Consider the following 72,089-nt stretch of genomic DNA (forward strand, 5'->3'; position numbering starts at 1 on the left):
AGAAGCTGTGAACATCGAAACAGAATTTTATAATAAATCTTTAAATGTTGAAATAATAGGCTTGAATAAAGAACAAATGATTCAATATATAAAATTTACAGCAGATAATGTTATAGAGTTACTTGGATATGAAAAATTTTATAATGTTAAATCCCCATTTGATTTTATGGAAAATATCATATTAAATAGAAAAACTAACTTTTTTGAAAGAAAACCCACAGAATATTTAAAGGTTAATAAAAAAGTACTAAACTTCGATAATATATAAAACACCTAAAAATGTACAAATATATATTTTATATCTACAGAATATATATATTTCATAGTTACTATTAGACCAAGAAGACTGTTATCTTTTTCCCTAAATAATTCTATTATACATTTTTTATTAATATCTTCAATAAATTCTCTTGTTTTTTTTATATTATCAGTTATGCATAATATATAATCTGATTTCTGTATAATTTTATATATTATATTAGTATCAATTTCGTGAAAATTGTAGAAATAAGCACACGATTCTTTATAATTCAACGATTCTTCATTATTATAATCATAATAAATTATTTCAGGACTTTTTAAACTTTTAATAACATTTTTTATTTTGTTTTTATATTTCTCATCAATACATATACTATCTACATCAAAATTCAAAAAGTTTGAATATGTTATAGATCTTTCTATAAAATTAATTATATTAATATTATCCATTATAAATAAACGGAAACGTTTTTGGTTTTAACAACTTGGGAAAATGGTTATCCGAAACAGATAGGAAACTTAATATAATATGTGAAAATATTCAAGCATTTAATAGTAGAGATATATTTTTATTTTCTATAAATAAAACTTTTAAATTTAAACACTGTGATAATATAATATTACACAAAATAAAAACAAATATAAAATACAACGGATTTGTAGTGTTATCTATCGTAATAGATGAAACTGAATATGATGTCTTAGAATTTCTCTTTAATAACGAATATATAGACATGGAAATAAATAAACATCTTAATAAAATAAAAAATAAAGAGCTAAAAATTATACTGAAAGACGAGCTAGGAAACGATATGAGAATTCACAAAGGATATGTTTATATAAAATCCTAATTTCTTAATCGTATAATATAGAAACTTTTTAAAAATATTTTTTAACATTTTCTATCAATATACTTTTATTTTTCTTAAGTAATCCTAATAATAAGTTTATATCTAATTCCTTATCCTTGTCTTTTATAAAGTAATTCTCTCCGTCTATCAGTCCATTTGATAAAAATATACATGAACATACTTGAGATAAAGTACTATCACTTATATATATTTTATCGTAGCTTTTTTTAGAATTTCTATGAAATTTCTCTCTAATGTTACTTCCATCATAAATATACAGGGTGTCTGGCAATAATCGCCCCACCGGTCATATACAGGTAGAGGAGGTCAAATCGAGTAGAAAAGTCCTATACCATTTTTTAATTTTCATAATAAGTACTGAGTAATTAACGAAAAAAGATCGGCGAATCCGCGCGAGTAAAGCGCGCGCGGTGAGAAGGACATCCCACTGCTATGCGATCACTAGGCGCGCGATGAAGCGTCGGGAGGAGCGCTCTACAAATGACAATGGCAACATACGAGCGGCGCGTAACGCTAGATCCTTGTGTTCTAGTGATCGCGTAGCAGTGGGACGTCCTTCTCACCGCGCGCGCTTTACTCGCGCGGATTCGCCGATCTTTTTTCGTTAATTACTCAGTACTTATTATGAAAATTAAAAAATGGTATAGGACTTTTCTACTCAATTTGACCTCCTCTACCTGTATATGACCGGTGGGGCGATTATTGCCAGACACCCTGTATAATGTATGATCGAAATTTAAAATACTTTCCTCTATAATATTGAAAATAATATCAATTATTTTTACTATAAAATCAGTATATTGAGATATACTAATGTCAAAATAATGAAAAATATTAAAAGTTATTGTATTTTCACACCCATAAACATAAAATGGTTTTGATTCTGTAGTTTCTCTTCTTAATGATTTATAATTATTATATTCTTTTATAATCTCATTCTCATCTATTTCAAATGTATCTGATAAATTCTTAGCTATAATATTATCAAATGATATATTGCTACTTAATAATATTCCATCAGACTTTATTATAATATTCTCTTCCTCAACTGCCGGTAATTTAATTAAATAATGATACTCGTGTCTATCTTTCAGTTTTACTTGCTTTATCTTATTATCATTAGATACAATAAAAAGTTTTATAACTCTAATATTTTCAAAATAAGCTCTATTTTGTAGTTTTATACTATAATATATACCATATCCTATTTTTCTCTCTAAAATATCAATCATATAATCAGAAAATAAATACAATATCGAAATATTAGAAAGTTCTTTAATTATATCAAAAGGAGATATATGTAAATTATGATCATGAAAGATAAAATTTTGATTTAATGATGGTATAGATATATTATTGTTGTAAGTTGTTACAAACATTCTATTAACAAGTTTATCACATTGGATTTTAAGTACATCAACAAACGACATTAAGCCATTAGATTTTTGTTCTTTAATCTCATTAAATATCGGTAAACACGCGGATTCCATATTTATTAATATTTGAACATATAAATGCTTTCTTTATACTTTACAGTATTTTTTTTCATAATAATTTTTAATTTATTATTGTCACACATATTAAGTAGACAGAAAGTTAATAACCTAATATTTAAAAAAGCTGAAGAGGCTGGATTAACTACAATCAACTGTAAATATGGAGCATGGTTTATCGTTAGTAAAAACTTAAGACATTTAGATATAGAATTTATTAAAAGAGACAATGATATTTTAGATTGTGAAAAACACAATCCATCAAAATCTGATAGGTATATATCATGCGGAAATAATGGTCTTTATAATAATAAAAATCATATATGTTATAGTATGATGTCAGAATTACTATTTAATTTATAAATGAAATTTTATAATTATAAAATTGATACCAAAATGAATTCAAAAATTAATGATTTAAAATTTATTAGAGAAATATTAAATGACGAAAACCGTTTTAAATCAATACTTTTGACAAGAAATTTTGACAAATATACATATTTAAGACAAATGGCATTTAATGATTATAATGCAAATAAAGTAAAAATAAAACATTATATAGAATATGTTTTATCGCAACTTAACGATTTCGAATCCGATACACTTCACGGAAATATCATGTATTATAATAATAATTATATAATTTTAAAAAATATAGTTAAAAAAGAAGACATATTACTAAACAGAAGATATATAACCATACGAGAATTATTCAATAACATTTTTGAAATCAAAAAATTATAATATGGTTATATTATAAAAAAATATAATATGATTTTAATATATTATTTTAATATAATATTGTGATAATGTAAATGTGATAACTGCAAAAAAATGATCTCTTAGAATATAGGTATATTTTATTTTTATTAAATGAAAGAACTGAATGAATTAATAGACTTGTTACTTAAAAATATACCAAATTCAAATAATGTAGATTATATTAGAAACAATTACAATTCATTAAAAAAATTACAAGAATATATTAAAATTGACAAGATAGTTCCAAAGATAAGTGAAATATCAGAAAATAATATACTTAAATAAATATGACATTAAGGATAATTGATAGTCATAAGAATATAGGAGAAATATTAAATGAGAATATTAATAAAAATTATAAACATGTAATTTTTCTAGATTGGGACGATACTGTTATAAGTACAAGTTCACTAAATAATTATAAGTTTGAATTTTGAAATCAAAGAGAAAAATTTGATATAATTGAAACATTTAAAGCTTTTTATATAAATAATTCGTGCCTTGCATTATATATATTGACATACAGACAGAATCCATACGATGTTCAAGGAGAAGCTACAGAATTAAAAATAATGGAATATTTAAAATCAGATTATAAATGTAGAAGAACAGATACATATAATAGAATAGGTCCTATAATTTCTGTAGACTATGGATGTCCTAAAATAAACGTAATTCAAGAAATCAATGAAGATTTTAATAAAATAACTAATAATGTTCTTTTATATTTTGTAGATGATAACTATAAAAATATAGTAGGATGTTTATTATCAAGTAAATACAAAGATAACATGTTTATCTATTTTTTTCCAGACTCAAATGAAGACCTAACAATATCAAGAAATATAAACAAAAAAGCTAAAGAAATATTAAAATATTTAAAATAAAAATATATTAAAATCTATTGAAATTTAGTACATTGTTTTACAATCATTCCTAAGATATTTTCAAATTCTTCTATTGTCATCTTTTCAAATTGATAACTTTCGTCTTTAAACTGTTTTAATTCAAAATTATCATTTTTATATACTATATTATTGATTGATTTTATTTTTAGATTTTCCTTCGGATTTGGTATCAACATGAAATTTCTTCCTATAATATATTCCATTACTGCTGTAGTACTATCAATAGATTCGATCTTATCGTCATCTTTCTCTTTTTTTACAGGCTTAAAAAATTTCAAGTTAGAATTAACTTTAAAGAATATAACAATGGGTCTATTTTTTTCACTGAATACAGTCTTTTTACTTCTCACAATTCTTTTTTTTCCTTTTGTATTGATTTGTTTGAGATATATTATATTTTTATTGTCTGTATTTCCAAAAACCAATGGGATATAATCCCCGTTAAATATATATTCAGAGATATGCTTTTCATTTAACTGTTCCTGAGACAATTTAGCTTTGACTAAATTACTGTCAATAATAGCTGCCATTACAATATCCTTGCCACTAGGTTTAATACTTTCAAACTTATAGTTTTTAAAATTCTTCTTAAACTTAGGATTTTTCTTTATTTTATTAATAAAAGTCTTTACTATATCAAATTTATAACCTCCCTGTAGACATTCCGAATCTGATGTGTCGTCAACAGAATCTACAGAAAAAGAATTGATATAAAATATTCTTTTTTTTCTATCATTTTTTTTCTTTAATATGTTGCTTATCTTAATATCTTCAATTAAAATACTATCGTCTGATTCTGAAGTATATTCCTTCATAATTCTATTTAAATGCGAATATTTTTATAAAATCTTCTAGTAAAATTAGTTTCTATAGATCCGTTACTTGATTTGTATATAACACCAAATATATCATTATATCTCTCTTTAGTATAAAATATTTTAATCTCTTTATCATCGTCAATATCTTTTTTAAATACCGTTTTTACTGATTTTTTTAGTGAATTTACTATTCCTTCCATTTTTTGCTTATCCATTAATATAAACGTATTATTTCCTATATTTGATATGTAATTAAACGAAAGTTCTCTCTCATAAAATATATTTAACTCGTGTGTTTTTGTATCTTTCTTTGACAAATTTGCCTTAGATGTTAATATAATAGGTTCTGGATATACGTTTTTTCCAAATTCTAAATTATTTAAGTTTGTAACTTTATCTATAAATACATAATATATATATTCAAAATCTTTACAACGTGTAATTATTTTATAACACGTGTTCAATTTCTCTTTTTCATAAGTCATATCCGTAATAGTATTTTTATTCGGAGAAATGGAGTACATAACAGTACTCAGTTTATACCTACATAATAGTACTCAGTTTATCATTATATCCCTTTATAATTTTAGTTTTTATTAATAAAATATCAATTAAATTATTTAGCAAATGTTTATTAACTTCCATACTAAAAACAGTTCAATTTAATAATTTATATTTCATATTTTATTTAAACTATAAAAAATCGGGATACAATATTTTCTCTTTCACAATTTTTGGTATTATAATTTTTCCCCTGCAATTTAAAGATTGTAAGAATACTTTACATGCATATGTAAAATTAAACTTATTCAATTCTGGAGAGTAACCCAAATTTTCACATCTGGTACACTTCCATCTAGAATAGTCAGGATTACTCTCATGAGTTGCGAAATCTCCGCATCTAGTACATATAAACGATTCAATTCTGTTTTATGAGAAATGCGTCCGTGCGTATTTCTTTGCGTTTCTCTTTCTGCTTCAAGCTGGTGCCTGAAATTTGCTCACTACGGATTAAACAATACAAATAAAAGAAACCTTCCTTTGAATTAAACTGATTGCTTTATTATACGTCTTGTTAATGCGTATCATTACGACCGACACACACACTCCCACCACCATTCGTGTCGATAGTGCCATCTAGTCGTACGGATCTCAAATAATATTAGACAGGCCGCCCACCTTGAAAGTTCGAAAAACTTGGAGGGCTTTCAAATACTACTTATCCTTATTAACATTTGAAATAGCTTGAAACTAAAATTACATCCTTTAGTCAGTTTACAATCATAATTTGGAGAAATAGTGAGATGAAACAAATAATGAAATAAACGCGCGGATCAGGCGTAATAGAACTTAAATTAAACTAATATTACATTATAATTGCTAGTTTTCTAATACATAGACTCTTTAATACTAAATTGACTGAATATAAATAAAGAAGATGATATTGAATATCAATTAGATGTCGATGGCGCTAGTGTTGGAGCCCTAAACTGGTAGAAGGCAAACCTTTGATAGCGCTCTTTGATAATTTCCAGTAGTGGTTCTTACAGTGACCACCCGAACGATTTGATCCTTGCCAGGATGAACTGCTTCAATTCGTCCAAGTTGCCAATGCATAGGTGCAGTATGATCATCCACTAGGACGACCATCATTCCAGGCTCAATTTTGGTTCGTGGTTGCGTTTTCCATTTATATCGCATCTGTAGTTGATGCAAGTACTCCACGTTCCATCTTTTCCAGAAATGTTGAACGAGTTGTTGGAGTCTTTCATATTTATTTAGCCTGTTGCAGTTGATGTCCTGAAAATTTCTTTGTGGCAATGCAGTTAAAGAGTCCCCAATCAAAAAATGGGCTGGTGTCAAAGGAATGAGATCTTTAGGATCGTCAGATAAAGGAGATAATGGTCGGGAATTGAGGATAGCTTCGATTTGTACCAGTACTGTATATAATTCTTCATAAGTTAACGGTAAATTGGATAAGATACGTTTTAAATGATATTTAGCAGATCTCACGACACTTTCCCACAAACCTCCAAAATTTGGGGCGTGTGGCGGAATATTGTACCATTCGATCTGATCCTGATCTAAAAATTGGCGTATCTTATTATTGTGAACCTTACTCTTTAGTAAGATCCCTAGTTCGTTCAACTCGTTTGCAGCACCGATAAAATTTGTTCCATTATCGCTGTGGAGCTCCACACCTTCCGCGTCGGGCAATAAATCTACGTAAACAATTTAAAAAAGCATTAGTGCTCATATCAGTGGCTAATTCAAAGTGTACAGCCTTTGTAGCAAAACAGACGAATACGCAAAGATAGGATTTGATTATGGTTTTGCTACGAGTTTTTTCTCGAATAAAAAATGGGCCGGCGTAATCTACACCTGTGACATAAAAGGGTCGTGAAGGAGTGATTCGAGATTCTGGGAGATCACCCATCTGATAAGTTTGTGGCTTTGGGTTTGCGCGAAAACATTTCACGCATTTTCGCAATACCCCTTTGATGAAGCTCCTTCCAGAAGTAATCCAATATTTTGTTCGTAAAGATGCTAGCACCAGTTGAGGACCAGCATGTAGCAGTCGAAGATGCTCTTGCTCCACTATTCGCTGAGCAATAAGGTTTTTGTGTGAAATCAGCAGCGGATGCCTTTGTTCGAATGGGATCGGCGCATTGTGGATCCTACCGCCCACCCTGAGGCAATCTTTATCATCTAGAAAGGGATGAAGATTGTTTATCGGAGTTTTCTTGGGTAGATTGTTTGTTTCTCGTAGATAATTGATTTCCAGTGCGAAGTCCTGATGTTGTGCCAGTTTTATCAATCGAAGTTCACTCTCTTGAAGTTCCTTTATGGATAAGAGTCCATATTTGCGTTGAGACTTATCCTTACTTGTATTCTTTATAAACCGCATCGCATAGGCAAGTACTCGGATCATATGAGAAAATGAAGAGAATCGATGACCAAATTCTTCAGCAATATTGGTGAGTGCCAGACTGATGATTAATTTTGATCTTGTACCCGGTATATTGGTAGTGACCAATTTAACTGGATCAGGCCAAGCAGACTCGCTCTTACTCAACCAAGATGGTCCATGCCACCAAAGAGTGGAAGTAGATAAGGCAGAGGTGTCCATGCCTCGGGAAGTCAAATCAGCTGGATTTTGAGTGGTAGGCACGTGACGCCAATTTTTATTAGTTATTTCTTGAATCTCTGCAGTTCTATTCGCTACGAAGGTTGTCCATCTTTTGGGCTCCGCAGTAATGTAGCACAATACAATCGTTGAGTCACACCAGAAGTAATGATGTTTCTTGTCAATGTTAAGTGCAGCGGAGACGCGTTGCATAAGTCTTGCTAGTAGTAAAGCGCCACATAGTTCTAGTCGAGGTAATGTTATGGGTTTAAGAGGAGCAACACGCGATTTTGCACATAGCAATGAAACTTCAAAGCTCCCTTCGGTGTTTGGTGCTCGTACGTAAATGCTGGCACCATAGGCTTTCTCTGATGCATCTGAAAATCCGTGAAGTTGTATCATATCTGTTGCCTTCCGATAGACTCTTCTAGGTACCTTGATCTGATGTAACAATTCCAATTGTCGATGAAAACAATCCCAAGTCGTGTACATATCTTGAGGTAAGGCTTCGTCCCAGTCCAACTGGAGTTGCCACAATTGCTGCAATATCAATTTTGCCGTGACGACAATAGGAACAATTAATCCCAGAGGATCAAAGATGCATGCAATGATTGACAGAATCGTTCGTTTCGTGATACGATCTGGTCTAGAAGTATTTAATGAGAAATTCAATATGTCCTTCTCTGAGTTCCACGATAACCCAAGGGTCTTAGGAATCTTCCCTTCATGAAGAAAAATCGAAAAAGATTCTTCTGGCTTCGATTGCACGATATGTTTATTATTGCTTGCCCATTTTCTCAGCTCGAATCCATAGTCAATCAGTAATTCGGACAAAACTTGTTTAAGTTCTTGTGCTTCTTGTATAGACTCGGCTCCTGACAGCAGATCATCCATGTAGAAATCTCGCGCAATTATTCTACTAGCTATTGGATAATCCTTTGCATGCTCTTGGGCTATTTGTTGTAGGCATCTAGTTGCCAGAAACGGAGCGGATGCCATTCCATATGTGATCGTATTTAGCTGGTATTCTTGGACTTCTGTTGAATCGTCCTTTCTCCAAAGAATTTGCTGATAGTTACGTTGATCTGATCGAACTAGTACCTGTCTGTACATTTGTTTAATATCGGCTGATATTACGAATTTGTGCTTACGAAATCTCAACAAGATTGAGAATAGATCATCTTGCACGACAGGCCCCACATATTGTACATCATTGATGGACAAACCCGAAGTTGTTTTCGCGGAACCATCAAATACGACTCGAACCTTAGTGGTTGTGCTATCTTCTTTCCGCACTGCATGATGGAGAAGATAGTATGCAATCTTCTCATTGAACTGTATCATAGGAACTTGTGACATATGTCCCGATGTTTCATAGTCACTCATAAAGCTTCGATATTCAAATGACAAGGAAATATCTCCCTTTAATTTTCTCTCAATCGCAAGCAATCGTCGAAAAGCTCTTTCCTTTGATTGACCAAGAGCCTGTAGATTCTCTCGGAATGGAATACTGACTACAAATCTTCCTTCCTCATTGCGAGTAGTTGTAGAACAGAAATAATCTTCACAGATAGTATCTTCGACACTTCCTTTAATAGAAGGATTACATTCTTCGAGTTGCCAAAATCTTGCGATTTGATCATGCAGTTGTTGAGTAGTTACGACGTGACAACATTTTCTTGCTCGATCCTTCTTTAGTGAAGAGGCCATAGAACCTCCTATTATCCAGCCAAACTTTGTCTTCTGCATAATAGGTAGGAAAGGTCCCAATGGTATCTGACCAATGCATAAAAGATCCCAGAAATGTTCAGCTCCAATAAGCAAGTCAATTGGACGTGATTGATGGAATAATGGATCTGCTAGAGTTAAGTTCTTCGGAATCTTCAATGTGAGTGCGTCCACAGATACGTTCGGCATGTCTTCTGTAATATTTTGTATAACTAGGCAAGTTATCCTTGCACCGTAAGCATTATATTTTGATTTAAATATAATTTCCGTTTTTTTACTTAAGTTAATTTGCTGGCTGCCAAGCCCGGACACTGGCTGATTAATTGGCACCAAATTCAAGTTTAATCGTTCACAAAATTCTTGTGTTATAAAATGCGATTGAGATCCTCCGTCTAATAGAACTCGGCAGTCCTGGAGATTTCCTTGTGAGTCCTGTACACTGATGATAGCAGTAGCCAACATTACTGGTATATCCCTTCGTTGGGTGTGATGGCATGCAACTCCTTTAACATCTTCCTTACTGTCTGAAGCAGTGTTCTTATTTACTTGGATTTTGGGATCGGTCTCTTGGGACGCTTCATCTCGATGTAATAGCGTGTTATGTTTCCTTGAACATTTGCGACAGTGGCCGGAAGTACAATCCTTGTTTTGATGATCCAATCTCAAACAGTTAAAACATAACTTATGCTTCTGCACTTCACTGATTCTTGATGGAATCGGAAGTTTCACAAATTCTTCGCAATGATATATATTATGAGCGTTTTTACAGATTGGACAGCTAACACGTTGTGTAACATGCGATGATATATTGTTCGTTTTAAACTTTGATGTCTTCATCGCAGAAGGGTTGCCTTTACCTTTAATTGTGGGGTCTTGTTTATTGACCTCCTGACGTTCCAAATACTTGCAATGCGAATTTAAGAATTCAATAATCTCCTTGAATGTCGGTTTCTCGTTCAGCTGTAAAGCCCTCTTGTCCCATTCTTGTTTAGTGTAAGCGTCTAGCTTCGTAGAAAGTAAGTATACAATCATGCTATCCCAACTGTCGACTGCTTCACCCAAATTCTTTAGAGCTAGAAAATGATTGGTTGTTTGGTCGATAAGTTGTCTCAATGAAGTGGGCGAATCCCTTGTCATTGCGGAAAGTTCGAATAAACCTCGCACATGGTAGTGCGATAACGCCTTATGGTCTTCAAATCGCTCCTTCAACGTCTTCCATGCCGTCTGATAATTTGCCGCTGAAATTCCTAGAGCTTCGATCGCGCGCTCTGCGTCGCCTGTAATTGCTGAGTCTAAATAATGGAACTTTTGAATGTCTGTTAATGTTGGATTGTCATCAATCATCGACTGGAATGTGTCTCTAAATTTTATCCAACGATCATGCGAACCGTCGAATACTGGCAGTTTGATAACCGGCAATTTTACGCCTATCTGCGGAACATTATGTACATTTACTTCGTCTTGGATAATCGCCCGATCATTTCTGGCCGGAACCCTTTCCGGTCTCAAGATAGTTTTCGCTCGTGTCACTAGTTCGAAATACGACGTCTCGAATTGATCACGTTCATTTCGCGCTGTCTCTACTTCTTCCTCCGTTTGTGCCGCGGTTTCTATTTGCGACTGTACTTCATCATATCGCTCATAAAATGGCTCGATTTTTTCTAAACGAGTTTCTAATGCGACAATGCTGTGTTCCGGACTAAAACCGTCTAAAAATGTTCTAAATCGCGTGATATGAGCCTTAATTTGCCCGCGTGCTTGTGTCAATTGTTTCATAGATACTGCCATGTTAAACGATGCGAATACTATGTGATTACAGTACTGGTACAAACAACTCACTCTTATGGAATAAATATTAAGATTCCGTGTCTCTTTGTTGCGTCAATAATCCTTGATCATAGAAGTCCTCTGAATGTACATATATGCCTTGAATAATATGCGATTGTTGTTTTCAGAATGTGTCCGTGAGTGTGGTTGTTATTGTCCACTTGAGCTCGTGCCTCCCCGATCTTTGTCTGTCCTGTTTCTCTTTCACTCGTTAGTATAGTCCGCGTAGCTAGCTGTAGCTGTCTCTCTCACCTTACGTGAGATCCTTCTTACTTTATTGCAACTTAACTGATAAAAGTTCTTAAGTCCAGTAATGCGAATAAATATCCTCTTTTCTCGATCCACGTTAAACCTTCGAATTCAGTCACCACAGAAATTCGCGAAAGCCTTGCAACGTGGTACATGCTAACCTCACCTCACGTGAGATCCGGCTCGAAGGACCACTGTTTTATGAGAAATGCGTCCGTGCGTATTTCTTTGCGTTTTTCTCTTTCTGCTTCAAGCTGGTGCCTGAAATTTGCTCACTACGGATTGAACAATACAAATAAAAGAAACCTTCCTTTGAATTAAACTGATTGCTTTATTATACGTCTTGTTAATGCGTATCATTACGACCGACACACACACTCCCACCACCATTCGTGTCGATAGTGCCATCTAGTCGTACGGATCTCAAATAATATTAGACAATTCTGTCTTCTACTGAATCTGATAGTAAAGAGAGTAATACATCTGAAGCTCCATGGCACGCAATTCCGTCTCCCTCCATTTCTCCGAATCTTATTCCTCCTTGTTTTTTTTCCACTAGGTGCTTGAAGTAATTTTGTCTTCTTTCCTCTGTTTCTCACTGTTATTTTCTCAATAGCCATCTGAGTGAGTAATAGGTAATACTCCATACCCATAAAATGTTTATTTCCACCATCACATTTTATCAATTCGTGTGTATAAGGATTGTATAGATCAACCAAACAAGATGCCTTTTCATCATACTCCTCGTCTGTAAGATTATCATTATATCTCTTGTATCTATTTATTATTTGAGAATGATAAGAATCTAATCCTGTATTTGTCAAAGGTTGATAATTTATAAGTTTAATACTTCCCTCGTTGTCTCCGAAAGGATTCAAAGAATAACTACTGGTAAGTTTTATCTGATTGTAGAAATTAAATGTTTTCCTAGATATAATAGAAACGCTGTTTATAATTATATCCGGAGTTACCCCATTAATAGTATGAGGCAACATATCGTTATCAATAATACATCCTATAGTACCTTTTTGGGCTGCCTGGTTTGTCATTTTATCTCCTATCTCTTTATATCTGAAACTACTCAAGAGATATTTTATAACTATATTACTGTTTCCTTTTTTCCTTATTCGTTCTACTCTAACAGGATAATTTGTAGATAATCCATCTGACACATCAAACGATATATTTGACTTGATGTTGAAATTTTCAGCACTTTTAAATCTACAATCTATATGTTTGTGCATAGCATCATCTTTCTCAAGTATAGTTCCAATCCTAGGGAGCCCGGTTGCTTCAAGTTTCTTGTGAGAATGAATCAATCTTGAAGGAAGAGGGGAATTTAAACCTAGAACAGGGACTTCTGATCTATACTTTGTGGTTGAAATCACGCTTAATTTTCCCGATTTGTAACAACTCGAGCTTAATATGATAGAATCTTCCAAATTCATAGCTTTCCATGACATAACAGCTACCATTAGATGAACTCCAAATCCTCTGTGGATTAAATTTGAAAGCTGCAAAGTATCGTTGGTTATACACGGAATTTCAAACGAAAGAGATAAATTCAATGTATTATCAAATTTATTGAAGTTGTCTCTAGACATTCCTGATAACGTATGCTTCTGTTGAGCGTCTCCCAATGTAACTCTTGCTCCTGCCATTCTCCCTATATCGGTTAGATAAGATGTTAAATGACTTACTTTTGATAATGACGATAAATCTATATAATTTATTTTTAATTTATCGTTATTGTTCATAGAATAAAACTTTTCTACGCTTGGACATATATTTGAATACAAACTTTGTTCGACGTCAATAAATTCTACAACATGCGGATATTTCTGCATGAATAAGTAAAAGTCATTAAGCACTTCTTTGTCGTTCATAATATCATTGTAATATTCTTGGCACACTATGGATCCTTTTTCTACTACCATAACAGGTCGTACCAACCTCTCTATTCCTAATGTAATTCTTATCTGTAAATACATATTATCTACAGGATAAAACAACGAGGTAACTTTGTCTCTTTTGTGCATTGGTATAACACTGATTCCAAAATCATAAGACGAGAAACAATTTTCTCTCTTTAATTTTCTTAATTTCTTAACAAACGTCTTAACATATGTCTTACATATAGAATTTATATAAAATTCAGAGTGATCAACAATAGAGACAATAACTCCATTTTCAATATCAGTATGTTTTTTTGTATCGTCTTTAATAAACTTCTCTAATTCGTTAAAAATTTTTTCATGCAAACTTCTTGTATAATGCGTTACACTTACTCCGACATTCAAGGATTTTATGAGACCAACATTTGGACCATGATCTGTTGTATTGCTAGGATCAAGCCATCCGTTTGATGGATGAACATTTCTCATTTCTAAAGACTTACTCATTACGTCTCCAAAAAACAAGTACAATCTATCGAAGTAGATTTCTACCACGTTATAACATTTGTTGTTATAACATATTTTAATTGTTGCTTTATCCGACTCCATTTATTACAAATTATTTTATTCTTTATTATTAATTTCTTCAAATTCTTTTAAATATCTCTTGAAATAATGTCTTAATTTTCTTTTTAAATGAGAATCTGTGTAATAGCAAAATGGTGTATTTATTATTGTTGATAATCCGTTTCTTTCTATATAATATATACTTTTATCATAAGATATGACAGCATATCTCTCTTTAGACAGAATATCACTTACAATTGAGTTTAAATTTTTTGAATCATATTTTCTTTTAAATGATTCAGTTATAACGTTGATATCTGTTAGAAAAACATAATGAACGGATGAACAATCAAATAAGTGATTTGTTTCATGAAGTAAAATTATATTACTTATACCTAAGTGTCTGCAATTTTGCAAGAGTCCTCCGTAATAGTCTTTATTTCTTTTTCCCAAATCATCCGATAATATTAAAATTTTTGATTTATTACATTTGTCTCTAATAAATTCTCCGATTTCATTTGCTTTTTCCTCAATTAAGTTTTTAGATTTTGATTTTTGTTCTAATTGTTGTCTAGTAAATATATGGTTTAAAGGTACATAAGGACTATAATTTTTTGCGTTATTTTCGTTATTTATGAAAAGAAAGACATAGTGAAATACATCTTTAAATTTTTCCAGCATATTGTTGGACAGTACTGTTTTTCCTGAACCAGATCCTCCTATTATAACTGAATTAAAACATCCTATTTCATCTATTTTTTTAATCATTTCGTTGAAATCAAACTCATCTCTTGTAAAGTTAAAATCAGGCATTGTAATTATTTACAGTATAAATATTTAAATAGTTAAATAATTTTTAATATGGATATTAAAAAATATTACGAAAATAAAATTTACAATGTATTATGTAACAAAAATAACTTTAGTGATATAAAAATGAAGATCACTACAATAATTAATAAAATTATTGACGATATATATGTAAATAAGTCTGTATCTAATTTATTCAGTGATAAATTTAGTGATTTTTACTTTGATAAGTACGAAAGAATAAAGCACTATTACAATTTAAATAATTATCTTTATTTAATAAATTCTGGTGGTTATGGAATAGTTTTAAGATGTGATAATAATTATTGTATTAAGTTGATATTTGAATATAACGAGGTTAGTTATACACACGAGTATGATATACCTATAACTATTAAAGAAAGATTAATAAAAAATAATCTTGGTAAGTACAACGAGTTTATATCTATTCCAGAGTTGCTTATAAAAGGTCTAGTTTGTAAAAATTTAAAATTTGTAATATCTATATATTCTTTCTTGATTATAACGTGCAAGAATGTACTCGAGAAAGATTTGGAATTGTCAAAGCTACAATCTGTGTCATTAGAAAAGCAGATATCTGATTTCAACTCTATATCAAATATATATAACAAATATAAGAACAACAGTAAGTTTTATATTGTATTTAGTAATTTATATAAAAAATATGTTAATGATCATATTAATATAGTTTTATTAAATAACTATAATAATTTAATGAAATTTTTGGATAATTATAGAGTTAATTTTAAAAAACCGTTAAAAGACAACATTTTAAAATCCAATGTATTGATAGAAAGATTAGCTTTGGAAACTTCAGATGGGTTGAGACTAGATAATTGTGGAGATATATCATCTTTTGGATCAAAAGCATACGAAAGAGATGTAGATTATTTGAGAATGTTGACGTTACAAGTTTTGTTGTTTGTGTTAAATGTTAATAAATGCTTTAAATTTTTCGTGCATAATGATTTGAAAATGAATAACATATTAGTATTTAATAAGGAATATCCTTTGATTATAGATTATAAGTACAAAAATAAAAGAATGTCTATAGAATTTTTTGAGAGATATATTTTTAAGTTGAATGATTTTGATTTTTCCAATTTTGACTCATATAATAATACTAAGATAGAACATAGTAAATTTGCAAACAATGATCATTGGATTTATGATGTACATTTTTTTGTACATTCTATGATAGTGTTAATAACTGAAGAGAAATTAATGAAGATATACAGAGTGTATTATTTAATAATCTAAAAAAGTATTTTTTATTTGGATGTACAGTAAAAAAAATAAGATGTAATAATAAAAATTTAGAAAAAAAAGATTTATCATATTTGGAGGATTTTATTTTCGGTAGTATGATTTTTAGTAAGTGGATTAAAAATTCTAAATAAATGGAAAATAATAACGAACAACATGTAAATAATAAAGATAGTTACAAAAAAAATGATAATTATAAAAAAGACGACAATTATAAAAATATATATACTGATAAACTTGATATCTTAAGTAAAATAGAAAAAAATATTTCTCCATTTTCGAAATTTGCTAACTACAACGAAGAAAGGATAGCAATAGGTAAATTATGTCAAAAATATCTTGTCAGAGAAGATTTAAATCTCATATATTCATGTTATACCACAGATTTGTTCAACGCAAGAATATTTACAAAAAATTACATGAATAATATAATAGTAAAATATTGGTTAAAATTTTCATCAAATGTTATAACAAATAGGTCTATAGGATTTCCTATTGTTTTTAAATTAATGGATGACGGTAACAAGTGTATCTTACTTTATGAAAATTTAAAAAAATATCTTTATAAAATAACTAGTAATGACTTTATTTTAAATAAAGATATATCAGATCAAATTATGTTTCAGAAACTTTTTATAATATATCACAGCGCTCGGAATTAGTTGCACATTTCGAGCCGATTTCCGAGACGACGCCTCCTGTTCCCCCACTACCGCCCGGCTGCTGGCGGCCGAGCCGCCGATAGCTCTGGCGCAGGAGCGTTTTATATAAGAAATAAGCTGGGTTGTTGAGGTACCTTTCAGAAAATAGTAATATTTTCTTTATTACATAAATAATGTTTATTTTCATTAATAATTAAATATATATATTATGTATTAATAAAAATAAACATTATTTATGTAATGAAGAAAATGTTACGATTTCCTGAAAGATGCCTAAACAATCCAGCCTATTTCTAATATAAAACGCTCCTGAGCCAGAGCTATCGGCGGCTCGGGCTCCAGCGGCCGGGCGGTAGTGGGGGAACAGGAGGCGTCGTCTCGGAAATCGGCCCGAAATGTGCAACTAATTCCGAGCGCTGATATATCAGATGTACTTGAACAACTGTTATTCAGACTGTTATCTTTTCAATATATATAATATTCCGAGAACTAAAATTATTTTTAAGGTAAAGGATATTTTTTTTGAATTTACTGTAACAAGACTTGTAATATTATCTGAAAATACAAATTTTGTAATACAGACGAATGTATCTGAAGATGTTTATATAAGTAAAGTATCAGATAGTGATTATACTCTACATGAAAATAATAGTTTTATTAAAATGTTCCTGTACACATTCAAGAATTATATCTCTTTCTTTTATATTTTATCAAAAATTCCTCCTATAATAGAAGAACAAAGACTAATGTCTTTTATTCCAGGAGAATATGCGTGTTTAAAAGTAAGGGATAATGTTATAAGTGTTATAATATTAAGTCATTTCGATGATCTGTGTGAAGTTATACAGCTGTCTCAGAATGCTCACATAATAATGAATGTTAATAAAGATCAATTAATAAGAAAACCGAAAACCATTTATAACAGAATGTCTAAAAATATATAAAATTATATCATAGGAGACGAAAATTATTAAATTATAGTTTAAAAAAATTTTAGATTAAATGGCTATCAAATCTATAGATAACGAAAAAACAATAAATTTCAATCCTACATTTATCTTTTATGAACTTTATAGTATTATCGGTTCAGATTCTGTATTAATATTATTATTAAATCTAATTCTTTTTGGATTTATAATTTTAATATTATATTTCTTTTTTCATATAGAAGTAATATATATATACAAATTAATATTCAATAAAATAGATGAAACAGATAAGGAAAAAAAATATAAAATAGAATATACAAAAAAAATTGAAGATTTGTTTACTTCTAAAATTGAATGTTTAAATGGAGTTGCAACAATATTCAAAGCAGACGGAACAAGATCTGAAGCAAGAAATTTAAAAGGAGATATAATAAGATATCCTTTTTGTAAAGATTAGTCGAGTTGTATTAATGGTTCATAAATATCATCTATAAGTGTTTTAGTTGAAGTTTCACCTTTAAGTCCCAAATTCCTTTTCAAGTCTTCGAATCTTTTTTTCAATAGTTTATTTTTTTATACAGAGATTTTTGTAAAAATGTTATATCAATATCCTTTATATTTTCTCTAGTAACTTTTTTTCAACTATGGATATACCGTAATTTGGAAGTATTGTTAAAAAATTTCTAATTACGTCTATTAGATTTAAATGCTGGTACAACGACAAAGTATGAAAATATATTTTTTCTATAACATCTGAAATATCGTCGTCAAAACCTTCGACAGTGATGTCTTTTTGTTTTAAAGAATGAATTTTATTTGAAAGACTGGATATATCATACATTAATCTATTAAGTTCTTTTTCATCTCTATCGTTCGTAATGCTATTTAACATTAATAACTTTTTCTTAAGAATATTAATATCGCAAACATTTAACGAGTCGCTAGTTAGGATACTACTAATAATATTTCTTATCATATTTTGTTGATCAATATCTTGTGTTTCCGTCAATTCTGTTAATAGTTCTCCAACATTATCATATACGTCTTTCAACCCTCCTTTTGGATTATCATCAATGTATTTCAGGAAATCAGATAAAGTCTCGTACACTTTTTTTCCTCCGTTGTTTTTTATTTTTTCATTCAGTTTATTTGTAAATTTCTTCTTGTAATATATATTTAGTGGAACTATATCAGATATAGTATCTATATTAATATTATCTGATTCATTGAGGTATTTTAGACCTTTATAAAAATCAATATCTTCAGATGCAAAAAAATTATATTTTCCTAAATCATCATCATTTATAAAATTATTGATATCTTTATGATTCAGATCATTATATAATGATATTGGATCATGACTTTCGTTAAAATGTAATTTTTCGCAAGTTTTATTTCCTCCTTTTTCTTCTTCTATAGTAGAAAAACTATTAATAAAATTTATCAAAGGACCCAATTTTTTTATACTACTGTTAATATCTGGAACATTTTTTTTTGCAGATAAAATGTTTTTAAAGCAAGTTACATTTGGCAGTGGACTGACATCCAATTTGACTACTTCCTTGTTACATCTTATCATTTTAGTAGATTTAACTTTAAATCCAAGTTTTCTAAGTATAAATTCTATAAATCTTTGTTTTTCAACATTATTGCTGAATATTTCGTCGTTATTTACATTTTGATAATCATCGAATAAATATAGATATATATTTAGTATTTGGTAAGGAGATTTTAAAAGTTTTGCATTTTCTATAAATTTTATAGAACCTTTCTTATCAAGACCAAAGTTGTTTTTTGTACCGCACTTTATCTCAACAGGCTTTTCGATCTTGTCATCATATTTGTATTTTAAATTTTTAAAGAAATCAAACATTGTAATTTTATCATCGAATGGAATTGGAATTATAGATATTAGTTTAATATCATTTTCATCGCTTATCCTATCAAGTATATCAGAAAGAGGATATGTGTACGTAGAGCCTTTATGATTAAAAATAGCAAATACATAATTTACATTTTCTAAAAAATATCTAGTAAATATATCTAATTTTTTATAGTCAGAATACTTCATTGTAGTCTGATTTAAAGTTGATGCTTTTCCAATATCGTCTCCTTCTATTTCCATACTGTATAAAAATCTTACCGGATCTATATATTCAAACATTTCACTTATATTCCTATCGTCAATATTTTTATAACTTTCGTATTTAATATTTGATCTATTATTCCTAATTAAATTTATAATATCGTCATTAACATTCAAATTATAATTTTTTTTTGACAACACTTCTCTCAATAAATATTTATCATTGTCTGACGTGGTAATATTAACACAATTATTAACATCATTTTTTTAAAAATTTTCATATTCTGTATTTCCAATTTCGTTTTCGTGTTTGTTAAATATATTTTTTATGAAAAGAGAAAATAAATAAAAATCAGGATTTTCCTTTATATTATTAAATTTTGGATCAGTAATATATGACGTGATATTTTTTAAAACTTCTATGTTTACAGGTGCTAAATAATAGTTATCAGATATCATATCAAGAATAGATGTTTTCTTACTATCAAAAAAATTGAAATTCGGAATGATCTCTGGAAAAAGATCTTTTAAACATTTTCCGTCTGAATTATTTTCTCCCCAAGCAATTCTAGATATAGATTTAGGATATGTTGTTCTTACAAACTTTAAAAAATTATTTGTATTTTCATCCAACAGTGTGTAGTTATCATCATGTTTTTTGTAAGGATTTATTATAGATAAGTCTGGATTTAACTTTATTCCTCCTCCTAATTTAATTTTGTACGAAAATATATTTTTAACATAAAATGATAGTGTGTTAGATACTAAGTTAGCTAATCCTACGTCATCTTTGTTATCCTCCGGATGACAATTGTTTTCATTTAACTTTAATAACTTTTCTATTTCATCAAGTTCGTTCCTTTTATAATTATACGATAATAAATTTATTTTATCACATATAAAATCTAGTTTTATTTTTTCTAGTTTACCCATTTAGTAAAGAAAAAAATACTAAATAAATAATTTATATATCAATATGTTGGACAAAGATAGTTATATCAATTCTGATTCTATAGATAATAAGACTTTATTGAAAGCTCATGATTTCAAAAGGGATGAAAATCCATTCAAATTGAATAAATATGATGTGGTTTACGGATCTCTTGATTATGAATATGTAAAGAATTGTATTGAAAATTCTTCAGACAATAACGAAGATCGATTAATTGGAAGAGATATGATAAGAAATTTATTTTTCAATTTTTATTTTTTATTCGGACTTGAAGAAAAGAATATCTTACGAGTCAAAGACTTATTTGATATATGTGAGATAAATACGGAACATGGTACTGAAAACAATAAGGTTCTTGATAATATAATCGATGATAGTATAACTGATGATAATATAGCCGATGATGATATAATAGATAATATAATTTTAGATTATAAAAATGAAGGAAAGGATTGTACGTTAGATTTTAGTGTATTGGAAGACATAGATGAGATAAGTAGGTTGTACGATGAAGATATAGTTGATAAAGTAATTGAAAAAAATGTTCAAATGATCGAATACAAAAATACTCCAAAGATAGAACGAAATGTCGATCCAGAAGCTTATATTAAGATTCAACGTAAGTATAAAAGCGATAAACTGAATAAATTAACAGAACTTTTAGAAAATCAAAGTATTTCTGAAGTTATAAGAAAGAAAAGAGATATTGTATATTTCTGCAAGAACAATAATCTTAATATGGAAATGTGTGATTTGGATGATCTATCAAATTCTGATATTAATAATATATACAACAAAATCTCAGAAAGCGAATCATCTGATCTTACAACCATATTAATAATAGGATCGATAAACTTGTTAGAGTTTATAGCTGTAAAAGTATTTAAGATAGAAAGTCTTAATGGATTTACAAACGACGAGTTCCTTAAAGAGACAAATAAATTTAGAACAAAATTTAAATCGACAGTTAATTATATAGATGATAAGGTAGGAAATCCTAATAGACCTGGGATGGATATAATTATATATATAGGTTTCAGAATTTTACAGAGACTAACTATAAAGTAATTGTTTACTTTTTTTTTGTATTCCTTCTTCCTCCCCAGCTATCGATGTCTTCAACTCCATCTATTTCGTCTAGTACATCTGATTTTTTTGAAACTTTTAATCCTCCGTTATTTTCTGAATTTGGATGCTGTATTAGATCGCTAGTGATTATATATTTAGTACCGGAATTAGTTTTGTCCTCGTAGTACGAAAAATATTTGTCTGTACCTTTAACATGTCCCCATTTTATTTCTTTTCCAAATCCTTTGTTTCCTCCTTTTGTGAAGTTCATTTTTTCACGAAAAGCAGGCATCTCTGCTATAACGTTCAATCTCTTAATGGCCAATGATTGTTTGTCTATTTTTTCTTCCATTTATATATATTAAATAAGTTAATATTTAACTAGTCTCTCTTAAAATAATTTCTTCTTTCACAATCTTATTTACAGATGATAGAATTTCTTCTTTCATACTATTGATTTTTTCATTAATATCTTTTATCTCTTTTACAATATTTATATTAATCTCTTTCTTTAAACTATCTAGTTTATCATCCATATCTGACTCCTTGCTGCAGTCACTAATGTACTTTTCGTAAAGTTTGGGATTTTCTTTGAAAAAATCTTTTGTATGAACAAAATTATCTTGAACATTTATAATATCCCTTGATGTAATTTTGATATACAAGAATAAAATCACTGTTATTAGCACAACAATAGATACAATTAGTAAAATGCTCATTTATATAAATGAATAATTACAAAAGCTTATTTTTCCTCTAAAATTTTTCTTTTAAGCACATTAATATCGTCATTCTTTTCATTTATTTTAATTTCTATATCATTAACTTTTTTTTCTACATCATTTATTTTATTTGACACTTGTGTTATTTGAGATGTTAAATCTAGAGATAATTCATTTAAATCTTTAACCAAATCTTCCAATTCTTCTATATTTTCAACTTTAAAGTCAAATATTTGTGTCTCTTTTTGTCTTAAATCCTTAAAATATTCGTCGTTAAATTTATCTATTTCCTTTCTAGTTTCTTTTATAATAAGATGTTCATTATAATTAAAAAGAAATATTATAATAATTATGCCTATAATTACTACAGAAGTTATTGGAATAAAAAAATTTTCATTTATATTATTTATATAAATAATAAGCTTCTACATTTTTACAGATCCGTATCCTATGCATAAATTAACGAACAAGAACATACATAATATTACTGACAATATATCAAAGTATGTGGCTCCTAAGAGATAATTATCTCCATTTTCAACATATTTATCGCATATTGCCATTATGAGTGTTATAAATATAGCTAAAATAATAATTCCTAATGTAATCCATCTTGTGTTTTCGCGTAAAAAATTTGATGATTTTTTTACATTATCAGATATAGCACTAGAGTACTTATCCATTTATATGATAACAAATTAGATTGATGTCATTCATTTACTGTATATCATAGGTACAATTTTATCATATTCTTTAACAATATCTAACTCTATTCTAGTCCCGTTTATTGTAAATATAACATTATCACCTACAATATCCATTATACCATCAGAACTATGTATATTATCATTACTACTAAAAACTGTAAATTTTTTGACAATGGGTAGATTATATTTTTGTTTTATCTTATTATCCATATTCATAACAACAGATTTTACTACAAGTTCATAAATACTTAGTGGATATACACTAAGTATAATGAATATTATAGATATACATGTAAAAATAATATTGAAAATATTTAGAAATAGCATTTATATCAAATATTAATATCATTAAATGGGTGAATTGGAAAAGATAGTTGCTCAACACATTAATTATGCAATAGAAAACACAAAAAGTCTAGACATTAATATGAAAGATAAAATACTGACAGAATATCAATCTTTTACGTCTAGAGTTTTCATAGGATTGAAGACACTATCTAGTTTACTTGTATTTTGGGACACTGGATTTGGAAAAACTTTATTAGGATTATATATAATTAAGAATATCACATACATATATCCTTCGTGGAGAATATTTATATTTGTAAAAGCTAATTTACACAAAATTTAAGAGGAAGGGGTATCTGATTATTGTAATAAGAAAGTTGAGATACTACATTATGATGATAATAACGTTTTTTTAAAATTTAAAGAAAAATTAGAAAATTGTAAGAACAAAAGAGACAGAGTATTAATTATAATTGACGAAGCGCACAATTTCATACTACGAAATAAAGAAAAGGATTACGACAACAAAGAGAGAAAAATAAACAGATTATACAGACTTATAAGTAATGTTTGTAATGAAAAATACAATAAACTACTTCTAATGTCTGCAACTCCGGTTGTAAACGATATAAAAGAGTTTAATATTCTTGTAAATTTGCTTAGAAAAAATATTGTGTAAATTTTGACGAAAGATATTTTGATGACGAAAAGTTAGTTAACAGAAATAGGTTGAAGAACGGACTACTTTCAATAGTTTCGTACCAAAAAGTTGAAAACGATTCGTTAACAAATACAATTGAAAATGATAATTTTGCATCTAAACGCATTCACATATACAAAATACTAATGACAGATTATCAAGAATCATTTTACAACGAGGCAGAAAAATATGAGTCCTTGAACAAAGATTTGTATAAATTGAAACCTATAAGGAGAATGGTTTCAACATTTGTATACGACGGTTTGAAGATCAGAGAGAAAATGACAGAAGAGGAATTTAATAACTTTATAAAATCAAAACTTTCTTCTTTTAGACGCAGTATAGAAAATATGAGTTTTGATGATAAAATTATCCAGAAATTTATAAATAATAATGATGACAATATAAACGATGAAAATTTTCATAAACTAAAACAATATTCATATAAATACATAGAAGCATGTAGACTTATATTAAAGTCAAAAGGTAAATGTTTAATATATGAACCATTCGTAAGTTACGAAGGAATATCCACACTTAAGGAATATTTAAAATTATCAAATATTAGGGAAAGAAACTTATCAGAGTTTAATCACATTAATAACGACAGTGGAAAATACGTAAAATGTTGTATTTTTACTAATGCTGGTAGTGAAGGAGTGTCTTTTACAAGTGTTAATGATCTTGTTGTTTTGGATATACCGTGGTCAGAATCTCAATTAAGACAAATTATAGGAAGATCATTGAGATATGGATTTCATTATAATATAGATAGAAAGTATGTAAATGTTCATATAATATTAGCATTTACAAAAAATGGAAAATCTTCTGATAACGAAATGTTTCAACTTATAAAAAGAAAATTAAATAGAATAACTCAATTGTACTCTCTTCTCAAAGAGTCGTCAATTGAATTTATTTATAACAAGTACAATACATTAGAACCTATAAACGAAGAATATATTTTCGATACTATAAAAAATAATAAAATATGTAAATGAATCTAAAACATATAAGATCAAAAAAGTTATCAAAATAAAGTACGTTATTTCAGATATTATTGAAGACGGATATTTTGATTCTGAATCAAAGTATATATATGACAAAGATATGAATTTAGTTTGTAAGGCTAAAGAAACTAATGGTATTTTGGATTTGTTCGTTAGAAATAGAGAATTGATTTATAATGTTGATAACTTATAAATAATGAAAAAATCACATTTTTGGAATAAATATAAGTTCGAAAATGTTGATGGTATTATAGATACAAATGATCCTTTAATTAAAACAGATAATAAAAATTTTATAGTTGAATTAGCATCTATTAATGATTATGTATGTATTTATTTATTTATGAAATACAACTATCCTATATTGTATGACGAGATATATTTTATGAATTTTCTTAAGTCAGAACATAACTTAGCACTAAAATTAAAACATAATAATAATATAATTGGAATTATAACTGGTAAATTGTGTAATCTTAATATCGGTAAATCATATATAATTAATCATTTATGTATTAAGAAAGAATACAGGAACATGGATCTCTGTACTATATTAATAAGCAAAATATAACGAATTATATTTGAAAAAAAATTTATCATTCAATATTTTCGTGTGAAAATCAAATATTTAATTTAAAGTCTTTTTCTATAAAATCGAATTATATATTCGTAATAAACAAGATTAAATTAAATAGTAAAACAATTTGTTTATCACAAAAAGATAAAAAATTTAATTATAAATTATTAAATAAGATAATTTCAAAAAAATATAGTATAAATTTATATGATAGGAATTGTTTAGATGATATTCATAAAGAAAATATTATAAAAAATTATAAAAAAGAATGTAAGAACAAAAATTTATATTTAAAATTTGAAAGTTTTGAAGATCTAGACTTTGAATTTAAAGATTGTATATTATTATTTGATAATCAATATAACTTTATTTATTTATCTTTTAATACTATTAAGGATATCAGGAGGTGTTTTGCATCAATTTTTTACATAGATCATTTCACGTTTATAAATAAAGTAATATATCATTTAAACATTAATAACGTGTGTGATATTCTACAGTTCAATATTAAAGAAGATGAAAAATTAATGAAATATTTCATAAAGTTGGAAAGTGAATTATACTATTACTTCTACAATTATAATATGACATGTGAAGTACACGACAATATATATATAACGTAATTACAGTGGCATCTAATAATCTCAAGGATTGTAAAGTACTTGTTTTTTGAAAGAAGTACAAAGACTTTAATAATATTAATTTCTTATAAATTGTATTTATATATATAATCATTATATGTATAAATGATATTTTTCTTTTTTAATTTTCCGCATTTTTTGCATATCCTACAACAATAAAAATATTGTAATTTACTTTCATCGTTTTGTGATAAATACTTATTATCCTGATACTTTTTCATTAAATTTGAAAGTTTATCTTTATCATTCATTTATAGCCTTGAAATTTTGAAGTACTAATTTATTGAAAAATTACAAAAGTTATTAAACATTAAATTCTCGGCTTTGTAATTAAATAAAAATATTAATTTTGGTAATTACTTGAAAAATTAATATAAATAAGTAAATTATGAATGACAATCAAACTTTAAATCACTATCTTGGAGACAGAAAATTGTCAGATAACGAGTGTACAATACTCCAGGGATATTCAAATAAGATTTCAACCATATGTAAGTTTGATAAGCAAAAATTAAAAAGTCTACTTAATAAATTTTCGGAAACGTTTTTTTCAGAATGAAATGTCTATAGACAAAAATATTATTACTTATAACAGAATCAATGATAGAGTTAATGAATATTTTAATAGACAAAAGAATTGCAAGTATGATTATAGGGGGATTATAAATATTATAAAATATCAATTTATAGTTGTTACAAAATATACAAGACTACTGGGAGTTTTAACTAAAGAAGATAATCAAGATATATCAAGGACTCACGTAGATGTATCAAGTATTTATAAAACCAGTAAATCGAAAGAATACATAAAGAAAATATCTACTAAATACATAAATAATGTAAAAATAAAAGGAAATACTAATGGTAATGTAAAAAATGGTAATACGGACGACGAAGAATTCAAATCGTTGGAATCTATTATCATCAACATTATGAGAAAATTATTATATATACATTCGTATTTAATATGTTATGGATCGTATACAAATCACATAATACATAACGTAAAGTATGAAGATATAGATGTATATTTTCCAGAATCATTCTTCTATATGATTTTACTGATGTTTGCTGTTAAGATGATAACTGGTTACAATCTTCATATTCTTGGTTATCCATTTATTAAAGGACACTTGTCTTTGTTTTATAATAATAGAAAATTGATAGATTGCATATATCTTAGTAATTACACACTCGAGAAAATAAGAACAACAGATATAAACGGAATTAAATTTATAGATCCGTTATTTCAACTGTTAAATCAAATAAGAATGAATAACGAATTATTTAGATGTCATAAAATATATGAAAATAGTGAGAAATATGAATCTGTTTTATACTCTTTTTTACTTTATATCAAAGATAAATATAAGAAGTTTGATCTTAAAAAAGTTAAAGAATATAGAAATTCTATTGACTTAAATAATATTAGTTATAAACTATATGGAAATAATATATGCATGCTTAATATTGACAATTTTATAGATATTGAAGATATAAATGATAGATTCGATAAATTAATTGTAATATTATCTGAACCCGAAGTTATAATAGATGAATTAAATAGCGTCAATGGAGTATATTCAATAAAATATAACGCGTTTCTAAATAAAATCTTTTTCGAAAGTAGGACTGAGAAAGGTGGAAAAAAATCAGAAAATATTAAGAAATCAAAAATCAACAGGAGAAACTTTGGTAAGTATAGTTTCTCGAATATAATAGATAACAACAAACAATATCTGATAATGTCTAACCTAACAAATACATTTTATATAGATATAGACAAGAATAAAATATCAATAAAAAACATACAATCTATGTTGGCTACACTAGCATTATACTCTTTTCTAAAAGATAAAAATGAATACGGATGGAGAATATTCAATTATCTTATATCATTGCTTAAATTTAAAATTGAAGACAACTTCAGCGACTATCAAGAATTATCAAGATACAGAACAGATGGCAATCAAAAGCATATAAAATTGAACATAGAAAACAATACTTTTAACGACTTTACCACAGATAAAAATCAAATAACATCAAATTATTTAGATAAATCAGTCTTTATAGCTACATATGAAAATAATGGAGGATTTTAAATCGCTCTTTTATTATAAATAAATGAATAATGAAAAATATATATTTAGAATTTCTCGAGATGACATTTGTAACTGTAAAGATGAAAATACATTGGATAATTTTATATCAAAAATAAAAGAGAATGAAGAAAATAATATATAGATAATTCATTTAATCATTACCACATGTACGATCAATGTCAAAACAGATGTGATGTATGCAGAAAGATCTATATGCTCGTCAATAATATGGAGGTTTCTAATGAAGATTATAAAAAGGGAGGTAAGAAAAAACAAAAAAGAAAGCCTGAAAAAGAAATTGACTTCTTAGAAAAACCAAGTTATTTTAACATTCAAAATATAGACACTTCCAAGATAGAACGATTGGGGAAGAAGGCTATATATGATTTAATCAATCAGAATATTTTATCATCCGCAAACACCTTATCTAAAGATATCATAGAAACTATTTTAAGAAATTACAGTACTGATATAAATAATTTTGAATATGACGCGTTGGTAAAATATATAGAGGACAACACTCCTTATGTCTTGAAACAACAGATATTAAAAACACATCCATATTTTTCTCTTTCGAATCTTAACAAAATTGTTTTGGATAAACAAATGGAACTCTTGGAAGTGATATATAAATCACATTCGTATCAAACATGTAATTTTAACAGCAGAATAGTCTCAAAACAGTATAAAAATCTATCTAGTTTAGATAGTGGATTTATAAGAGATGTAGTTTCGTTCGAAAATAATAACAATTTTATAGAGCCTGTTATATTTTGTTTATTTGCAAATAAATTAACATTTTTGGACGATTTAATAAACAACGTTGATCCTCTTACTGTACTGACAGACATGATAGTTAACAAGAAAATAACTGAAGAGAATAAATTTAGAATGTTTTTGAAAGCGTCTGATCCTACAGATTTTATAACAGGAGATACTAAGATAATTAACGGAGAAGTAAGATTAAAACACGAATTATATAGATTAATATATCACAATATGTTAAAGATGATTGTTTTAAACTTGAGACAAGGTAAGTGGTACAGTCAACTGTCAGGAGAGTTATCAAAGATAACAAACAAAATAGGATTCAGATCTTACAAAACCGAAGAAGAAAAAATATTATCAACAGTCCTATCGTGTGTTCCATTTAAGCCTATACTTGTAACAAAAACAACAGACCCTATATCGTCTGTACCTGAATCCGTTGAATTTGTAGAGTTTGATATCATGAGAAATAGATTAGGTAGTATTAAAGAATCTTTGAAGTTAGATAGTTCTGTATTTAATAATATAAGTTACGACTCTCTTACTAAAAGATTGTGTATAGTTAGAAAATCTATTGTAAAGGAGGAAAAAAATTGTGCGTTTCTTGGAGAAATTGGTAATTTAGGTCCATTTTTAGGTAATAAACTGTCATTTGATATGTTTAGAAATATAAATAATAATTCTGTTCTATTTGCAAATGGTGTCTTCTTTATTAGTATTCCTAGAATTCACAAGAAATCTTTATCAAGATTTTATAATTCTGGTGCAAAAAACATTGTACTAGACGATCCTATAGATATACCAGATGATCTAACAATCGGAGGCGAAGTATTCTTTCTAATAGGAGCTGTATGTTGTAAAACACTAGAAAATTCAGGAATATACGAAATGTGTTCATCGAAAGAATATATCGGACGATATTCATATAACAAAATTGATGACGATACGTGGATAAAGTATGACCCGTTTGCAATGTCAGTTCCGTATATGAAAAATAAGATCATAGAAGATTCTTTGAGAAAATTGTTTAGAGAACAAAATGTAAAAATAGAAAATTTCGTAATAGATAATGATACTCCTTATGCCAGCGCTCGGAATTAGTTGCACATTTCGGGCCGATTCTCGAGACGACGCCTCCTGTTCCCCCACTACCGCTCGGCCGCTGGCGGCCGAGCCGCCGATAGCTCTGGCGCAGGAGCGTTTTATATAAGAAATAGGCTGGGTTGTTGAGGCACCTCTCAGAAAATAGTAATATTTTTTTTGCTACATAAATAATGTTTATTTTCATTAATAATTAAACATATATATATTATGTATTAATAAAAATAAACATTATTTATGTAGTAAAGAAAATGTTACGATTTCCCGAAAGATGCCTAAACAATCCAGCCTATTTCTAATATAAAACGTTCCTGAGCCAGAGCTATCGGCGGCTCGGCCGCCAGCGGCCGAGCGGTAGTGGTGGAACAGGAGGCGTTGTATCGGAAATCGGCCCGAAATGTGCAACTAATTCCGAGCGCTGCCTTATGCTATAAAAGAGAAAATTAAAAATATTTCTAATGACAAATTTTCAATAAAAGATTTTCTATATAATGGTGGTCATGTTAAAGACGATATTTCTAGATACGCAACATTATTGGTATACAACAATGCTGGATTTGAGAATATTATTTGTGACGTATATTAGGTTACATATTTAATTTTTGTTTAATTTTATTCATTATCTTCTTTGTAACTTTTGTTTTCCAAAAATTATTTTAAAAACAGAAATAATACATTTAAATTGAAAGATGGATTCGTCAAATAATAAATTAAAAATCTTATACTGCGAACTTTATTTCGACGAAACATACGTGTATAATTTGAAGGAAAAATATGATAAGTTAAGTAAAAATGACAAAGAAATTATACAAAAATGTTTGAAAAAAAAATTGAAATATAAAGTAAATGAATTATTAAATTGTAAAAATCTTTATGTTGTAGACTATATATCTAATATAAAATATGAAAGTATAGTAAAAAACATAAACAGTTTTAAAACTATTATAGATTTATATAATAAATACTACAATGATAAAGAATATGTTAAATGTATTATACTATATATGAAATTTAAAAGTAATAGATTGTTCTATACATTAAAACTGGAAGAATCATATTACCATTTATTTTGTATTTCATGTAATAGTATATGTGAAAAAATAAAGGTAAATTCAGATTTGAAAGTTGTTATATGTAATATATTTTGTATACATCTCTCAAAATATAAATACTATTGTAAGTGCAACTATTAACACAATGAATTATCACAGATATATATATGATAGAATAAATTTTGATAAGGATTTAATACTTAAAATTAAATTAAATTATGATAATCTAGATACATCAAAGAAAAAAAATTACAGAAATACATATTTACAAACAATAAATCAAAATTATCAAATATCATTAATTGTAATAATATATATATAATTCAATATATATCATTATATAATTTGGAATATATAAAAAGAAATTTAGATGATTACGAATATAGTATAAATCGCTACAATACACTATTATCTTTTAATAATTACAGAGAGTGTTTTAAATACAAGGAAATTGTTAATAATAGATTATTTTATTTGGCTGATATTTATAAGACTAAAAGGATTAAGATATGCTTATATATATATATAGTGTGTAATGAAAAAATTAATAAAATACAAATAAATACATTATGTGATATTATTATGTTCAAACTTATGTGTATTGGTATAGATAGATATACTTATTCTTGCAAATGTTCTAATTTACATTTTTATAATATATAACTATATTTTTATAATATATGACTATTATATATGACTATTTTTATAATATATAACTATATTTTTATAATATATGACTATTATTATATGACTATTTTTTATAATATATAACCATTATATATATACTATTTTTATAACATATAACTATATAACATTTGACTATATTTTTATAATATATAACTTTTTTTTTTGAAAAAATATAAAGAAAATTATATAAACACTACAACTAGACATGAACAAGATTACGAAGAAAAATTTTGATAAAATTAAGGAAATAAGCATACATGAAATAGAGAAATATGTTGATAAGTTGAACGAGTTATATCATAAAAAGGGAAAAAGTCCAATAGATGATGAGTTATACGATATGATAGTTGAATACTTAAATAATTGTAAAAGTCATAGTTCTGTATTGAAAAATATTGGAGAAAAAAGAGGAAAGGAATTCAAAAAACTTCCATTATATCTTGGGAGTGAAGATAAAACATATGAACACGACAATAAACTAAGTAAATGGCTAAAAAACAATAACATTTCAGAAGAAGATGATGTTGTACTGTCTGCAAAAGCAGATGGGATATGTATATTAATATACAATTCTAATATATATACAAGAGGAGATGGCAATTATGGCAGATTAAAGAACGAAATAAAAGATTTTTTGAATTTCGAAGTTATGAAGGAAATAAAAGTTAGAGGAGAACTTATTATCAAAAAATCAGATCTTGATAAAATTAATAAAAAATACAACTTTAAAAATGTTAGAAATTTGGTTTGTGGACAAATAAATCGGAAGACTATAGACGAAGATATAGGAAAAAATCTATTTTTCTTGGGTTATGATGTAATAGATGATAATATTACCCAACTAGAAAAGTTCGATATATTAAAAAATGTATATAAAATTGGTACCGTAAAATATGTGGTTGTGAAGGCTAAACATCTTAATTACGATTATTTAAAAAAAATATTAAGTGATTGGAAATATAATCTTGACTATTATATTGATGGTATAGTTATAAGAGACAATAAAGTACATAATATTTTATCGTCAAACAAATATTCGTGGTCTATCTCATTTAAACATAATTTTAATACGTACAAAGCTAATGTAGATCATATATCGTGGCAAATATCTAAAAGTGGTAGATTGATACCTGTTGCCATATTATATCCTCACGTTGAAATAGATAATACTATTGTGAAAAGAGTAACATGTAACAACGCTAAATATGTGATTGACAACAAAATTGGTAATGGATCTATTATAAAAATAACAAAATCTGGAGATATAATTCCAAATATAAAAAGTATAATCAAAGAAGGAGATTTGAAATTACCTGAATATGATTATTACTCGAAAGGAGTTCACATATACATAAAGGATTCTGACGATACTATAAATGTAAAAAAAATACTATATTTCTTAAAATATTTTAAGTACGAAGATATAGGAATGAAAACTTTGGAAAAAATAAATTCTGAGCATAAATTGAAAGATGTTTTTAGTTTTTTAAGATTGAAAGAAAAAGATTTATCTTTCTTAGGAAAGAAAACGTCATTGAATATATATAATATTATTGATGACTTGAAAGACAAGAAGTTGTTTATAGTCGACTTACTATCGGCTATCAGTATATTTGATAATATATCGCGCAGAAGGTTATTTGAGATTTATAAAAATTTTCCTGATATACATACATATAACAAACATACTATATACAATAAACTAATATCTTTAAAAGGATTTAAGGAGAAAATAACAAGTTTATTGTCGGAATAGGAAAGTTCATCAACGATAGAGACAAATATAATAAGAACTTTAACATCTATTATAAAATCAGTGATAATGATAATATAGTATTGTATGTGTCTCTATCTGGTTTTAGAGATATGACATATATACAAGATAAAATAAAAAAACTATAATATTATAATAACGACAGTCAATAAATCTGATGTCTTAATTATTAAAGAAAGAACTCCTAAGAAATCATCAAAAATAATAGAAGCTGAAAAAAAAAATAAACGTATTCTTACAATAGAGGAATTTATTACAGAATTTTCTACATAAATTAGTTTTATATTAAAAAATATCGGTTTATTTTTATTACTTATAAATGGCAGATTTTGATACACTACTAAATGGACAAACTAGTATATACGATACTTTATATTTATTCACTATTTTTATACTTCCATTTTTAGGATACATATCTTCTATCATATACAGCCCAGAGTCTGGGAGAAAATGGTACAAAAGTAATAAGTTTGTTCTTTTGGATTTATCCAATAGTAGTTATGGATTATTTTTTACATTATTCATATATTTATTCGCTGGAATGGGAATCATATATATAGCCAATCATTACCTAGGAAACGATAACTTAAAAGGAAAACATTTCCTCAAGAAAAACATTTTACAAGAATTAACGATCCTTTTTTCAATATTAGTAAATTTTGGGACAGTATAATATTAAGCTTACTTTCTCAGTAGGATTTTTATTGATATGAATATCCCAACCTCTAATGTTACAATTTAATTCATTAACAATACCAGGATCTCTTTCTATAATATCAACAATTCTATTCCTATTATTTTCAATATATATGATTAAAATACATTGGATTATAATGATTTTATTCCTTCCGTTGTGTATATGGTGTATATATATGTCTGCATTCTACTTTCTCACTCAAGACGAAACATGTAAAGCTAATCAAGATTCTAAAAATGAAGATGAAAAAAAAAATAAAGATGATAATAAGACAAAAGACGAATCTAACGACGAGTTAAGACAACCATAATTATTCTTTTTCTATAGGAGTTCCATCTATTGTTGCTTTCGAAACTGGAGTATAAAAGTTTACTGTTATATCTTTATCTAATTGATTTTTATCTAACTCATACAATTCTGATAAAGGAGTGATTCCAGTACCTATACTTTTTAAAGCATCTATTAAATTCAATGTATATAATATATCTATGTCTTTCTCAGTAAAATTAAATGAATTCTCGAAATTTTGATTATTATTTGAGTTGTTTTTTACAGGCGATGAATTATTTATATTATCTTTATAATTTTCAAGATTGTTAACAATATCGTTAGCAGACATATTATATTTATCATTAAATATCTTCTGTATATTTTCAGACGCTTTGTTTCCAAATACCACGTTTAGAATATCGTTTCCACTTTTAGTTACAAATTTTTCTTTATCAACATTATAAGGTTCTAGTTTAGGAATTTTTATCTCTCCTAAAGAAACATTGATAGCACCGCATAATTCTGGGTCTTGAAGTAATTCTTCTTTTGAAATTGTTTTATTCTTTATCTTATTAATAATATCGTGAATACTTTTACTTCCTCCTTGAAATTCGTCAGTTATACTATTTGTAATGCGTATGAAGATATTTTTGAAATCGTTTCTGTATCTTACATCATTTCTTGATATAAGCTCGTATAACTTATTTAAATTATCTACAGTCGTTCTCTCAACTATCATTCTACTTCCTCCTTTTTCAAGTGTTTTAGACATAAAATACAAACTTAATAATTTTGTTAATACTTCTGTAATTATAAGATATTCTATCCCGTAATACATATCTATGTAACATCCTAAAGAGTCATTTATCTTTCTTGAATCAAATTTTACAAATAATTTATTAATTTCAATTTCTCCTTCTATAGTTTTTATTATGAAAAATCTTAATATATTTTGAATAATATTAGATAGTAAAACCTTAACACAATCCAATTTAATATCTGATATATCACTAAAACTTAAAATTTTTTCAGATAATAATACATCTCTTATGTTTTTATTTTTTATTTCTTGTGGAATAATATTATGATACAATAGTATTTTTATTCTTTTAGATATTTCGATAAGATTAAACTTTCCATTATAATTTATTTCATTAACTATAAAGTTACTTAATTTCTTGTTGTCATCTGATTTTTTATGATATTTTTTTGAAAAGCTTCCAAGTATACTTTTTAACGAGCTATTTTTTATATCTTTTTTGTTATTAATAATATCACTGTATATTTCTAATATTTCCTTGTTTATATTATTTAAAAAAATACCCTCCATTTATTTATAATATTTGTTTAAAATTAGAATTGATTAATAAATGGAAACATATAAGTGCCATAAATGTTTATCATACTCGTGTATTAATGTCAATAATGGTTATCTCTGTAAAGAATGTAATGTTCTGTTTTCAAGTACAACTAAAAAATCTAGCAAAAGTAAAACTTTCAACAATAAAAAAATCCATTTTAACAATGTTATGAAAGATATTTCAAAACAATATAATATTGAAGATATTATGGAGATAATATATGATTCTATAGAAGAAAACAATATAGAAAAAAAATTTATAAATCAATCATTGATATGTAGTATATTAAAGAAAAATTCCAACAAGTTAAAAGATTACAAGATGGTATATAATATTTTAAATAAGTTAGAAAATAACGAGAAGAAAATATACATACCAACTGATATGAAAAACAATATAGAAATATTATTTTTGTCTTTTATTAATTTCCTATATTCAAAAAATAAGCTTGATTCGATAAGCTATAACCTAATATTAAGTAATATATTTAAGCTTTATGGGTTAAATAATACTTTAAAGCCAACTGTAAAAGACGAAAAAGAAGATTTGTGGAATATGTTTATTTATACTATAACTAATAATTATTTTAATAACGTAATTGAGGTAGACAAAATAAAATATACCAATTATAAACCAAAAATGATAACCAACTCTTTATATAAAATTGAAAATAGCGCAGACTATCAGTAATTTTTACCTTTTTGTCAATATTGTTATTTTCATTTTATTATCTGACGTTATACAATCCAACCCTCCATATATATACGTGTCAGAAACATTTTTTATTATGTTGATAATTTCACTGCTGTCTTCAAAAAATATTATTGGTGGTATGTAAATATTAATTTGTTCATCTATATCAGCGCTCGGAATTAGTTGCACATTTCGAGCCGATTTCCGAGACGACGCCTCCTGTTCCCCCACTACCGCCCGGCTGCTGGCGGCCGAGCCGCCGATAGCTCTGGCGCAGGAGCGTTTTATATAAGAAATAAGCTGGGTTGTTGAGGTACCTTTCAGAAAATAGTAATATTTTCTTTATTACATAAATAATGTTTATTTTCATTAATAATTAAATATATATATTATGTATTAATAAAAATAAACATTATTTATGTAATGAAGAAAATGTTACGATTTCCTGAAAGATGCCTAAACAATCCAGCCTATTTCTAATATAAAACGCTCCTGAGCCAGAGCTATCGGCGGCTCGGGCTCCAGCGGCCGGGCGGTAGTGGGGGAACAGGAGGCGTCGTCTCGGAAATCGGCCCGAAATGTGCAACTAATTCCGAGCGCTGATCTATATATATATATATATCGTTCTAACAATTTTAAATACAAGCCTTTACAAATCACCGAACAAAAACTTATAAATAGATTATCACATTTTAGAATATTATGATTGTTTTCTATTTCACTATTGCATGATAAACACCTTTTATTATTATATATCAATACTATTTTAATTAATTTATCATATAAAATATTAAAATCTTTAAATGCTTTTAAGTGAAAATAATAATTATTATTATTTTCATAGAAATATCCTTTGAATTTAGAAAAATCTTTTGTGTCATCTATAAGTCTGAAGATATCATCTTTATTTTCTATAATATTTATGGGAACCAAATTTATATCTACTTTATCTACATAATTAAACATAGTCCATATATTTCCAAAAAACACTTCACTGCACATTATAAAGCAGAAAAATCTATACCTTTTTCTATCCCAAATATATTTCTCTATTTTCCTGTTACAGTACCAGCATATATCTTTATTGTAGTTAAAATTTAACTGAGAATTATATACTTCATCAAATTCACTTTTTTTTTAAATATTAATATAACTAAACACAGCTTCTTTTATTTCGTTTGTAGTAAAGTCTGTTCTGAATATATTTTTATTCATCTTAAATGAGTTTGTTTTATTTTCCGGGAATTTTTAATATCAGTTTTCCTAATTTAAATAATATTATAAAAAAAAAAGAGTGAATTAGATACTTATAACCTTAAAAATATTATTTCTATTAATAATGTAAAACATTTAATTTTAAATGCTTTAGATGAAGAAGATAATAGTATATATAAAGAAATATATATACAATACTTAGAGTTTTATAAAAAAATAAATAATATTATACAAGATATATTTACAAAAAAAGAAATGCAAGATATATCAAAACTGGGAAATGAATATTATAATTTCATAACAGAAATAAGGAAAAAAGGTATTGATAAAAAATTAGAAGACATATCTAATTTTTTAGAAGATATTTATTTTAAAAAACATTTTAAGTATATTAAAAAATATATTAATAACGAAATAACACTGGATAATTTTACGAAAGAATTGCAAAAGCCTATTATTTCAAGTAATGTAATATTAAATAGTATAAGGAATATAGACAATACCAATATTATGAATAAATTGTTAAAATACGAGAAAAAAATCTATTATTTTGAAACGATAAGTACTATTAGTTATTTCTTTGTACTCGGTGATTATTGCAGAAAGAATAATATGACAATAAACAATTCATTTAAGTCAGTATATAACAGTTTTATATTAGATAATTTTGATAACTTTAATTTACGATATTATTATATTTTAAAAATCTATTTTAGTTTGAATGAAAATTCCAACCATATAGATAATATTGAAAAAGATATAAAAGATATAAAAGATTATAAAAGATATAAAAGAATATGAGAAATTAATTGATAACAGTATAATATCGAACTTGAAGGATAAAAATTACGAGTACTCTTCGATATATAAAGATAATATGCTTGTAGATTTATATGAAACAAATGAAAAACTAAAGGAAATGATTACCAAATATGATTTATATCCAGAAGAAATAAAGAAACTCAAGAATGACATCGAAATATATTTCGAATCAAAAAAGTCAAAATACCATAGTTTCTTATCATCAATTAGTTCGATAGAAGATATAAAACATATATCTGATCATATTAAAAAGATTAATGAAGATGAAAAAAAATTATCAGATAAAGTTGATATTCAATTTACAAACATAGAGAAAAAGTTAAATGAATTAGAAAGTAAATATGATAGTGAGAAACCAAGATTGGAACAATACATCATTGATATTGTAAGTGAAATAAATACAAGAAATAATTCTTATTTTGATAAAATATACAAAATTATAGAAGAGTTAAAAGACAGAGTAAATAAATCTGAAAACGAGTTATCTATTATGAAAAATAACATTTCAAACGTTAGTGAGAAAAATTTTAATTTATTAAAGGATATAAATACAGGTGCGAAGGAAATACAACGGATAATTGATAAAGACAAAGATAATAGTAAAAAAATAAAAATATTGGAAAAAAATATTGAAGAATGTTGTAAAACTAACAAATCTCTAGAAAAATTTATAGAAGAGACTTCAGATCATCATAAAAGAATAGATGAAAGACTGAAACTAATAGAAAATTTTATCAGAGTCAGATTTGGAGAGTGCAGTGATGAAAGTGATTGTAAAGGAGGAACGAAACATATTGATTATAAGAAGAAGTATGAAAAGTTTTATGGTAAAGATAAACTAATAACTGATGTAATAGATAAATATTATTTTATCAATGAATACAACAATAGAAAGAATTTATTTAACGCCAAGTATTTTAATAACTGTAACTTTGAAAATTATCTGAACGTAAAGAAGTATTCATATATTAAAAATATAAATAACGAAATAGAAGAGGAAAAGAGGAAAAGATTTTTTGACAAAATATCAGATTGTGAAATTCTCGACCATTATGATGAAATAGTAGATAATGATGGTATAAAGAAAATGTCAATTTACGGAATAAAAATAAATACTATAAAATATGGAAATTATAGTTTTTATAAATATTGTTTAGAATTACCATTCGATGATGAAGAGTTTGATATCGTGAATATAGTACACTCAGAAAATATAAAACCTTTAGATATAGAATTATCTTACAAATATATTGATACAATAACTAGGAAGAGAATTTTCATCAGAGAAACTTTGCTGGTCAAAATATATAATAAATTTTTGATAAGATTGAATGAACATATTGAATATATTAAACAATTGAAGTGTAAATTACTTATTTTATATAAATCTGATGATATCGATAAAATAATAGTTTGTTTAAATGATAGAAAAAAAAAATTGTACATTATATAAGATGTATAAAGAAATCATTAACTTATCCAGTAAAATAATATCTTCAAGTAATCTTAAGGACAAGAGTTTTTTTTTTTTTTTCAATGTATACAACTATTGCCTAAAATTTATTAAAGTAGACAATGACTGTGTAATCACTGACAAGAATAAGTATTTTAACTTTATATTTCTAAAGAGTAAAGAGAAAACAATAACAAATAATATTTCTAATATAATAGGAGGATCATACTCCATTTATGTTTTTAACGAAGAACTTCCATCAAACGAAAATGAGATAGATTTTGTAAATATGACAACTTTAGATATTCCTGAATATTCTGATTATATAGAAAAAATTAAAGATATTAACTTCTACTTTCCTTATAGAAAGGATTTCAAACTTTTAAAAAATTACTTTTTGTACAAAAATGAATATTATTTATATAAAAATAGTATGTACAATATAAAAAAGGAAATGATAGAATTACATAATAAAATTTATAAAATACTACTAGATACTAAAACGAGCAATATAAGTGACTTTATTTCATTAAAGAATAAGTGTATTGAACTTTCAAAAAAAAGGAAATTAATAAATAATAAATTTTATCAATTAAAGGACGAAAAGAATAAAAAAGATAGATATATATTTTTAAAATACATAAATAAAGAATATAATAGCAAAAATTATTACATAGAACTTTCAGGACAATTTAATGAACTTATTGAGAAGTTATATCTGTAATATATTCCAAATATTTTGATTTGTCTCTAAAATATTCGTTAAAATTAACCTCATACATATTTATATAGTATCTATACCTATATATAAAATCTTTATCTATTCTATAGTATAACGAAACATACTTCCAAGGAATTATGTCCTTAAAATTATATATGAACGAGTTTGATATGTTTTGGTATTTTAATACTATTCTCCAGTCTACATAATCTATATTATCTACAATAAAGTCTTCAGGCATTTTATGATATTGTAAAATATCATTAAGTATAAATACATTGGAATGTTTCCTTAAAAAATTAACAGAAAGTTTTTGATTACGTATAATTTCGTAAATATACAACTTATCAATATTATTTTCTATAAAGTATTCGCTTAAAGAGTATTCTCTACTGAGGAACATATAATCTATAGCATAATCACTGTTTTCTATATCACATAATTCTAATTTCTTATTTAGGAACAATAACTTAAATATAGTGTGATGATACTTACGCACAGAATTGTCGTTTAAAATTTCTTTAGTTATGTTATTTCTTTTGATAAGCATATCTATATCTAGATAGTCAATACTTTTTATAATATTCTCATATGGCACTGTATAATCTAATTGACTAGTAAAATTATTATATATATGACAATCTAAATTAAAATATAAGTAGTCAAAATATATATATTTATTAAATCTTAATAGGAACGATTTATCAATATTTTTATAACATTTTGACAGGTTTTTCCAGTTTATTTTATGTCTAAATTCGTATATAAAATCGTGACTTAAACTATTATCAGACGAAGATATATAATTCCAATTAACTTTTCTTTTAAATTTTCTTATAAAGTTTTCTGATAAATTTTGATATTTTGATATATATTTCCAATTAACTTTATCTTTAAAACTTTCTATAAAATCTTCTGATAAAACTTGATATTTAGATATATAATTCCATTCAACTATATCGTAAAACCGTCGTATAAAATTTTCTGACAGATTTTGAAATTTACACACATCTTTAATACTTACTCTATCTATTTCGTCAATTATAATACTTTCAGGTAGTTTTTTTATTCTAGATAGTAAAGTCATATCAAATTTACTTGAATACTTTCTTAAAATACATTCGCTTATATCGAAAATTGACAATAAGTTAAAATCAATATAATCGATATAAAACTCTATGAAATCACATAAATATTTATAGTTTGTTTTAATCATAATTCTCGTTAGAGTCGTGTGTATATTATTAACATCTACTAATTCTCTTAAATATTCATATTTATATGCGTATACATAGAGCGACACATGAGCATTTTTTATATTTTTGGAATGTGAAAATAGTTTTTGTAAGAACACTTTATTATTATCATTGCAATCATAATATTTTATGTATGAATTTATAATTGCACTCAAACATATATGACTAAGCTCCATTATTCTTATTTGATAGTTAATTATATTATTTCAAAATTTTATCTCTTAATAAAAAAGATAAAATGAAAGATATACTTATTAAAAACATTGTAGTTGATAATAAGAATAATGATATATACAGAATTCCTATAAAAGATTTACCAATTAATTGTCCTCAAATAGTAAATCTATCACAATCTTATATAAGAGGATGTAGATACCATTTCAATATAATAGATTCGAGATTGGATGGTATAGACTTTCCTTGTGTAGGTATAAAGATACCAGAGATAAAAGGCAAGGGATCAATAAGATATACGGATTATCCTGGGTTAAAACTTATAAAGTCTTTTGAAATCAATATCAATGGAAAATCTATATTAAAATTGAGTGGATTCGATATATTTAGTTCTTATTTTTCTCCAAATGTATATAAGGACGATACTATAGTAGGACACAGAGAGGATTACTGCAATTACAAAAAAGGTAAACATTTAGATTATACAATATTTAACCAATTAGACTTATTTATACCTATACTCACGCAATTCGATAAATCTCCTCCTCATTCGATACTAAGAATTCCAAAGAACAACAGAGTAGAGTTTGTAGTTGAAATTGGTCAATTGACAGATATAATAAGTTATGATAGAGAATTTGCTAGCGAGTCACTTTCTCTGATTGAAAAAATTATTCCAGAAGTTAAACTGTTAGTCAAAGTCTACAATATTCAATCTTCATATCAAATTGAAGATAAGTATATAGAGGAAAACAACTTTTCCCATATAAGAGACGAATATTATTCTGTGAATCCTCCCATGTGGGAATTTCATACATCAGACTAGTATTAGATACTGGCGAGATACAGATCCAGTACCGAAAAACGGGTTTTACATTTCGGTACTGGAATAGTACAAAACCAGTATTAAAATAACAATGGTTTAGTACTAACCCATTATCTAAATCGGTATTGAATAATGGTACTGAAATGGTATACTGTCGGTAAATTTACGGTACTGTATCTGTACAAAAATTAATAAAAGAAAATGTCAAATGTCAAGTACCGAGACGGTATACTGCCGGTAAATTCAAGGTACTGTGCCCGTACTGAAATTGGCAAAAGGAGAGCGTTGAATGCCAGTACCGAAATGGTACATTGCCGGTGGTTTTTTTTTGTACTATACCTGTACAAAAATTAGTAAAAGAAATGTCAAATTACAGTACCGAAACGGTATACTGCCGGTAAATTCAAGGTACTGTGCCCGTACTGGAATTGGCAAAAGAAGAGCGTTGAATGCCAGTACCGAAATGGTATATTGCCGGTGGATTTTTTTGTACTATACCTGTACGAAAATTAGTAAAAGAAATGTCAAATTACAGTACCGAAACGGTATACTGCCGGTAAATTCAAGGTACTGTGCCCGTACTGGAATTGGCAAAAGAAGAGCGTTAAATGCCAGTACCGAAATGGTACAATGCCGGTAAATTTTTTAGCACTAAAATTGGCAAAAGATGAACATCGAATACTTAGTATACATCATAGGAGGCAGTGTTAAAAAGTATAACCGTTGTATATTTTAATGTGACAGAAAGTAAAACTATATTCTAGTCCATTGCGTTATTAATAAAACGGATAAACTTAGATAAACTTAATAATTGGCCGAGAAACGGAGTAATAACAGTTATTGTGAGTGATAACTCTATTATTTATCATTTTTACTAGTTGTCAAATTCTCTCTTTTTTTATATTATGGAAAATAATTTTTTAATTGCAATTTTATCAATTTTATAACTCATAGTTACAGCTATATCCAGTGGTAAAAATTTAATAGAAAATGCTGAAAAGGAAGTACTTTTATACCAAAAAATATCGAGATTTAAAGAAACTAAAGACTATATCATCATCATCGGATGATAATGAAATATATGAAAACGAGAATCAAAAAAATCAGTTACAATCTGACAATGTTTGGGTGACCGAAAGTGAAGTTGAAAAACAACGTGCACAAATTTTGCCTTCTTCTTCAGCATTATCTCATGATAATAGAAATACCAAGTAATTGCACACATATTTATAATTTAAAATATTTTACATATTTGATGATAAAATTATCTGTTCATCATTATTTGATGATGATATTGAAATTATCTGTTAATACAATTTATACTTTTTAACAACGTAATGATTAATTTTGATGAAATTTTTGGATTTATTATTAAAAAAATAAATAAATAATAAATAATAAATAAATAAACAAATAATAATAATAAATAATCTTTTTGAATATTAAATATATTTTTCTAATTAAATAAGTATAATCTTCAATTCTTTAGCATCTTTGATAATGAAATTACATCATCTTCATCAAGTGAAGAATTATGTCACGACAACGAAGTCGAAGAACAATTAGAAAAATTAGATCAAAATATTTCTTTTAAACAAAAGATACTTGATTGGTCTGTTAAAAATGTTGCATGTCTCAATAACAAAATGTTATCTGAGTTATTATGTATTTTGAAAACTGAACATGACGAATTTCCAAAAACAGCTGCAACATTTCTGCAAACTAAAAATTCCAGAAATGTTGTTAAATTTATGTTAAGTGCTAATGGATCGTTTGGTACTTACATTTATTTTGGTTTAGAAAAAGCTCTTAAATTGATGATAAATCCTAAAGTATATGTAAAAGATGTAATTGAAATTTTTGTTAACATCGACGGTGTACAAATTTATAAAAATTCAAAACAACAATTTTGGCCTATATTGATTATGTTACATGATAAGAAATACATTGTCAAACCGCAAGTTGTTGCTATATATCACGGTGAATCTAAACCAAAATCACCAACGGAGTTTTTAAATGAATTTATAGAAGAACTATTAAGTTTAATGACCAATAAAATTAAATTGTCAGATAAAATATATAATATTAAAGTGTTAGGTTTTATATGTGATACACCGGCTAGGTCATTTATTAAATGTGTAAAATCTCACGTAGCATTTTATGCATGCGAACGTTGTACCGTAAAAGGCAAAACAGTTGGTAAAAATAAACGCATATATTCGAGAACTACTTGTGAAGAACGCAATGAACAATCATTCAAAGAACGTAGGCAGCCTCAGCATCATCTTGATAACGAAATCTCTCCTTTATTAAAAATTCCAGGATTTGATCCAGTAAAATCAGTTGTTCTAGATTCAATGCACCTTTTATTTCTTGGTATTACAAAAACTTTATTAAACAATATTGTATTCGGTGGTCCCAAGAATAGTGGTATTGGGCCACGAAATCGATTATTATTAAGCAATTTACTCCATGGTTTATCTGGTCAAATTCCCTCAGAATTCCAAAGAAAAACTTTTGATATTGGTAACTTAAAAAATTGGAAAGCGACACAATTTCGTTTCTTTCTGTTATACAGTGGTATATTAGTACTTCGTCATGTTCTTCCAACTGATAAATATAAGCACTTTTCTCTTTTATATGTAGCATGTCGATTATTATGTAGTGATGATTTGGCAATATTAAACGCAGAAAATGCAAAAAAATTATTAATATTATTTTTTCGTTTGTTGCCTAAATTTTATGGTTCTCATATTCAAAGTATTAATTTTCATAATTTAATTCATATAGCAGATGATGTAACTCATATAGGATGTTCATTGACATCATTTTCGACATTTCCATTTGAAAATTTTTTGATGACTTTAAAAAAATTAGTTCGTACACCAAATAATCCTTTAAGTCAAGTTGCAAATCGTTTAAAAGAAATTAATTTAAATACTAATATAAAGATTGTTCAATCTATATCAGTTACAGATTATGTTAAAAAAAAATCAATTTATTTAGGCAATCATATGACAAAAATAATATTTAAAAGTATAACATGGAATGAAATGATTATCACAAATACATCTCCTAATAACGTTGTACAACTAAAAAATGGCAATATCATACAAATTAATAAAATTTATTCGTTAAAAAATGATGTTTTAAATCAAGAAAAGTTATCACTAAAAGGATCGTTATATTATGATACAAGAGATGTTTTTAACTATCCTTATAAATCATCTAATGTCGGTTTATGGCAAGTTAATTTAAGCAAATACCGTTGCGTTTTTCATGTTAAAGAAATTAAACATAAATGCGTACTTTTAAACATTAAGAATATTACGTATTGTACAAAATTATTACACGCTTAAATTTTTTTAGTTTGTAAATGTTTGTAAATATTTTAATAAATGTACATAAATGTAATCAATATGTACATTTAATTTTTTATTACCGTATAAATAAATATTTCAATACATTTCGATTTCGCTATCGATAGTTTCTGTATATGCATTTGTTTGTTGACTGCGGAACCTCGTTCTGGCATCATTGCTGTTATGTGTCAAAGCGTATAACTGTATATTTTTCTTGTATATTTTAATTTACGTGACAAAAAGTAAAACTATATTTTAGTCCAGTGTATTATTAAGTCTAGTGCAGTGCAGTGCTATAATTCGCATCAACCATGAATGATTTTTCATATTTGTGAGTACACGTATTTTTTCAATTTATTGGTAATTATGTTATTGTTAATTTTCAAAATAAAATACGTAATATTATTGACTTAAAAGCTTTTTTTACCAATAAAGAAAAATAATCGTAATTTATTATTTATGTAATTTATATAGAACTGAACTAAGTGATAATGTTACGCACGTAGTCGTCTGCTTTACTAGTATTCGGCGTCAAGATAAAAAATTATGTATAGATCTTGTACCAAAAGAATGGTTATTAAAACTTAAACGCACATGGTTTTGCAAATATCCGCCAAAATTAGAGTACGATAAAGTACAAGAATGGAGTAAAGAAAATAAAACTCCAGAATTAACATGGAAGAAATATCCTGTTAAATTAATGAAAAATGCTAGTAAGTACAAGTTAAAAAAAGTAAAATAAAAAATGCATTGAATTATTTACGTTATATTATAGATAATTTCGATCAGGGACTACGTCGTATGACACGCATTACAGAAGACACTGTTGTACTTTCAAGTGAAGTATCTGATATAGATGCTGAAGAATTGTCAGATACAGCATCAGATAAATCAAGTAATATCAGTGATTTAGAATTTCAATCGTTCTCAAGTCAAAAAATTGTAAAAGAAAAAATTACGGAAATAGAAGAAGGTATTTATTGTTTGTAAACATGTTTGAAATTCGTAAATTTATACATTTATAATTGATATTTTTATTTCGTAGATAATGACGTTCCAAGCAGTTCATCAGAATCAGTTACTTTTAAAAATAACAAAAGTAAAAAAAGTAACAAGCGTAAAGCGACTCTCTCTCTCTCTGACAAAGCCGAAAAATTAAATCCTGTGCAAAGAACAAAATTACACAATAATTGTATAGAAAATAATGGTGTAGTATTATTTAACAATTAAGATTACTTAAAAAAATTTTACAATAATATAACTTAGATTTTCTTATAATAAATAACTAAATAAATAAATAAATAAATAAATAAATAAATAAATAAGTTAATAAATAAATAAATTAATAAATTAAGAATAAATACTTATTTGTTTTCCTATTTTAGAATGCACTCAAGTCATTGCTAATGCTTGCTATGAACAAGTAAAAGTACTTATACAAAAAAAGATGGATAACAAAAAAAAGTATTTTATACGATATACGGAAAGGATTTGAAGAATTACAAAACAATTTATTATTAAATTTATCACACAAAGATAAAATGAATCCAGTTTCTGCTTTAAAACAAATTATTGGTTTTACATTACCGATATCTATATTAGATGATTTTGATACTTTGGATGCCTCAATGGACGTTGACGAAAAAAAAATGCCTTGGTAATTAATTTTTTTAGATTATTTTAATATTTTATTTAATATATATATAAATAAAATATTTTATAGGTTTATATTTTTTACAGCGTACGTTATTTGAAAAATATGTTGATGTAGCTTCAACACACAGAAAAGCTATACATAATGCTTTATCAGCTGTAATGACTAAAGATGTCCAGATATTATTTACTGCTTTTGGTCGACAAAAAAATAAAACAAAAAAATTAAACTTTAGCAAAACGAAAATTTATAGCTTACTTATGGGTATGCGTTATTTCAGCTTCTATTAAATTAATATTAATTATCAATTGATATATTTTATAATGTAAGAATAAAAAATTATTTGATAGATATTTTCGTAAGTAAATTTGGAACTAAGGAAGAAAGAGAAATAAATTCTTCCTTGAGTCGATGGTTTTCGGGAGCAGTAGATCGGTGCGGAGGTCGCAAAGAAAGAGAAAATGTTGGAAAAAATGTGAATTAATTAATTAATTATGTTATATTATAGATAAGAGAAAATTATTTTTAATATGAAAAATAATACTCATCTGTTTGATTAGGTCAATTTAATAATGTTTTATTAATGTCAATTAATTGATTTTATATGTGTATAATAAATAATTCTAATAATAATACTGTAATTTAATTTGATTATCGCGCACAAAATTGATAATAATTATTGGAAATTGATACTGATCTTAAATATTGTTACAGTATTAAGAATCAGTATTGATTTTTGATACTATAATAGTATTTGAAATCGGTACAGATATTTAATACTGTTACTGTATTGGGGATTGGTACTGATTTTTAGTACTGTTATGTTGAAAATCGGTACTGATTTAATACCGTAACAATAATGGAAATCGATACTGCAGCACTACTGGAAATCGATACTGCAGCAATACTGAAATCCTGTACCAAAGTAGTACTGTAATTCGAGTCTTGGCCCAATTCTATCATCCCAGTATTTCTCCAGCACCACATCAGTACTGGCATCTAGTAACGCGCCAATACTCAGTACCAGAAATCGGTACTGGGCCATTATCTCGCCGGTAGTCATTTCCCACATGGGAAATTAATAAATACAGTGTTAAACAGTAATCAATTTATACCTTACTGTAATTATACACCATATTATACTGACGATTATTTTAACATACAGTATCCTGATATTGCCAGCATTGTGATATTAAAAACTTGTAATCATAAAGAATGTCATCTAAGGACTTGTAAAACACATAATGGAGAGTTGAATGACTGGAATAACGAATGTCACGATTATTTAAATATTTCATTGATTAACAAGGAAAATTGTAAGTATATATATAATATATAATAAAACTGAAATTTAATACAGTCTAAGTATTCTAATGTAACAATATTTACTTACATTATAAATCGTAAAAATGAAAATCTTTGATATTTTATCAAGTTCATTATTTAATATAATTATACTATACATTATTGATATTTCGTTTATTTGCGTGTTAATTATAGATAAATATAAACATAATGATGTGTGTATTGCGAATATGAACGAATCTGAAGAAAATAATAATACTATAGAATTACAACAAAATTATACTGAAAATTTTAACAAATATATTACTTTAGAAAATATTACATATTTACACAAAACTATATATCTACTGCATGATTATAATATACAACACAATATAAAACTTTTACACGACGAGATTTATCATTTTATTAATAACAACGGAAGCTTTGGAGAAAATGTAGATCAAGACGTGTTATATGAAAAAATGAATACACTTTTATACATGTTAAAATATATAGGAGGAGATTTCGAACTGAAATCCCAAGACGTTAAACATCTTTGTGTTGTACTCAGAAGATATGTTCTAAATGGATATCCGCGACCAAATAAATCAAATATAGAAACTATTAATAAACTATTAGAAATGACAAAAAGTAGAAAGGTATATCAGTTATTATAGATGTAGTAATTTTTATATTTTACTATAGTATATCAAGTTGTTGTAGTTGTAGTATTTTTATATTGTACTATTAATATTTTTAATAAATGAATTTTAAAAAAATTTGTTTGAATAACGATACAAAAATTATTGTAGATAATTTTAGTCCATATGATATTTTTATAGGAATAACAGATAAAGGATTCGATTATGATTATAAAAACAATACAAAACAGGACTATCACATTTATTCGAACATTCCATTTTCAGACACAGAGGAGAGAACGATAATATAATATATAACGGTTCAACATGTTTCAACTTTATGACATTCTTTAGTAAGAGAAGAAACAATAGTATTACATATAATGATGTATGTAAGAATCTAATTTATAAATTCTATGACAAATTTAGTAATATCCCTTTTATATACAATTTTGATTTCGATGATAAATTAAGTAAAATAGTAGATGAATTAGAAAATAAATATTATTTTAGAAAAAGTTACGATATTGACGGAATTTCTCTATTTTTTATAAACTATGGAAAGAAATATTTAGGAGGCACGTCTATAGATCTGTCAAATGAAGAAGTTATAAAAAAAAAATTAATAAAATTATGGGAAAATATAGATCCGTCTGATATCTTAATAATATTAAAGTATAATAATGATGAAATAATAGATATTATTAATCATACATTTAGTTCAAAAAAAAGAATAAAAAAAAAATCTACGTACAAAAATTCTACAAACGAAATTCAAAAAACGTTAAAGGGATATTCGTGTATACTATCTAAGTGTGAAAATGATTTTAATATAAACATTAGGGTGGACAACGATAAAAAATTGTTCAAAGGACTATTCCTGTTAACTACATTTGGTATAAAAGTAAATTGCATAAATGATTATTTTTATATATCAATTAGTTTTGATAGAAATCCATTGAATATAGTTAATTATATTCTAAATGAAAATATAGAGTCAATTGTTAATAATATATTAAGTAACAACGATAGAAGAATATATATAGAGGACGTTTTTCATTTTTACAAATATTTTGATATAACTTCTCTACTAGAAGACTACTTGTACAGTGACGATTATGTAGATAAATATTCTGAATATATTTATCCGGTCATTGAAAATATTAAAGAGAATGTTTTAACATACGGGAATTTAATAATTAATACTCCTCCTGACAATATATTAGTAAATATGATTGACTTGAATAACGACAAGGTTTTCGTCACAGAAGTTTTATTAGATATAGATTACAAAAAAGAAGAAAAGATTAATATAAAAAGAAAAAAATTTAATAATAAGGAAGAAAGAAAAACAAAAAATTACGTAGAATTTCCACAAATAATTAAAAATGTTGAAAATTACGAATTGGATTTCAACAAGACTTTAAACAACTATTGCTACTTAATATTGTTTTATGTTCACAATTCGGTTTATAATATAAAAATAAGTAATAATGTAAAGATAATAGGAGATAAGTACGAAATAAAATATATACTAAAAAGAATCAAAGGAGAAAATATTAATAACGAATACTTCTATAGAGATTTTTGTCCTTATTTTTACGAAGCTCTGTTTCAATTTTATTTGTTCGACAGGGAATGTCCAGATATCAATAGTATAGTAAAGTTATTCAAAAGAGAAAATGAATTAAGATATATTATAAAGAAAATTCAAAACGAAGAGAGAAAACGTGAGCTTATCTTGAACAGTAAGATATATAGTATAAAAACAGAATATAATTTTCTTATAACATTGACATGGACAGAAAACAAAATATTATATGGATATATGTTGAACTACTTAAAAGATAAAAGATTGATATATTCAATGAACATATACGAATCAGATGATTATGCAATGTTCTTTAATTTAACTACTGATCCAGATAGATGCGTATATGAATTAGACAGATATATATCGTCGTACGAAGATATAGACGTGCTTTATATAGTTTCTTACAAATCTAAAAATTTAGATTTTAGTAGTATTTTTTTTATTTGAGAGATATTAGTGGAAGAAAAATATTCGAAGATATCATATAATAATTTTTATACGTTTTAGAAGTCATGGTTTGCCCATAAATAATATCACATCCATCTACTAATTGATTTAAAACTTCAACTGATATGCTAATCAATTTATCATTTTTATTTGGTTGTTTAATTTTTTTTAATTTACATACAAAATTAATACTTGTAAGATTTTTATATAATACATTATTACTCATAACATATTCTATTTTTTTTTCATTACTATCTATATTTTCAAAATTTTCTAGCATTTTGTTAATACTATTTTTTAGATAAATAGATATATACTCTATCATATCACAAGGATATGTGTTATATACCCAGTCAGCACAAAAAGATCCCCTGAATGTACACAGGATATATGGAAACGGATTCTGGATATCCTGTGTACATCATAATACTTCTGAAAGATATCCATTGCAGATCGTATAGATGTTCAAAAGCAATGCGCCGTACATCTCAGGTGGATCCATTATATATCCATTTGTATATCCAATGTACATACACGAAACATACAATTTCGTATATCCATATTATCGCACTTTTAGCACATCCTATGTACATTTAAAGAACATATATTGTACGTTATATATATGTACTAGGTACATTCATTGCGCATCCACCGTGGACATACATTTTCGTATATAGAAAAATATATATTGTACATCACATGCATGTGCTATATAGTCAGTGTATATCTACGTATATTTAAATATACTAATTCGTTTCCGTATATCTTGTGTACATTCAGGGGATTTTTTTGTGTTGAATGCTGGGAATAAAAGGTTTGAAAAAATACAATGCGTATTTTTAAACTTTGTAATTTTGAATATATATTTTTTATTTTAATAAGTATATATATTTATATATATTATATATATTATGTGTGTTGTTATACATAACATTACATTTTTAATGCATAAATTTTCTGTACGTGTATTGTAAGACTATGTAATGAAAATAAACTAAAGAAATCATATAAAAACGAAAATAAAATTAACATTGTAGCAAAATAGTATTAAACAATAAGTTTTAAAGCTTTAAAATAAAAATTACTATACTTAAATAAAAAAAAAGAATACTGACAAAGGTGCAGTCAAAAAAGTGCAAATCAAATTTAAAAAATATTAATGCAGTACCAAAACAATTAAATTATTTTCATTTGAAATCTTAAACCTAACTGTACTTTTAATTTTAATAAATGTAAAACAAATAATAATAATGACATAAAATTATATCTTAATCGTTAAGATTCTGGCCCTTTTTCAGACATGACTGTTTCAGAAGTAGAATCTGTTTCACAAACCGAACCTGTTTTACGCACAGTGTTTTCTTTCAATTTTTGTTTTGACTGAAATTTGTTGCTGCGTTCTTTACTTCTAACTAACCAATTTCTTATCACTTCTATAATGTCCGATTCTGTTGCAGATTTTGTCTTGGAGTTCAGTCGAACAACACCTAAAATCATATAGTAAATATAAAGTTATGTGCGTACTTGAGTTCAGCTTTATCACGTAACTGTGGAACGTAACCGGTATGGACAGACCTACGAACTTTAATGCGAAACATCATATAATACATGTATAACAGGATTACAACTTGAGACTTCGAAGCGACTGGTTGTTATGATTTCTTCGTCGCACGTTAAATGATATTACGCATTAATACAGTAACGCAATATTAAAAATATGTCAGACTGATCCATAAATAGGAAACGTATTAAATCAGAAATAGTAGATCAAGTGAAAGCGACAAAGTTATATTACAAAGTTTAAATTAAAATTTTTATTTGGTTATTGCATTGAGCATCATTTAGTTACGCAACACAGTTACATTAGGCTTTGCTGAAAAATGTATATGTGATTAAAATTGTTTCGATGTAGAGTATATAAAATAATATATTTTACCAATGATAACTTGGACAAACTTTAACGATTTAAAAGGTTTTTTTTGCCGAGCTCCCTCCCAAGAATATAGCATCCCAACTTCGTTCGAAATTACTCTCGACATAACGCCCTTGATTAGATGGGAAAGATCCGTGCCTCCAATTAAACGCAGTTGATTACTCTAAAATATAAAATTCGAAAAGTAATTTATTAGAAAATAGTTTTCATCATGTAATATAAAATTTTCAAAAATATATAGGATAATTCAATACACACCAATGCATGTATGTTATCAGTTGCATTTGATAGCCATTCTTCCATTGACATTAGTTGCTGCTCTGTAATGACTGGAAACGATTGTATTAGAGTCTTAACAGCCATATTAGTGTCATCATTTAGTTCTGGTTCATCAATACATCGGGTTTTTTTTATAAGCATATCAATGCTCCTCATAAGGTCATTTAATTTTAGATGAATAAGATGAATTTCTTTAAAAAATTGTCTTTTGAATTCTGAAAATTTAAAAGTTGAGTCGTATTAAAATATTATACATAAAGGAATATTCAAAAATTACAAAATCAATAATAATAAATAAAAATAATTATTTACCAGCATTTATGTCAGCGTTGTCTGTAGTTTTGAAGTTATCTTAAAATAACAAGAAATATAATCCATTTAATTAATAATGATTATTTAATATAATTGGTTGATATATTAAGGTCAGTAGTACATGAATGAATTCAACGCCGAAAAAGTTTTAAGATATGTATTTTTAAGGTAGCACACCAGGGGGGATTGCGGGCTACCTACCATAAGAATAAATGTAATGATGATTTTTTCTGCTCCGTGTTGAATCCGTTCATGTGCTGTCAGCCTTACAGTGGAATAAATTTATATACTTTTAGAATATAAAACATTAATGTTATCTGAACTGATAATTAATTTTTCAAATCTATATTCAAATTTATATCCATACGCGGCTTTGGACTTAATTTTCTTTAACATATTGATCTAATTAACAATGCAAACGTGCATTTTGATATAAAAATTGAAATTTCAAAAACTCTTACCATTAGTGATATTTTTATCTTGACTTTCCGTTGGAGAGCGATTACTGTCTGTATATTAAATATAAAAAAAATTACTTTTTAAAAATTAAACAAATTTTGAAAAATTTAATTATTTTACCGCGCTAGAAAAATTTAATTATTTTACCGCGTTCAACATGTGTGTTGCCAAAATGTGAAAATGATGGGTACGTGTTACTATCTTCATCAGACATATCACGGTTAGACTCATTGGATTTATCAGTATCTGAGGAGTTGTGTTTCTTTCTGTCTTGTCTCCGTTTATGCATTTTATTCTTTTTTTTTGTTAAGATCTCCGTATGTGATGAAAGGTCATCTGTACTTTGGGCTTTGATTGCCTTTTTTATTAGCAATTTTTAAATCATCTAAACAAATTAAAAGTTAATTATTTTTTTTAATACAAATTTTACATAATACAATTTTATAAAAATTTAACATAATATAAATAATATTTACCATATGTGCCTAAAACAATTGCTTCATATTTTATCCATGTCGAGCCAGGATTATGCTTCTTTTTTATTAATGCTTTAATAGCTGCATTATCGTAACTTTTTGATGGCCAATAGCATGCAGATTCTTTTGACAGAAACCATGTTTTCGGTACTGCCTCAACAGTATCTTCCTCTTTGAATCGAACGACAAGCCAAGTCATCTATATGTACATATTAATCAATAGCAATTCCTTAAACTTATAAATGCAATTATTATTAAATTTCTCGAATCACTTGTATACAAATAGAAATATGCCAATTGAGAAAACCTATGATTTAGCAAAGAAATCAAGATCAATAAAAGAATAGAATAAATATCATAACTAACCATATATTTTCAAAATTTTTTCATTATTTTTATTTTTATTTATTTTAATATTTTTATGAAATTATTAAAGGTAATTATAAATGAAGTAGAGGAAATGCAACATATTTATCATTATATGGTAAAACTAATAATTTTCTTCTGATCTTGTCCATTCTCCACATTTTCAATTCAGTATTATATTTTATAATTACTTTAATATCAAATAATGAAGAAAAACATGGCTTTGAATAGAAATCTTTATGTGCAATATATTTGATTCCTATTAAGAATATTTCATTTTGATATGAAGCAAAATTTTGTATTTCAACTATAGTTGTATCATCCAATTCAACAAATCGATCAGCTACTTTTAAAACATTTAAGCAATAATTAATCGTTTTAAGCTTCCTGTACTGCGGAGAAGTGCAATTATTTATCAATGGACCATTAAAATGTTCCCGCAATAATGTTACGGAATTATCATTTGTAGATTGTATTGGTTGCAAAAAATTATTTTCCTCGCTAACTCTACACACAACTTGTTGCAACTGCTGCGAATGCCTACGAATATTCTTTTTTATCTTCTGCATGTAATTTTCGAATGGAAAGGCACTAAATTCATCAAGTGAACCAAACAGGCGCACACAATCACTTAAATGCAATAAACTATGTATGTTGTGTGAAATGAAATCAGGTCCATAAATTGTAATAGAATTCTTAATAAAATGTTTCATTAGATCTTCGGCATAAGAAATATAATTCTCAAATTTTACATAGTGTTTACTTATCAATATCGAGCTTGCTAAACTTAGCATAAGAAAATTATTATACTCTTTCAATGGTATTATTTTCTTCAAAACTATTGGACCTGTGTATAATAAAAAAAGTCTAAACTCGGTTGCTTTAAATCTTTTACATTCATTTATTGGCCGAGTTTTTCTTGCAAATTCACAAGGAATATATTTCTTTAACAGCTGAAGATTGTTGCTAATTTTATTAATACTTGAAGCACGTAATTTATGAGGAGGCTTGCCAAATATCCATCCATAACGCTTACAGCATAACAACCTTTTTGTTGCACCTAATAGAAGAATATGCATATAGTCTAAAGGTACATTGTCAATCATATTAAAATTGGGAATTTAAAGCCAAAGTGTTTCTCCTGTATGATGTTCGACTTGAAGAGTATTTCTAAATGAATGATCTGTTCTTTTTTCATAATTTTCAATTTTATCAAAGCATAAAACATTGTTAACCATGTCGCCTTCTTCAGTACACTGTGTACATGAAAAATAACCTGAATGGCTCTTAACAGATAAAATATGAGACTTAGCTGGGGTATCACAAATTAACATTGAAATTTTGAATTTACATAACACAGATTGTATCATTATTCCATTTGATAGTTCTATACATTCTTCTACAAAATTTTTTAAAAATTCACTAGTTTTAGGTTTTTCACTTCCATAATGTAAAGCTATTATAAATACTTGATTTTTCAAATTTTTAATTGATTTTACTGTACCCAAAATTGGCCAAAAAGAACTTGATGTGCTTTTTGTTAAAGGCAATCCATCAATATTAATTGCGAGACAAAATTCTGTGTTTTCATCAACAATTATATTATGTTTTAAAGTTAAAGAATTTAATGAGTTGCGTATACCAAAATAATGAAATGAATTGTTTAAAAAATTAGATTTGCGAGGTGTTTTTAAAATTGTACGTGGATCAGCTGGTAAGATATTAGTCAAAGATGATTCTTCACGAAGTATATTTAATAATTCTTTAAATGCAGTTAGGCTAATATTTCTATCAATGGACCATTTTCCTAATTTTGTAGTAAGAGATTCCTTAGGCTTTGTAAATAATGGAAGTGAAATACTAGTGTTATTATGTTCTTGTAAATCTTTAATTGCAAGAGAAGAATAATCATTCAATTTCAAATTATTATCTTTACTATTTAATAAAATGTTATTGTTATTTTGAAAATCATTGTTGTCACTTTGAAAATCATTGTTATCATTATTTTCAATCATAATTTCATTATTATTATTTTTCTGTATTTTTTCACATTTCTGATCTGAGATTGTTTTATGATCTGTTAATTGATTAGTTTCACTAATCATTGCTAATGACAGATTGAGTCTTTCGTTAATTTTACGACACAATTTTTCTCTTTGACTTTTTTTGTTAGGCATTTTGATTTTCATTCAACAAGACACAAAACTTAAAATGAATGGATAAAAAGTGCCATAAAGTTTATCGATCCGATTGTAATGAAATAGTTATTACCTAAAATACCTAAAATGTGAAACAATTCATATATATTTTGAAATTAAGAAATTAATTAACATGAAGAAAAAATACGTTGTAACGATTCTTAACCTATACCGCAATGAAAAGTTAATGAAATAATATAGGATGTATTATATAATAGGATTTACCTTTAATTTAAGTGTGTTATTGCCTGCTACTACTCTATGAGTTTATTTCGTCCAAGAAAAGTTTTCACACAATGCACAATGCACACAAGACACAATAAAATATTGCACAAACCGTTTTTCATATGTTATCCAAAGTGTGCCGTACAGCATGCCACGCCTAGTAGAGAATTACACTATGCACAATTGATTGGCGATTTATATGGCGCCAAAATTAAAAAAACTATATTTATGTACCAGTGTTAAAACACATAACTTGCCGCATTATCACATTTACTTTTACATTTTACATTTACTTTTTATTATTAATAAAAAGTGCATAATTAATAGACATTTATTTTGCTTATTTTCAATATATATATACACACATTTGGCTTAAAATCAAATTTTATAAACGCAAGATTTTTGTCACTTTAAAATAAAAAATAATAAACATCTTTTTGCTTATATTAATAAATATCAATAATCTTTGTATTTTTTTGAGTTACTACGAATATCCATTGCGTATGTACTACGTATATGCGTTTTTGGATCTTTTACGTATATCCATATGTGTACGTACATACATGAAACATATTACGGATGTTGACTATTTGTATATCCGATTTAATATGTCCTATGTATATACGTTTCTGGATGTACTGCACATATGAAATGCGTATGTATACCGGATGTACTATGGATGTCCAATATGGGTATATCCGTCTTTGTATATCCTACGTATATGCGTTTTTTGATCTTTTACGTATATCCATATGTGTACGTACATGAAACATATTACGGATGTTGACTATTTGTATATTCGATTTAGTATGTCCTATGTATATACGTTTCTGGAAGTATTGCACATCAAATGCGTATCAAATGGGTATGTATAATGGATGTACTATGGATGTCCAATATGAGTATATCCGTTTTTGTATATCCTACATATGTTAGTTTTTGGAGCTGTTATATATATCCATATTTGTTTGTACATAAGATGTACTGTGGACATTTAATTCACGTATATATGTTTCTGGACATCCTATGTATATACACGAGATTCAATAGACGTACTTTTAATTTTACGGATATCCTATGCATATTCAGAGGATGTTCTGTGTTGACTGGGATATTCTATATATATGCTTCATAAATTTTCTGTTGTCTACAAATATATCATTTTGCCTTAAATACTCAATAGTCCTTTCGAATCTTGTAGCATCGTCTGGAATTATAAATATATCATCAAATTTTATTTTATACATTTTAAGAAATATTACATACGGATATAAAAATTCATAGTTAATTTTCTTAAAATCTTTTTTAAATTTATTTTTATCATATAATACTATGTAATTACCCGGAAGTTTTCTACCAACTCTACCTTTTCTCTGTTCAGCCATTCCATAAGTGATATTATCAACTTCTCCTCCAAAAAATCTTTTAGAAAAAAATGTTCCTGTATCGTAAACATATTGAGCATTGCACAAAGTAAGCGACGATTCCAATATATTAGTTGATAATGCTATAACGCTTTTATTATGACTTGATTCTATTTTCTTAATTATATCAGATGCAGATGGGTACACTTTACTATGAATAGGTATAAATACCAAATTTTTATCATTTTCAAATACAGATGATAAATGTTTAAACGCACTTGAAATATCAGATATCCTAGAAAAGAAAAATATTCCAGCTTTTCCTTTATTGGGTCTATGTTTAGTTATTACATCCTCGATCACATATCTATCTCCTATTATTATCTCTTTTACAGGATGTAATTTATCTCCCTCTATATGAATAAATTCAATATTTTTATTAAAATATTTATATATTCTGTCTTTATCTTCGTCTATAGTAGCACTCATAAGTATTATATTATTATATCTTTTTCTTTGATTCCTGAGGATTGTTATACATATATCAGAAAAAGTTTCGTGTTCGTGTATCTCGTCAACGAACACTGATGCCAATCTATCGTCATTCAATTTAATTGACGCAGCTATTCTATTGATACAGAAATTTAATTCGACGCTTTGAGGGTTTTTATTATAATATATAGTGTTTGAAACATTCTTAAAGTTCATAGTGACAGGACTATTTTCTATTATTATGTTACTCTCGGTTCTATAACCTAAACTTCTTAAGAAATTTTCTCCATTTGACACAATTAAAGCCTTTCTGGGAAATATTATCATAGTTTTGTCTTTTTTGTTAAAATTATCAAGATCGACACTTGATAGATTAAAATCGTAACCTCCGAATAAAAAATTGTACCAAAAAAATACTTTTGGAACTTGAGACGTTTTTCCAACTCCTGTACTTCCGGTAATTACATAATCTTTTCTATTAACCCATATATCAAAAAATCTAATCTGGTTTATAGGTTCCAATGATTTAAAACTTATTTTTTGGAAATACTTAATATCGGAATCAAGAGGATTTACTAACTTTTGTCTAAATGTTATATCACCTTTTTTCTCTATTCCAGTTGATAGAAAACCAAATCTTATTGCAGCTTTAACTGTTCCAAAAACTTGATAAAAAGTAAGATCATCGAATACTACTTTTCTTTTTATTGATAAGTAAGAATATGCTTCGTATGAAAATATATATCTATCATCTCCTATTCTAATCGAAAGTTGATTATCTGAAATGTTATGGTATATTATATTGATATCATTCTGAGGAATACTAAAGAACGTTCCTTCTGTTATTTCATAATTTAGATAAATATAATTTCTTTGAGACACTATCACTTTTTTTAAGTAAGAATATTTCCAAAAATGTTTATATACAGGTACTATACATAATTTGAAATACTCTTTATTTCTAAATATAAAATCTTCATCAATATAACCTACTTGATGAATAGTTTCTAAATTTGGAAATAAAAAAAATTGTATACATTTCAAGTTTTCTATAATTTCTCTGTACATAGAATATTCATTTTTATCTACGTTAAATAAGCTAAAGAAATCTGTATCCATTATTTAATAAATTATTTTTTATCAATAATTTAATAATATAAATGGATATATCACCAGTATATTGGGGAAGAGGAGCTTGGGCTATTATATTCACGACAATTTATCATTATTATAAAGATTTTGATCAGTTAATGTATTATTTGGAACATTTCTATATTCCTTGTAGAGTATGTAGGGAAAACTTATCGAAAAAGAAAAATGATATTGGATTCAAATCATTTTCAGGAGCTAATAGTTTAAGAAAATTTTATATAGACATATATAATGATCATCATTCTGATAAGATAAACGAAAAAAATTTATCAAATTTAGAAGTATAGTATATTAATAAAATATGAAAATGTTTATATTGAATTTTATACAATAATAAATGGAATCTATACAATCAATAGATCCTAAGAAAATTTATATTGAGACTCCAGGTAAATGTATGAAAAGTTTGATACAATTTTGTGTTGAATTTGATAAACAATTGGCAAAAGAAAATGAAAAGGCAGGTAAAAAATTGAAAACTACAAAGGCAAAAACAAAGGAAATAGGTTCAAAGAATTATAGTGAAAAAATTATGTGTTTATCATGTAAGAAAGAAACAATGAACAAACAACCTGTCAAGTATTATCAAAGTTTTACAGATACAGGAGCTTCTAAGTATTCAATTAAAGCAATGTGCGTAGAATGCGGAAAATGTAAGAGTAAATTTATTAAATTATCAGATCTTCCAAAAGATATGAAAAAAACAACGAAAAGTAGTAAATTATAAGAAAATATATATTGAAAAAATACGAATATTACATTAAAAATCAACATGAACGCATCTATTGAAGTATTGTCATCTAAAGAACATATAGAGAGAAATATATCTATGTATGCAGGAGATATAAGTAATAAAACAGAAATATATTACGACTTTGAAGGAGAAAATTTTAAAAGTTTTAATTTCAACGGAGCGTTAGTAAAGATATACTCTGAAATTGTTGATAATTCACTAGATCACGTATTATCATCAAATATAGATTCTAAAAAAATATATGTAAATATAAGTGACGATTTAATAACTGTTGCAAATTTTTCTGTATTAAAAGTATTTGGAGATGTAAAGTGTAAAGGGAAAATAATAGAAAATTGTTGTAGACCAAAATATATTATAGAGAAAACCTTTTCGTCTACTAAATTTAAAATAAACTCAAAAACTATAGGTATTCATGGTTTAGGAATCAAAATACTTCCAGTTTTATGTAAATATCTAGAAATAACAGTGTCAGATGGATTAGATTATTATAAGTATATAAAAGATGACGAAACATGTTTATTACAGGATATTCAATCAGCAGTGTAGAAGGAATTATTAATTATTTTTATAAGTTCGAAAAACTCATAGGATTGGATAAAATAGTTCTCTTCCATGTTAATGATTCTAAATATGAAATTTTTTCAAAGAATATTTCTCACGCCGGTATAGGGTATAATATTTTTAAAGATTTTCAGTTCTTGTATGATAAAAGTCTTACAGAAAACGAGATATTATCGAAGTTAAAATTACAGAAAAAAACAAATCTTAATATTATAAAAGCGATTTCAAACTATATGAATATTCCTATAATAATAGAAGATGGTGTTGTTGTTAAAAATTCAGAAAAGGAAAATTATGTGTTTTCACAATTGTACGTATATAATAGTTTAAATTATAAGTATTACAATTTCGATAAAATAATCAATTATATATATTACAAGATTATATTGAGTGAGTTTAAACGTCTTAAAGATATATATGATACTTTAGGAGACAAGAGAGAAAACAATTGTCAAAATATAATAAATTTATTATATAGTTTTAAAGATTATAATTGGTGTCATGTAAAATATTGTGACGGAAAACTAATAGTAAAAGCTTCGAATGTTATATATGACGATTTGATAAAAATTAAAGGATTTGGTGATAAGACAATTAAGAAGATTATAGAAATAATTGAAAACAAAACTCTTGGTTCTATAAGTAAACTAGAATCATCTGCTGGATATAAAAGTATTTTGAGTTTAAAATCAATACCCATGATAGGATCAGTAACTGCTAAAAAGTTGCTAAGTCTAGGAATTAAAAATTTTGATGATCTAAAAGTGTATATTAAAGGAAATAATAAGGTCTTAAATAATTCTCAGAAAAAAGTAATAGAAATAAGCGATAAAATAGTTAAAAATATTGGTAGAAAAGAAGTAAAAAATATTATAGAAAGAATAGATAACAATATTAAAGATATCGAATATTATTTCTTAGGATCATATGCTAGAAATGATGAATTTATATCGGATATTGATATATTAATAATCTCTGACAATAATGATGATAAAACCTTATTTTTGAAGAGTCTTAGTAGATTATACGACTTAATATATGTTATTGACGGAGCTGTAAAAAGTACTGTATTTATAAAAGTTTTCAAAAATAAGTATTTGCAAATTGATATAATTATAAAGCCTTTCACCTCAAAGTTTGAGAGTATATTATATTTTACAGGACCAAAAGAATTTAACGTGTGGATTAGAAAAATAGCAAAATTGAATGGATTTAAACTTAGTGAGTATGAACTATGTTTCGACAATAAAAAAATTAAATTAAAAAATGAGAAAGATATCTTCAAGCATTTAAAAATAAATTATATAGAACCTAGTCAGAGAAGCTTGTTTAAAATATTATAGTCTAATCGTCTTCATAACTATCTCTTATATCTTGTTGTTTATTTGATAATTTTCCTCTTTTCATTGAAAAATATATGATTATTCCTATTAAAATTATAACAATTGCAATTATAATTATAAATGTCAACATGTTAAATTGAGTTTGATGATCATCGTCGCTTTTAATCTCTTTTCTATATTGTTGTTTGATAGATTCATCATGATTTTGTTCCTTAACTCCACCGTAGAAACCATTTAATATACCTAAATCCATTTATAAGAAAAAATCTTTATTAGTTTAATTGATATTGAAAATAACTTGCAATAAATAGAAATGGGTGCTAGTGCTTCTATTCAGACTATCGTCAATGATATAGTAAATGAGATGAAAATTGAATTAAAGAATACAGCTAAGGCAGATGCAAGCGCAAAATGTTCTATTCAGTTTGGACATGTAAAATTTTCAAAATCAAAGGGATGTACGTTAAGATTACAAAATTTCTGTAGTGCTGAAGCAAAAGCGTCTATTGATTCAGTTGTAGATGCATCGTTTAAAATTTACAACAATTTAACGAACGAACAAAAAGAAGAAGGAGCTAAATTATTTACAATTAAGACTAACATACAAACTACGGTAAATAAAATAAGAAACGATTTTAAAACATATATAGAAAATACTTGTAGTGCAAGTACCAGAGTAGAGAACGGTATAACAGTTCAGGATTTTATTGTCGACGAATGTGTTGCCCCCGATGGACAAGTTTTGGTGTTCGAATTTTTGAACTCTGGACAGGCTAAAGCATCTTGTGGAATAAAAACTGTAATGGACATAGTAGCAACTGCGTCTACGGAAATCGCTTCGTCTCAGAAATCGTTCAATGTCAATACCATAATTTGGATATGTCTTGGAATAGGAATACCTCTTATAATAGCGTATGTGTTGTATTTATATAAAGGTATGTTCATAGTTAAATCGAAGGATAAGATAGAAATAGAGTTAGCAAAAAAAAACTCTACATATATAAATCTACTAGCTTTAGCTAGGGGACTTAATAAAGTCAAGGATTAATATATTATTTAAAATATTTCAAGTTACACTGAGGAATATAATCATAGTCGATTGTTTCTACTTTATTTTTCTTTTTTAATAATTCTTCGAATTTTACATACGATTTGTCTATATATTTATTATTTAAATAGTATTTATCCAGTATATTTGTGTAAAAAATGTCATAATTTATATTGTATATTTCGTTAATTTTGAAATCTTGTTTAGGTAATTTCTTAAAATTTTTGCTTAATTTTATCAAATATGGATATTTCTCTTCGTTATTTAAATCTTTATAATAATATAATTTAATAATATTATTATTATCATCTATGAATATATTATATCCTATGTTAAGATGCAGTATATTGTTTATTATTCTTACTACAATAACATCTTTTATGTCGTTTGAAATTAAATTTAATCCAGTAATTATGGATGTATTAACATTATTTAATTTATCCATTCTTTAATTTATTTATAACGTAATTATAAAATTTCGTAAAGTCTGGATCGAAGTTTTTTACAATGTCACTAATGTTTTCTTTATCAATTAATATATCAATTACATATGATCTTTTTGAAATAGATTTTGAATGTCCTATCGTATCGGCTGTGTTACAAAGTACAACTTGTAACATTTTTTTAATATCTACCTTATTTATATTATTGTCACCAATAGAATTTATGAATTTCCACATCTCTCGTAATAATATAAGATTTGATCCATATGTTCTTATATCTTTTAATGTAATGCCTAAACTTTTTAATACATTGTAAAATTTCGATTCTCCTATAAAAACTCCGTTGATTGAAAATAAATAATCATTATCGTCTTTACAGTTATCGTACAGAACAGTTATAAATTTATATACATATTCATCAAGAATTTTACTAATTACAAATTTATGGATTATTTTTTTTTTCCTATAAAGATTATAAATATATTATTCTTGTCTACTGTTATATATTTTTTTTTTAACGTTAGAATGCCAACAGTATTATTTTCATCACTGTATTTTTTTCTACCAGTTCTTATATAAAATTTAAATTCTAATATTATTAATAACGACATTAAAGATTCTTTAGTTAATTTATTAAAATCTGACACTTTATTATTATTAATGTACTTATTTATTATATCTTTTTTACTATCTATTCTTAAAAATGATTTAAGTTTATTATTTCTTCTGAAGTTTACATATATATCTCCATAAAAATATTGTGTTTTTCCAGTTTTGTCTTTACCGATAAATAATAAGTTGTAGTCTGCACATTTGAATTTTTGTTTTACTACTTTTACGTCAGTAATATGTTTGGGTATTTTATATTTTTTTATTATTTTATAGCAATCGTCTTTCTCTCCAACAAGTTTATCATTATCGTATAATTTTCCATCTTTGTATAAATAAAAAATTTTGTATTTTATTTCAATACAAAATAAAAATAATTTAATAGATTAACAATAAAATAAAAATTAAATTCATTTATTACTTCTCTTTTTTTCTCTAATTAGTTTCTGTCCAATATCTTGTTTCTGAACTTTTTGTTTTTTAAGTATTCGTAATATAGATGTAAAATTGCATCCTCCTTCTGTGTCGTAATACCATTCGAGGAAGTTGTTGTATGTATATGTAAATATTTCAGATACTTTGAATGTTTTTACTATTCCATTATAAATGTTAATATCAATTATTTCTAAAATACTAAGTGCTATAAAAAGTAAATTCCACGCGTGTATAATTTCCTTTTGAACTCTTTTTTCTTCTTTGAACGATTGTAATGTGTAAATATTAAGGTCTTTATTTTTGTATATGATTTAGAATTTCCACTTTTGTCAGATGATTTAAGTTTAATATTATTATCAAATAATCTTTTATTGAGAGTTATCATATTATCTATCTTATCTAATATAGATGAAAGATCTTTAGTATTATGGATAAATCCAAAATAAATAAGACCTATGCTATGATTCCATATAATATTGTACATTTTTTTCAACTCTGTTTCTTTATATGTATCTTTTTCTAGAAAAGTTCTAAATTTAATTGCCACTCGTTTTGTAATGAATTCATCGCTTATTTCATCAAATACGTTAGCGTCATACTCTATTTTATTATATAAATTAACTTCTTTTTTATTAACTTTTTCTTTATTATTTATATCTTGCTTATTTATTTTAGTCTTCTTTTTTGCTCCTTTATCAGATATTTTAATGTCTTTGTCGCTTTGATTCTCTTCCACACTTTTAGTTTCTTCGTCACTTTTAATTTCTTCATCACTAGATTCAAGGCTTGATGATTTATCGTATCTTTCAGTTGAAACATCACTATCTTTCTTAGTTTTAGTTTTAATTTTAGTTTTAGTCTCTAACGATTCGATAATTTCATCATCATTAGATGACAAAGAAGAATTATCAGATTTCTGATTCTTTCTAGCTTTGCTCATTTTTGAGTTTTATTTGAATATAATTTTTATAAATACTTTTATTAATTTCTTATAATTTTTCAAAAAATAAATTAGATAAATACTACTATGGAAAATAACATTGGTGGACTTATAGCTAGTATAGAAGAATACATGAAAACTACATTAGAAGATGATAAACATAATTTTGATGATTTTATAAGTAAAAATAGAGGAATATTCAGCATTAATTTCAGTGAAGATTTCTTTGTAAACAAGGAAGATGTCAGATTCTTGTATAGTTTAGTTTCAAAGAATATCAACAGAGAATTAATAATAGATTATTTTAATAATTCTAGAATTAAAGTTGAAAAAGAAATTTTATCAAGCACGGATGAAAGCAATTATGTAGATTTTTCCGAATTGAACTTTTTCAACTTAATATTGAAATATGGTAGGATAATTGTAAAGCCGAAAAAGATGGTTTTTTTATGGAATATCGAAAGGGAAAAGGATATAGAATTAAGCAAATTATTTAAGTCAGATGATCCGTTTGTCATAAAATATGTATCGTACTCAGAAATTAATAGATTGTTTAACAAGAATAAGGAATATTTTATTAATACAAATACGTTAGTGAACTTTGGTAACTTAAGTAGAATAGTTGGAACATCACTATCAAGCAAGTTTTTAAAGTTAAATTATATTGTACCATTTGATAAAGAATTAAAGTTTAATATATTTATATATGATAATATTAGTTTTAGTAATTTTACAATAAATATAGATAACGTAGAATTTGAATATAAAGAGATTAATATAGAAACTATTATAAATGACTTTATACATATACTCGTGAGAAAATTAAAAACAGACGAAAATTTAATATCATATTATACATTATTTTTGATAAATATAAGACTGTCCTATTATCTACTTTATATATTGGTACATTAGGTATGACCTTTATATAGGTACGATTAGGTATAATGAAATTTTCCGAAAGATTTTGGTGTTCAGATATTAATGTCCAATTTATTTTAAACCTATATTCGTTAATAAACTTTTCTGATAGTATTTGATTTTTAGATACAATATACCAATCAATTTTATCTTTAAATTCTTTCATGAAAGTCTCTGATAACCTTTGATACTTAGATATATATTTCCATTCAACGTAATCTTTAAATCTTCTTATGAAATTTTCGGATAATATGCGGTATCTAGATATTATATTCCACGAGAATTTATCAGGAAAGCTTTCAATTATATTTGGAGATAATTTCACATATCTACACATGTATTCCCAATCCATTTTATCGTAAAATTCTAAAATTATTCTATCGGATAAGTTTATATTTCTAATTAGTTGTTTCCATGATATTTTATCATGAACTTTACATATAAAATCTTCTGATATGTTTTTTGTCTGATATTGACATAGATTATCCCAATTTAGTTCATTTCTAAATTCAAAAATGAAGTCGTTTGACAACGTTTGGTATCTAGATACTAAATCCCAACTGATATATTTTTTAAATTCCCTCATAAAGTTCTCTGACATTATCTGATATTTAGATATACATTTCCACAATACACATCCTTTAAATTCGCGTATGAAATCTTCTGATAATTTTTGATATTTAGAAATATTCTTCCAATCTATATTACTTTTAAATTTTTTTATAAAATTTTCTGATAGTTTTTGGAATTTAGATATATCTTTCCAACATATTTCGTTTTTAAATTCTTCCATGAAATCTTCTGACAATGTCTGAGATTCCGATATATACTTCCATTCAATCTTATGTACAAATTCTCTTATTATGTTTTCAGATAAACTCTGACATTTGCATAGACTATACCAATCTAATTTATTTTCGTATTTTCTTATAGTATCGTCATTTAACCTTTGGAATTGAGACACAACAGTCCATATGTGATCTGTAAAATAATGAGAAATTTCGTTTATGATATTGCTAACGTCTTGATACTTTACTGCTAAACATATATTATTTTTGTCTAAAATTAATTTTAGAGTTTTATCATTCATTTTGTTATAAATAATAACTAGTTGTATATTAAGTTCATCGATGAATTCTATAATAAATTCATCCTGTAACATTCCCGTTTGCGTAATACGGTTCCAATTGAAACTGTTTCGTTTTAATCTTATATAGTCTGTAACGCTTAATCTGAAATAATCTATACTATAAAGACTTAATAAATCTGTGTATTTTAACTTATTATATATGTTAGAATATATGATATGATTGCTCATTACCTGTTCCATTTTAATATTGTTTGTTGTTATGATATTGTTACATTTGCGCATAAATATTCAAATTTAACATTTATTTATTATTGTAATGTATTTTTTCTAAAAAGATAACCATATTATTAAGGAAATTGAAATATTTTATCATTAAATTCATTAAGGAATTCTTTAGAAAATTTATTGTTAGTATAAGATATAAATGTTTTTAGATTTGCGGAAAAATCTGTAGACGTATTCATTCTCCTGGATTTAAATATATATATCCAATTAATTTTATCCTTAAATTCTCTGATAAAATCCTCTGATAATTCTTGGTATTCAGATATACAGGGTGTCTGGCAATAATCGCCCCACCGGTCATATACAGGTAGAGGAGGTCAAATCGAGTAGAAAAGTCCTTTACCATTTTTTAATTTTCATAATAAGTACTGAGTAATTAACGAAAAAAGATCGGCGAATCCGCGCGAGTAAAGCGCGCGCGGTGAGAAGGACGTCCCACTGCTACGCGATCACTAGGACACAAGGATCTAGCGTTACGCGCCGCTCGTATGTTGCCATTGTCATTTGTAGAGCGCTCCTCCCAACGCTTCATCGCGCGCCTAGTGATCGCATAGCAGTGGGATGTCCTTCTCGCTGCGCGCGCTTTATTTGCACGGATTCACCAATCTTTTTTCGTTAATTACTTAGTACTTATTACAAAAATCAAAAAATGGTAAAGGACTTTTCTACTCGATTTGACCTCCTCTACCTGTATATGACCGGTGGGGCGATTATTGCCAGACACCCTGTATATATTTTAAAAGAACAGCGAAAGTTATTACGCAATAAAGCCCTTAAAAAACAAATGGGGCTAATTTAAAAATTTACTGGTTAATAAAAATTCTTTAATATATATTTATAAAAATGGAGAACGTGTGGAATATGGAAACGCGCATAAGCATAGCAATACATATGTTACCGTCTGCGACGAAGCAACAAATATAGGCCGTTCGAAAATCGCGCAATCGCAATCGAGACGCATCCTGGCAGATGGATTGGACACTAATAGCGAATTATTATATAACAATTAAAAATGAAATGCAAACAGGCGCACGCTTTCGATTGATTGCGCGATTGTGCGGCCGACAATAACCATAAGCGAACAACGGAAACTTCGAGCCGCTTGATATAAAATAATTCAGTGCTTAACAAGCCGAAAAAAAGAAACACTAATTATATCTTCACATAAATATCCTATAATATATTCAAAACCAAAGCATTGTAACCTTCTAGAGGCAAAGAAGAAATAGAAAAGTACCTAATCTTGTATGGTTTAGTTCGACCACTGATTTGTCCGTGTGTGTTCGTTACTAAAATATGTTTCTTTAGTAAAAAAATTTTGAAAAATTTTTACCAACGTGTTTTAGATTTTCCAGTTTAATGTTCCTCAATCCTTTCTTTGTTATGCAAATTTATGTAAAAACAGATGGCAAATTGTTAATAAAGATTGAAGTTTATCTAACAAATAAAACTAAAATTGTAATTAATGAACGACAATTATTAAAATTAAATATTAGCA

At 26.5% G+C, this 72,089-nt stretch overlaps 2 protein-coding genes and 1 long non-coding RNA gene across 4 annotated transcripts; 1 reads left to right on the forward strand and 2 right to left on the reverse strand.

Moving 5' to 3' along the window:
* Positions 1 to 6,599: 6,599 nt before the first annotated feature.
* LOC105667324 (uncharacterized) lies at positions 6,600 to 14,447 on the reverse strand. Its single transcript, XM_067359596.1, has 5 exons — positions 14,334 to 14,447; positions 13,847 to 14,024; positions 12,645 to 13,711; positions 7,497 to 11,790; positions 6,600 to 7,336 (listed from the first exon to the last, which is right to left on the reverse strand). Exons 1-5 carry the CDS (start codon positions 14,445 to 14,447, stop codon positions 6,600 to 6,602), a joined length of 6,390 nt encoding a protein of 2,129 aa, XP_067215697.1.
* Positions 14,448 to 45,298: 30,851 nt separating this feature from the next.
* Positions 45,299 to 50,227, forward strand: LOC137001285 (uncharacterized). The gene is made up of 2 exons (XR_010891357.1): positions 45,299 to 48,937; positions 49,021 to 50,227. It is a non-coding gene; the product is annotated as an uncharacterized lncRNA (long non-coding RNA).
* A 2,651-nt stretch (positions 50,228 to 52,878) lies between these two features.
* Positions 52,879 to 60,219, reverse strand: LOC137001284 (uncharacterized). 2 transcript variants are annotated; one of them, XM_067359916.1, is made up of 8 exons: positions 59,152 to 60,219; positions 56,363 to 56,561; positions 56,034 to 56,271; positions 55,889 to 55,936; positions 55,428 to 55,466; positions 55,095 to 55,330; positions 54,840 to 54,999; positions 52,879 to 54,390 (listed from the first exon to the last, which is right to left on the reverse strand). In XM_067359916.1, the coding sequence occupies exons 3-8, from the start codon at positions 56,173 to 56,175 to the stop codon at positions 54,179 to 54,181; spliced, it is 837 nt and encodes a 278-aa protein (XP_067216017.1). In that variant the 5' UTR covers positions 56,176 to 56,271; positions 56,363 to 56,561; positions 59,152 to 60,219; the 3' UTR covers positions 52,879 to 54,178. The 2 variants fall into 2 exon arrangements, with proteins under 2 accessions (XP_067216017.1, XP_067216018.1); XM_067359917.1 differs by lacking the exon at positions 55,889 to 55,936 and having other exon boundaries at positions 56,363 to 60,219.
* Positions 60,220 to 72,089: the final 11,870 nt, after the last annotated feature.

The sequence above is a fragment of the Linepithema humile genome, chromosome 7, assembly GCF_040581485.1.
Source record: "Linepithema humile isolate Giens D197 chromosome 7, Lhum_UNIL_v1.0, whole genome shotgun sequence".
In the NCBI taxonomy this organism is placed as follows: Eukaryota; Metazoa; Arthropoda; class Insecta; order Hymenoptera; family Formicidae; genus Linepithema; species Linepithema humile.

Bases quoted from the DNA above. Each gene is read 5' to 3' on its own strand.
- LOC105667324 (XM_067359596.1), bottom strand. From the start codon at position 14,447: ATGAGTAAGTCTTTAGAAATGAGAAATGTTCATCCATCAAACGGATGG. The intron at 11,791-12,644 runs GTGAGAAACAGA...TGTTTGTACCAG, and splicing joins TGGCTATTGAGAAAATAACA to TACTGTAATCACATAGTATT. The intron at 7,337-7,496 runs GTGTAGATTACG...TTGTTTACGTAG, and splicing joins ACGACCCTTTTATGTCACAG to ATTTATTGCCCGACGCGGAA.
- LOC137001284 (XM_067359916.1), bottom strand. From the start codon at position 56,175: ATGCATAAACGGAGACAAGACAGAAAGAAACACAACTCCTCAGATACT. The intron at 55,331-55,427 runs GTAAATAATTAT...TTAAATTTTCAG, and splicing joins CAACGCTGACATAAATGCTG to AATTCAAAAGACAATTTTTT. The intron at 54,391-54,839 runs GTAAAATATATT...ATATGATTTTAG, and splicing joins GTTTGTCCAAGTTATCATTG to GTGTTGTTCGACTGAACTCC.